Source organism: Typha latifolia, chromosome 2, assembly GCF_019914945.1.
Source record: "Typha latifolia isolate L0001 chromosome 2, TyphaL0001v2, whole genome shotgun sequence".
Taxonomy (NCBI): Eukaryota; Viridiplantae; Streptophyta; class Magnoliopsida; order Poales; family Typhaceae; genus Typha; species Typha latifolia.
Window position 1 is genome coordinate 12,870,930 of NC_133087.1, and position 61,975 is coordinate 12,932,904.

The 61,975-nt window shown below is 38.3% G+C and overlaps 1 protein-coding gene, 2 long non-coding RNA genes and 1 pseudogene across 4 annotated transcripts; 2 read left to right on the forward strand and 2 right to left on the reverse strand.

Annotated features, from left to right (window-relative positions):
• Nucleotides 1-7,872: 7,872 nt before the first annotated feature.
• On the forward strand, nucleotides 7,873-10,009 carry LOC140781944 (rust resistance kinase Lr10-like; annotated as a pseudogene).
• A 27,536-nt stretch (nucleotides 10,010-37,545) lies between these two features.
• Nucleotides 37,546-38,094, forward strand: LOC140782300 (uncharacterized). The gene is made up of 2 exons (XR_012107847.1): nucleotides 37,546-37,676; nucleotides 37,876-38,094. It is a non-coding gene; the product is annotated as an uncharacterized lncRNA (long non-coding RNA).
• On the reverse strand, nucleotides 37,901-40,627 carry LOC140782299 (uncharacterized). 2 transcript variants are annotated; one of them, XR_012107846.1, is made up of 3 exons: nucleotides 40,146-40,601; nucleotides 39,556-39,758; nucleotides 37,901-38,001 (listed from the first exon to the last, which is right to left on the reverse strand). It is a non-coding gene; the product is annotated as an uncharacterized lncRNA (long non-coding RNA). The 2 variants fall into 2 exon arrangements; XR_012107845.1 differs by lacking the exon at nucleotides 37,901-38,001 and having other exon boundaries at nucleotides 39,501-39,758; nucleotides 40,146-40,627.
• A 16,480-nt stretch (nucleotides 40,628-57,107) lies between these two features.
• LOC140781265 (rust resistance kinase Lr10-like) lies at nucleotides 57,108-59,733 on the reverse strand. Its single transcript, XM_073127188.1, has 3 exons — nucleotides 58,841-59,733; nucleotides 58,615-58,638; nucleotides 57,108-58,394 (listed from the first exon to the last, which is right to left on the reverse strand). Exons 1-3 carry the CDS (start codon nucleotides 59,592-59,594, stop codon nucleotides 57,307-57,309), a joined length of 1,866 nt encoding a protein of 621 aa, XP_072983289.1. The 5' UTR covers nucleotides 59,595-59,733; the 3' UTR covers nucleotides 57,108-57,306.
• Between the last annotated feature and the right edge of the window lie 2,242 nt (nucleotides 59,734-61,975).

The following is a 61,975-nucleotide window of genomic DNA, read 5'->3' on the forward strand; positions in this document are numbered from 1 at the left end:
CCAACCCAACCTAGGCTGGGTCGTAGCTCAATTAAAGGTAAAATTGGACTGGGCTACTTGCAGCCTAACCCACCCACAACAATCATAGATTGGGCCACAACCTAACCCAAGCTCAACTTGGGTTGCAAGCCCAACTTGGGTTGGGCTGCTTGTAGCCCAACCCATCCAACATTGGACCGCCCCTAGGGGTGATCTTTTATTCCGGATCCATATTTTTAGTCCGGATAAGGATTCAAATAAGGAAATTGGATGAATAACAATATTTAAAACTATATCCTAACTAAACGGATACGGATAATTTTTAGATAGAGGATTAGATCTTAAATAGATGTTGATTGAATTTTAAATGAATTATGATATTTTATTTAGACATAATTAACACAAAATTATTAAGAGTTTCACAAAAAAATAAATATTTTGTATGTTAAATACATATAAAATTAGAAAAATTAATCTCTATAAATAATATATAAAATATCATTAGTAACAATATCAATATTCACTATTTAAATAAGCAAAGTAGAAGCTATAAATCATTCAAAAAAATATGTGGGTAAATTGATATCCTATCCGTATTTGAATTCGAAGATTATATTCGACCCGTATCAGAATTCGTATCCAGAATTTTTTCAAAAATTCTATCCGACCCATTTTCACCCCTAACTGCATCGCATCCAACCCAAGCCAACATCACCCACTTTCTCCCCTCTCTCTTGATAGGAAACTAGATGAGAGAGGAGAAGAAGGTGGTTGCCAGCGATCACCACTATCGACAGCTTGGTCAGCCAAGCTAACAACTTCCCACTGGCCAATGGAAGAAAGCACGAGGCGACGACCTAACTGGAGATGAAATAGGGGCCTCATCTCAAAGAAGAAAAGCTAGACAACTAGGGGGTTACTGGTTGACGATGGTCTTGGCTACTAGTGGTCCAAATCAGTGACGCGAAACCAACCTTAATTGTCAGAGTAGCCCACACGAGATGGAGATGACTAGTCAAGGTGACTGATAGCCATCGGGCCTAACCCTATGGCCGACGTTCAAGGACGACACCTGCACGATGAACAAAGCCATGAGGGCACCAAAGGGCGACACTAAAAGACTCGTCTCGTGAAGGGGAAGTTCTTGATCGAATGGGGAGAGGAGACGACGACGAAGATGGTCGAAGGCAGGCTCGAAGGCGAATGGGAAGAGGCTACTACATGTAACTTCAACTAAGGGGAGAGATGGCTAGTGGAGGGTACCATTGACATAGGAACAATGAGAGGAAGCTTCCTAGGTAGGTAAGGGAGACACAAGCTCGCTAGCTGGCCAATTTTTCTAACAAAGACGGAAAACTAAAGAGAGAGAGAGAGAGGAAAGATATTATTTACTCCATTTAAATAAAATTAAACAAAAAGGAAAAAAAAAGGAGAACTCACCCACGAATTACTCGACAACATCAATATACTCTCGCAGGGGCAATGGCATGGCAAGGAGGAATAGGGAATAAATGGTTGCAGTTAGTGGAGGAAGAAGAGAGAAACGAAGAAAAAAAAAGAAACAAAAAGAGGAAATAAGAGTGGTTTAGTAAGTCATGCGCATGTGACTAGGACATGCGCACAATATTTTTTAATATTTTATGGGGCCATGTTACAAGTATATTGAAAAAGAGAAGAAAGTGAAGTTGGTGCGCCCCCAAACACTTTCGAAGCGAGCTTAACACTTCGCTTGGAGGACTGTAAAGTAATTGAAGGAAATATATATCATCAACAAATTGAGGATGAACGATGATAATATTTCAGACCAGGGAGCAATAGAAGTTTAACTCAAAAGAATGAGTATATTATTACTATTGAAGAATTTAAATATCTACCTATTCTCTCCATGGAAAATTTATTGGGATTATTTTAATCCTATAAACATCACATGAAATAACTTAATTCTTCTTCCTTAGAATAAGCCTTTTAATCATAAGTTTCATTAAGAGACAATTCTTGATGATTGGATCAGATGTACGATATAGTCATGGCTAGATGCCACCTCATGGAAACTCACATTTTATATCATGTCCAAAAACTGAATAGTTAGATTAAGATTTATCAACTCCACATATTGTATCAAACATAGCTTTTAGATATGATAGAAAATGGTATGCAATCCTTTTCATCATTTACATTTAATTACATGGTCCATGAAATTAAATCTAGTATAGCAACAAAATTAACGAGCATTAGAGGTATTTACCTCAACAAAAGTTTTATTGAATATCACCAAAAGTCATTCACTATGCCTCTTAATCAGTAACATTTGTTCCTAAGGAAGTAAAGTAATAAAAATATATAAAATATTCATTAATTAATACCTAATCCTATATGCATAAAGCTTGAAGCAGTGGCCCAAACTAGGCTTTATAACTTCTAGATCAGATAGCCTGTCTAGCAAGGTTAAGGGTAGCAACATTGTTATGTCTACTCGTAAAACACTGACCCTAATAGAGGGGTAGACGGTCAACTAGCTAGTAGACTCTTGGACTATCGAAGTAATTATCCAAATAGAAGGAACATCAAAGCCATTCACTAATTTAATAAGGATGAGAGAGTCACTAAAGAGCCACACATTTGATCCACCGGTCCGTAGACCAAGTCGTTTGAGATCCTCAAGCATAGTCAGGGCCTCCCGGCCCATGATAGGCATTCCGACAGAAATCAATGTGGATGGAAATGCACTCGGCAATACCGTTATCCAAACTCTCCAAAGCCAGGCCCACCTCACTAGTGATACTAGTAAATCATCTAGCGTCCACCTAGATGATTGGGTAATTATGAGAGGGACCCGTTGGAGAGGCAACACTAAAATGAGCCACTTGGCAGCCAATGCAATGGAGGAGGATCATCAACGTGCCCTCAAACTTCCAAAACACGGATACTGGTGAGGGAGTTGGCTTCTGCCACTGTCATTAGAAGGAGAACAATCCTCTCTTTAAATACCTTTGCATTTCTAGCCTTCGAGATGTCCCAAATTATAGAGAATGCATAGACAAATTCAATCTAGGAAAGAGCCATTGCGTGGAGGGAGAGCCATTCCTCGAGTTTGGTAGATGCCTCCCCTGGCTTGAAAGCCAGCCGAGAAGCTAATCAAGTTGCGTGAGCGAAGGGGCAGGTCCTTACTTTGAAATGAACTATGAATGGAACTTTGTTGTTACAAGGAGTCTCCAAAACAATCTTCAAATCTTGACAAAAATGGGTTGGAGGCATTGGAACATATACGGAAAACTCGTTAGGAATTCAAGGATATATTGGATTGGACCTCAAATTATTGAAATTTTACTCTCTGAAAAATTTGTTCTATAGATGTTATGTTTAAATGGGTCTAGCAGAACTCTAAATCTGTTCAAACCACCGCCGAACTATTTGAACACGAGACATTCATTCAAACATCAGCATGGTCCATTTTAGAGGCTACTAGAGAGTTCCTGGTATACTTGATCTGAGCTAGGAATACTGGTCAGTCAATAAAAAGCTAGCCGATCCAAAAGGAGATTTGAGCATCCATAACTAGTGTTGCTACTAGTCTTCTCCAAGTCAAGCACCCAAATTCGATAGACTTACATTGGAAGCTTTTATTTCTTTTCTCCATTGGTTAAGACCTATATTACTCTGGCTCGATAGCCCAAAGCCTGCTTAAAATTTTTGGGCCATAACCTGGCTGTTGTGAACTAGCTCAGAGCTGGTTGGTCTAGTCGTATCATAGTTGGTCTAGTTGAGTCATGAACTCACTTGGTTGGTTGGTCTAGTGAGTTGAGTGTAGTCTGGGTATGCTTGGAGGGCAAGTCACCTAAAATGGGCTAGCCACTATAAATGAGGTGTGATGAGCACCCCAAAGTATTAAAAAAAGTTACCCTAATTTCCTCGTACCTTTTTCTCTCCCCCATTCTCTCTCTGTCTCTTAGTCTATTTGGCTAGCGGCACCCTTACCGAGGGCACCACTAGCTAAACACTCATCTTTACCCTAGCATTAATCTCCTTCTTCCCCACTCTACCTCCCTCTTTACTCTATCAGCTCCCTCATTCAACTGTCACAACCTTCACTCTAACTCCTCCACAACCGTAGCCTATCCTTCTTCCTTAGCTTGACACCACCCCACCTTCAATCTCCCTCGTGACAACCACCATCTCCAGCTCCGACCTATCTCTGAGCCAATCTAACCTCAGCCCTAACCGCCATCTCCCTTCATTTGCAGCCTTGACACCATCCCTACCACTAACCCAGCTCGGCAACCCATCCTTCTTCATCGCCGACCATGACACTAGCCTGAGCCCTAAGTAGGCCTGACCCAAGCTCGATTGGAGATCAAATTGGTCGAGATCGAGCTTAGCCTCTCCCGGCCCAAAACATGAAGTCTGATCTCGACCTAGAACCCAAACTTGAAACCCAGCCCAAAACCAGAACTGTAGACTTATTACTAATATTATAAACCTAGGGTGGCCAATAACTCCATAGATAATCAATAAGCAAAGTAACAATATACTTATACGTTAGATAGCCCATGAGTAAAGACTATATGCAGCTAGCATTGTTATCTTATTTTAAGAGCATCTATAATAAAGAGCATCTTCCCTCCTAGGGCCCCGTGAACTCTAATGCATTGGACTATATTTTAATTTTTAATTATTAAATAATATAAAATTTATATATTATATAAAAATTAATTAGTAAATGTTGGTAATATTAATTCTTTTTTCGTAAAAAAAATATATGATTGGAAAGCTCTAATTGAGATTTTTTAAAAAGACTAATAATAATTATTTAAAAATTAATTTTAAATTACTAATTTTGTAAGTAAATAATTGAGAATTTTCAATAAATAAGAAATTACATTACACGAGTTCAAAAAAATAAGAAAAATGAGTACAATATTTTTTTGATGTATTTTATCTTTGATATATTTCTATTTTTTGTGTTTATATTTTGAGTATAATTTGTGTCATTATCCCAAGAATTTTGGGATACTTGCCTATTCTAAATAATAAAAAAACTTATAATTTAAAAATCAAAATTTTAAGTAATTCTAAAATGAATTTATGAGATCTTTCAGATATTAGTATTTTTATTACACTAAGTTTAAATAATTAGTATATAAAACATACAAACAAAATTTTAAAAAAGGGTTTAACAATCCCAACTCTAAATTTAGAGCTAGCTATAGTGTAGCTCTAAATTTGGAGCCGAATAGAGCTTAACCGAAGTAAACAGGGCACCAAATTTAGAGATGTAAAGCCTAGTTGGAGATGGTCGAACAAAGTAATGTGCCTCCATTCTTTAGGAATTAAGGATAAGACATTGATGCAAAGACTTATAGCAACAAATTCTTCTCTCAGAATACCATTCAAGTGTTAGGCTTCCTAATCGATTTATTGTTGCTATGTCGTATCCTCTTCAGTGCTGCAAACTGTTCTCCTACCTTGAGTGGACATCTTCCTGACTTCTAATATCCTTTCCGTTTGCGACAATGACAAACCATTAAAGTTTGTCTTAGGCAAGTTCTTTGTCATTGGCATCTCTTACTTGGATGAGACGATTGATCTATTGAAGATTTGGCTCAAATTCAGTTTTAGCATTTTCCAGACCTGTTGTGCCAAGGCATTTGAAAGGGCCCTTGAGGCGTTCGAATGCAATAACTCGAGAGTAATTGTATCAGCAAGCATTTAAACAAGCCTTAGGGGCATTCGAATGCAAAGTTCCGAGAGTATTCGCACTCTAGAGGCGTTCAAATGGCCCCACAGGCATTCGAACGACATTCTGAGTTTCGAATTTTAATTATGGGGCTATTAGACACCTAGATTTTCCCATCTTAAGTCAGCCCTATAAATTTTGAAATGGGGTATTAGGGCTTTTATACTTTTGGAAAAAATAAGAGAGAGCTAGCCACCATTGTATTGAGGGAGATTAGAATTGAGAAACTCTTTGTAATTGGGAGATTGCATAGTGAAGAAGATTGTTCTGCTCATGGATATAGACACATCGCCGAACCACGTAAATCTTGTCTCTCTTTTTTTTATTGTCTATATTGCTTTTATTCTTGAGATTACTTACATTAGGGTGTCTAATATGTGATTTGAAGTTGTTTATTGCTATACCATCACTATTAGCACCATATTAGAGTTTTTCCCAAATTTGTTGGTTTTGCTATTAGTATTCCATTGGTTAAATTTGGGGGTAAATGTTTTGCTTCCGCTTCCCTCACCCATTTGGCTTGATCTTGTCAATCTTGCCTTCATGAACGTAAGCTGCAGCCTTCCTCGAGTCTCTCAACAACATGATGTATGATCTATAGTAGCACATATGAAATTACAAGTTGATGTTTCTTAACTGTGCGAGGGCAATGAAATGCCAATTGTACTTTCATATTCCTTGCCTAAGATGGAAGAATATATGTCTATGCTATATTTGATTTCATGGCACCTTATGTAGAAGATATTAAACCTTCTTGCACATTTCTTGCTAGGATGATGCGATCCAGGTCAAACCAGATCACTTCATAGGGATATTGGGCTCGATAAATTGAGTCTAATTATTTTATTTATTTTACTTATGTAGTTTAGTTAGAGTCTAAGTAGGTTAGAGTTTATTTAATTAACTAAGTTCATTAACTTATGCATAGTTTCAGAAAAATATTCTATAGATATTCATCAATCGGTCGAATATTATGAAACTACTTGGAGAAAATCGAAGACGTCCTGATCTACGACTTTCATATTCAAGGTTTCTCCATATTAGAATTCTTCTATGGCAGAATGAAGAAATATGTCAAGAAAGATAAGGAAGGTTGATTTAGCTAAATCATGTTTATCTCTAAATCAAGTTTATCTCTCATGTAAGCTCTTAAGGTAAGTCTAGTTAAGTCATGTTAGCCACTAAAGTAGGTTGAATTAAGTCATGTAAGCTTCTAAGGTAAATTCAATTAAATCATGTAAGCCTTTAAGATAAGTCCTATTTCGAGTCATATAAACCTTTAGGGTTAAATTTGAGTCATATAAGACTTTAAATCAAGTCCTAGTTTGAGTCATATAAGCCTTTAGGGTTAAATTCGAATAGGACTCATTATACTTATCTTTTATATATATAGGGGTTAGGCTTTATTCATCTATTGAGAAGTTATTTAGTCTTGAGTTTATCTTAAGAGTAAAAGTAAAATAATTAGAAGTTGAAGTAAGTTAATAATATTCGTTTATTTTCCTAGGAGTAGATCTAAGTTAGAAACCTAAATTTTACCTCCAACCCATAATCACTATCAGTTCCAGCAACCGCCCTTGGTCGTCCGCTACCTCCCCACGACCGCCGCAACGTCGGATATTCACTGTTCTGTTCCATTCTGATATTGCTCCACTATTTTAATTATATCTTTTTATTTAGATATCTGATTGACGTGAAATTAAAGCCATTAGAACCCTAACTCGTGAGGCTACCACCATCTAATTTTTTATAATTTTATTACGTTCATATTGAACCAGATTTGGTCCATACCATGATGTATAATCTATAGTAGCACATACGAAATTACAAGTTGTTGTTTCTTAGCTGCGCGAGGCCAAGCAAAGGCCAACTGTACTTCCATATTCCTTGCCTAAGACGGAACAACATATGTCTATGCTATATTGTATTTCATGGCACGTTATGTGGAAGATATTAAACCTTCTTGCACATTTCTTGCTAGGACCCCAGTCCATAGAATATCTTCCCGCTTATATGAGTTTAATGATTAATACCTTCGATCTCCTACAAAAGGGGTTCAATCTTATTTACGTGGAAGATGTTTCTTTTTGCAGCATTAGTGAGGTTTCCTTATATACCATTGTCAATTTTACATTTTCCTGGCCTACAAATTTTGGAGAATGCTTGAATCTATCGACATTGTAGAGAAGTTTCTAGGATACCAACAACCACTTAGACCATTGAGATACTCCTACACTGACCTCATAGCAATTACATGCTACTTGAGAGAAAAGTTAGGATGGAGGCTTTGGTACCATCTTCAAAGCCACTCTGCTAAGTGGCCACCATGTTGCTATTAAGATAGGGGAATAATTCATCAATGAAGTCTCCACAATTTGTAGGATTCACCACATAAATGTAGTGCAGCTTGTTGGGTTTTGCTCAGAGGGATTAAAGAGAGCTTTGGTATATGATTGGAGTACATGTGAAAAATCCCTAGACACAAGTATGTATCTAAATACTAGGCAATGATATCACTCGTTCGCTTAAGTAAAACTCCGAAGAAATATTAAAAATGAAAGCATAGATGAACGCCAAGATTTTAACGTAGAAAAATCCAAATGAAAAAAAAACCACAGATCCAAACTCGGATCAAAACCAATCACTAGAATAGTAGCAGTTACAAGACTGACTCACAAAACAACCCGTCGATCCAAACGACTTTGTTTCTTTTAGTCTTGCTCGCTAGAACCCACAATTCACAGCTTCTCGTGATTGAAGTCCAACCTCAGTAGCCATCGAGATTGATCTTTCGTCTAGATAGCCCTTAAGATGAAAGATTAACTTTTGTAGATGAGTAGAACCTTATTAGTTGAAGAACCGATGTAGCCTCAAGAAGTCTCCTTCAATAATGCTTCTTCAACCACCCTAGAGTTAGGGCATCACAATTCTTATATATGATCTCCAAGATAGAGTCAAATCCAAGTCTTATCCATACTCACGAAAGTCCCAGATTTTCAAACTTTGTTGGTGCGTTCGAATGGCCTGACTTGATCTCAGGTGCGTTCGAACGGGCCCAAATGCATTCGAACGTGACAACTTGAATTCTTCAAGTTGCGTTCGAACGCGTTTGTGAACGCGGCTCTCGGTCTGTGTGAATGCAGTACCCGCGTTCAAACGCGTTTGTGAATGCAGCTCTCGGTCTGTGTGAACGCAGTACCCGCGTTCGAACGCGTTTGTGAACGCAGCTCTCGGTCTGTGTGAACGTAGTACCCGCGTTCGAACACATTTGTTAATTTAGCTCTCGGTCTGTGTGAACGTAAGTACCCGCATTCAAATGCGTTTGTGAACGCGGTGTGAACTCAACAGCTTTTCTCCAATAATGTTACAATTATTCAAACCAGAGATTTTCTAGACTTGTATAAAGCTCATATATATGTAAAAATATACTTAGAATATTTTGTACATAATTGCCAACAATTAAAAACCTAACGACATGCTTACTAGATCACTTGACAAATATATTTTCGCTGCACAAGGAACCAATCATCAGCCATTCACTTGGAAGAAGCTTAATGATATTGGCTGCATTGATTACCTTCACCAAGGATGTGATATGCAAATTCTGCACTTTGACATCAAGCCCCACAGTATCCTTCCAGACCATAATTTCAATCTAAAGGTTTCCGACCTCGAACTTGCAAAGTTGTATCCAAAGAACTAAAGTCTAGTTTCTATCAACACAGCGAGAGGAACTATTGAAAACCTTTAGAGGAACTAGACTTTAGTTGACATCAAGCCCCACAATATCCTTCCAGACCATAATTTCAATCTAAAGGCTTCCGACCTCGGACTTGCAAAGTTGTATCCAAAGAACTAAAGTCTAGTTTCCATCAACACAGCGAGAGGAACTATTGGAAACCTTTAGAGGAACTAGACTTTAGTTGACATCAAGCCCCACAGTATCCTTCCAGACCATAATTTCAATCTAAAGGTTTCCGACCTCGGACTTGCAAAGTTGTATCCAAAGAACTAAAGTCTAGTTTCCATCAACGCAGCGAGAGGAACTATTGGATATATTGCTTCTGATTTGGTGTCTAGGTGCTTTGGTGTAATAGCCCATAAGTCTAATTAATGTTTATAGTTTTGGACATGTAAGATTTGAGCCAAGTTTACTACCCTTCTTGGATCTATGATCGAAAGCAAGGCGAAGAGCTCATGACAGATAACTCTATTGAGATACATGAAGTAGAAAGAATAATACGCTCGGTAGGATTATGGTGCATTCAGGTGAGGTCCTCGAATCACCTAAGGTGATATACTGATAGTTTGGAAATGCCATCCAGGCCCCTCTTTTCCTTCTCGCAGCTAAACTTTATGAGGTTGTGTCATCCATGAAGTGTCCATTTTTAAGCAGTTATCAATCATTTCTGAGTAGGAGAATCTTTTTGACATCCAAGAATGATATATCAACATTTAAAGTGTTAGTGTAGTAGATCAAATCCAGGATTCTTATTAATGGCAAGCCTTCAAAGTGGATCTTGCCGTTCTGCGGCCGCTGACAAGGAGATTCACTCTCGTCATACCTGTTCATCTTGGTCTCTCAGTTGCTTTCTGGAATCCTTAACGCCAAGCTGAGTATTAGGGAACTAGCTAGTTAGGTGAGGGATGCCCAACTCATCTTCTCTACGTGGACGACCTTCTCTTGGGTCCAATCCTGTCTCAAGCGCTACTCTGCATTGTTTAATAAGATGGTAAACTTAGCCAAGTCTAACATCTTCCTCCCGAATAGATCTCCAGAAATAGAGTCATTATTGAGTGAGTCCTTGGGGCTATGGGTTGAAGCCATGCCTTTTGTCTACCTGGATGTGCTTATCTCAAGTCAGAGGACTAGGGTAAAGGAACACAAACTGCCAATCGACAAGGTGGAGAAGCGCTTCACGAGCTGAAAGAGAAGCCTGCTTTCTCACGCTGGTAAACCCATCCTCTTGGCCATTCCCACCTACAGGCTTGGCAGCACCAATATCTCGGCCAGAGTGTTTGAAGCAGTGTCACGGTGAGCTCAATCTTTCCTCTAAGATAAAGGAGGAGGTAAAGGCCTCCATTTGATCAACTTGGACGCGGTTATCAAGGTAAAGGGGGAAGAAAGGTTGGTGATACTCTAGCTTGAATGGGCAAAAACGAGTCTTGGCAAGCTAGTGTTCAAAGTCTTTAACAAGGTTTAGGCGCCTTGGGTTAAAATCCTCCTCGCCAAATTCAAAAATTTTGATCCATCGGAGACGAAGGTATCCACATCGGCCTTGTGGATGTGGTGCACAATCAACCTCATTGCTGAAAAGTTGAAGTTGGGGTGTAAGAAGCAAGTGTGGTGTGGCCACTCCACCAAGGCTGCCTCAGCTCCTTGGCTTTCTCCTATCCCGTGGTGCAAGCAATCAAGAATCATGGGATAATCCCTACTCGACGACCTGCTCATGGTAGCTGATCTCTTCGAAGGCCATGCTTGAAGCGATGATAATATTGCTAGAGTGTGAAGAACTTCCCTTCAACGTTGTGTCGTTCCCGCTGGGTGATGTCAGCACTGCCGACAAGGGGATTTGGTGGTCGCACCCAACGGGTGAACTTCAAGCAAAGTCCATCTAGACCTTCTCTATCTTATGGTGGACCTATGGCTGTGTGGAAAACGTTTTGGCGGTTATCGATGGCACCAAGGGTGAAGATGTTCTATTAGAGGCTCATGTGGAAGAGGGTGTCGATAAAGGCTTATCTGCATTGGCTGCATATGGAGTTGGAGGATATGTGCTCACTGTATGGTTTGCATGGCGAAATGGCGGCTCATTTATTCTTTGCATGCAATTTCTGCGTGGACATATAGTGAGACCTGAGCCAATTCGTAGTTGTGATGGCAAGCCGAGTTGATTCGGATTGGCTAATCTCTGAGTGGCATGAGGACCCGAGCTAGGACATTGTTATAAATGGCATAATTGCTTCTACACTACTGGTTGGTTTATTCGAAAGCAATGCAATACTGTAGCTTTTGTGGAGGCGGTCAAGCCGAGATTGGCTGCCGGCATGGCGACCAACTTAGCCAAAGAATATTAAAAAGCAGCTAAACAGATCCTTGTGAACAATGGTAGGAGGTGGACCAATTTGGACTGCCCCTAACCCCGGCTGTGTGAAACTAAACTCGGTTGAGGCCTATGCTGATGGAGCCTAGCAAGATGGGGTGGGTGCTGTGTTGAGGAACAAGGTAGGGATCCTTCTTTGGGCTGCTTGGGAACCATGTCCAAATTAGTCCACCCTTTTGAGTGAACTTTGGGCAACCCTGATGGGCTTCTAGTTGGCTAAGATAGAGAAGAACATAATCCTAGAGTCATACTCTTTGGAAGCTATTAGCATTCTCTAGGGCTAATCCACCCATCCTTAATTAAGAACATCATCGGAGAATGCATAAGCCTTCTAAAGAATCTTTGCAGATCTAGGTTAGTACATGCGTATAGGCAAGGCAACCAAATTGCTAATTGAGTAGTAGTATACCAATCGAGATAGATTTGTCGTAGGTGAAACTGTTATTGGATTATAGATCCTATCCCTTTTAACTCCTGTTCACTTCGGGAATAAGAAAAATTCTTATTCTAAAATACAACATTTTATTCTAAAATAACAGGTAAATATTATAATAGTCATATTCTAAAATATAAATACTATTTATTAAAATTACATCTCATAACACACACTAATTCAATTACAAATTTACCTTTGATTTGACCATAACTTTTCTTAAATATCTTGTTATAATTTATCACTCATCTCTTATCTTTTTCAAACATTTTATCATAATTCATTACTCCTCTCTTTTCTCTTATAACATCTAATCATAATTGATCACTCTTTTTTACTCGCTCTCATATCTTATCATATTTTTTTTTACTTTATACTAAATAAATAAAATTCAATTTAAACAATAAAAATATTCATAAAAGTAAGCACATTTTAAAAGGTATTATTATTATTATTATTATTATTATTATTATTATTATTATTATTATTATTATTATTATTATTATTATTATTATTATTATTAAATATTATCTTAATTTTTATATATTTAAATATAAATATAAATATAAATATTATAAATTATTAATAATATATTATTTAATTGATATAATTATTATTTTTTAAATTATCTTATTATTGAAATAATTTTATATGTACTAATAACAAAAAAAAATTAAGATTAATAAACTAATATTTTTATCATATTAAATATGAACTCTATTTAACTATGTATTAACCAAATTAAATCTTTCTTTCTTTAAAATAATAAAATAAGATATTTAAGAAAAATAATAATATAATAATATTATTAATCTCATGTTTTAAGCTAAAATAAAATATATGAAAGTGTATATATTTTAATATTATGAATAATCTCATATTGAAAAATTATTAATAAATATATGTACCATGTAAATTTTTTTTATTATTTTTTACTATAAATATAATAATATTAAAAATTATATATATATATATATATTAATAAACTAATAATTAATAAAATTAAAATACATTCAAATTGCATTGCATTATATTTATCTCCCAAGCATTACATTTAAGTATTGCATATTTATCTATCTAGCATTATATTCAAGCATTGCATATTTATATGTACAGTATTACATTGTGTATCTATCTGTATAGCATTGTATTGCATTGCATATCTATCTTTCTACCATTGCATTGCATATTTATTTATCTAGCATTGCCTTGCATATTATTATGAAATATTATTTTGATTTTATATACTTAAATATAAATATAAACATTATTAATAATATAGTATTTAATGGATATAATAATTTTTTTTATAAATTATCTTATTATTCAAATAATTTTTATATGCACTAATAGCATCAAAATATAATATTCATAAACTAAATATTCACTCACAGATAAAATAATATATTTACTATTTAAAGTATACATTAAACTAATCAAAGATTTTTTTAAATAATAAAATAAAAATTTTAGAAAAATTAATATAATATTATTAATAATCTCATGTTTTAAGCTAAAATAAAACATATGAAATTGTAAATATTTTAATATTATTGATAATCTCATGTTGCAAATTTTATTAAAAAATATATGTTCTATCAATTTTATTATTCTCGACTATAAAATATAATAATATTCATATTATATAATAATAAAATATTATTTTTGACTATAAAATATGTTTGATTAAATGTAAAAAAATATTAATTAACCAATAATTTATAAAATTAAAATATATTTAAATTGCATTACATATTTATCTCTCTAGCATTGCACTCAATAATTACATATATATCCCCTTAAATTGTATATATGACTTAATCTACCATTGCATATGTAATGTCATTGCATTACATCCATAAAATATATTAATTTATTTATCATATATTCTATCAATGTACTTTAAATCAAATCGAAGAGTATCTTAGTAATATTTTCTTCTTTAACTTTACTTTGTATCATATCAGACATGATTATTATACTCATATTCTAAAATATAAGTAAACATTAGAATAACTATTCGTAAAATAACACTCTCATTTTAGTAACAATAAATTAGACTTTGTTATTTATTCCACCCTATTTCCAAAGTGAACATGGCCTTAAATTTATATAACACTTAGTTTGGACATTTCACCCCTTTCTGAGATGATGTGAACTCTTAGTTAATATACCTCACTTTCAATAATAATAATAATAATAATAATAATAATAATAATAATAATAATAATAATAATAATAATAAAGAAGGCTATCCTATAGCCACGTGGGTTCTCTCCATTAGTAGGGCAACACAGGCACGAGCCGACAATCGAAGGCAGTCAGCCAGTCACCCTCCCCCTTTGCGATAAACTCCTTTATTGTAAAATAAAATATTTGCTCCCCCCAATTTGATTCCTCCGGAGGTCGCACTCTTAAGAGGGTAAATAATACTTAGCTGAAGTATCAGCTTGCTTTTTATCAGCAAAAAAATAAATAAATAAAAAAACTCCTTTATGGTAACCTCCTTTAATGCTGCAGTGGGACCAGGCCTTTTAGACAGTAGGAAACGACACATGCTTGGCCTAGGGAATATGCTGTTCGCGCGCGCGCACACAGTCGCACACACCCGCCGAAGAATCGACCACTTCTACTAGATAAGCTAAAGCTGAAATGCACTCGCGCTCAATTATTCTGCAATGATATAAGCTCCCATCCCCCCCCGAACCAATCAAAGCCTTCCAGAAATGGAAAAGATCCGAATCCGACGGCGAAGAAGAAAAAGCTTGATCAACTGGACCCCACCTCCTTTGTCGTCTTCCCTGTCCTTCATCTCACGTGGTGGGGCCTCCCTCCCCTCGATCCTCGAGCCTCGACCCTCTCCATGAACCACAACACGACAACCCGTCAGCGTCCTCATCACGATGTACGTACTTTAAACTCCCCGCGTCCGTCCAAGAACAGCATGACACGCGGCAGAATCCTCTTCGGATTCGTGCCGGACGTTATTAGATATAGATTCTCGTCGCCACCCCCATAAAAGGAAAGATTATGCTCCACGTAGAAAAATAAAAACGGCTGGGCACTGTGGATCGCGTCACCACCCCCCCCCTCCCCGGACGCACAGCGACTCCACGCGTACGCGCGGTAAGGATGAAGATTTTGGCTTTGCGGCGGGTGGAGGTGGTAGGGTCACCGCCCCATTTGTTGAACGAGATGGTTGAATAGATGGGAGTGATGATAAGGATTATTATTAGATTCTTATTCCCCCTACCTTTTCTAAAATTTCGACACTAAACTTTTCTTTTCTTTGTCCTTTCTCTAGTTGCATGTATCTGGATATCTCCGTTCTCTAGGCTAATAGCCTTGAGTAAAGTATGGATGACCTTAGAGTGCGACTATTATGCATCATGTGAGCTCCATCAAATATGATCTGAGCCTATCTTTCAAGCCGAATTGAGATTATTAAAGAAAAGTGATTCCAATGAAAGAGAAGGTGGCACAATCTACTTGTTGACCTGGTTGTCTGCTAGGTCCCTGCCTAGTGATGCCAGATTCGAACCGACGAATTTTTGCGATGTCGGCAATTCCTCTATATTTTCTGTCTTTATTTCTTCTCTAGAAGAGTTGCGGAGGGAATAGAACAATTAGATGATTCTTTTTTAGCAAGTAAGCGGATAACGTGTCTAACAATTTCTATCCACTAATTTGCAAAATAATGAATTCATCTCTTTGTGAAGTATAAGTCCTCTTTCAAGACAAGTGTTAATTAGAGATATTCTTCTAGCAGCAAGTTGATGGAGTCTGCACAATACTACAAGTGGCCCATCCTTCAAGTCTGGACGTCTTAAGTGAGGATTTAGTGAGAAATATATCATTAATTAATTAAGAGTTTGTTCTATCTTTCTAGTTAAAAAGGGGGCCTATGGGGGATTCATGATGTTTCACTAATTAGAGGGTTTTCACATTAAGAGAAAATAAACCAAGTTACACCGTAATAGAGTGTCAATCCAACCAATGAAACGAAAGTACAAGTGATTAAACCTCATTGCTAGTAGTCTCTCCTTTGAATCTATTAATATCTCTTCCTAATTATTGTACATTCATGTGTGAAACAAGCCTTGTACATATGAATTCCCTACCATCACCAAAAACAAACTTACTGAAATCTTCTCCACCTTCTTTCTCTGTCGTTTTTACCACGTCTCTTAGAATCTCACTTGATGATTGGCCGTATGAGATCGCATATTGTACCACAAGCTGTAAAGTAATATAGAAAATAGTGGCCCGTGGCCGTCGTGAAATATATCTTCATGCTTCTCGTCTCCTATGGATGATTGGAAGGAGAAAAATCCAAGGGTTTCGCCCTCACGACTAATGCACAGTCTATTTGTAGTCTATCTTGAGTTAGAAGACTCAAGAAACAAACAAGTCTAATTGAGAAACAGCACTACCTCAATAATTTTAGACTTTCTAGTTAGTAAACTAAGATGTCATGGAAAAGTGACCGGAACATAATTTTTTGTAAGATATTATCTCAATCAATATACGCACCAAATCTAGAACATAGATAAAGTTAGGATCATGCATGCATTGTTTTTTTTATCTTAAAGGAGATTAAATATGTCTCTCCTTTCTTTCTCCATTTTAATTGTCGGATCTTAATGTGACAAGCAAATTAGGATTATTGAGTAGAACGGGAACCTATCCTATGCAAAATAACTTAATAGCCCACCAGTTATGGGTTTGCATTGGTTTGGATCTGATAAAGCCTTCACTAGGCCGCTCAACTACATCAAAAAATAATAAATACTCATAAGCTAAATTAAAGATTATTTAACAATGTAGCTTCATCACATATCTCAAGGACATTTATCAACATGCTTCTTAAAAGTCACCGATGAAATAGGAATAGTTCTAGAATCAATCTTTTCTCAGAAGGGTTATAAATCCTCACCCCAACATAATAATCCTAAACCTAGGAAAGATTCAAACTAAATTTTCTACTCTTCAAATTGTAAAGTATTTTTCCAGCTTTAGTTTTATCAAATACAAGGTATCTATTTCCTATATCGGTATAAAATTTTATGACTATTTGTCATAGGCAAACCACCATAACATGTTCAAAAAATAAATCTTTTCATGGAATATGCTTAACCTACTTGATTTCTCTCATTTTGCATAATGTTTAATCAATTCAAGGGAGCTTTAACTAGCAGGTCTTCGTAGTTCTCTTTTATGCGAGGTTAAATCCATGTCAGCGATTCCTAGGGCAAACTCAATATTTTATTTCCATACCTTATAATTAGAAATAGTTAGAATTTCAATAGTGGCAGTATTATTATTATTCACAACAAAAGAGATTATGAAAAATAATAAAACTACAATGCATTATCAAAATCGAGTAAAGATAGGCTTTAGAAGAAATAAGTCATAATTTAGTTAGAGAGTTCGATACATCATTAAAAACTCCCTTTTGGACTGAGAATGTTATATATAGCAGGTCATCTCTTCATAAAGTTGGCCTATAAGAATACAACTAAATTTCGATGATCTTATCCCCTTTGGGCAGATAGAACCTACTAGACTAGTACATCTTTGAATCCAACTATCATACCCACTCCAAAATTACAACATACAATAACCTCGTTGAGCAGTCCATTGTATGCGATTCTTGAATATCCTGTAATATAAGCATAATAAAATACATACGGATTTTAATAAGTGGGACACTTTGGTGGCAGCCATTCATCTCTATTCGAAAGGAATATTTCTCAAACCAAGATATCATGATAGTCTGCCCACAAATAAGAATATGCATATAAAATAATAGACATGCATATGATCAATTAAATAGGGTACAACATAGCATGAACCTTTTAGAGCACTTATACTTGTTGTATTTAAAATTTAATAGCCTATGGTAGGCTTAGCTGGGATGTCATTATTCCAGTTCTTAGGGCCAGGGGTTTCCTCTGCTTTGGATTGATTGGAATTTTTGGTGTATTTCAGTTGTGAACTACTCTTTTGTGATTAATGGTTCAACTTCTCCTTGAGTTTAATGGGTTTTGCGAAATACGACAAACTGATACGTTATCTCCAATTTTTTTTTTATAAAAAAAATATTATCGAAAACAACAGCAAAGCGTGTATGACACAGTAAGTCTATCCATAATAAAAAGCAGGTAAGTTTTTTGAATACAAAAATATATGATGAAAAGTAATATACATTAAGGGAAAAAAGTCCTATAAAATATTATACCAAGAGAAATAAAATAGGCCTAAGGCACTACTAGAGAAATAAAATATTAGTACGGCAGTCAATCTGCCCATATGTCAGATTTAAATAAGTCTCACACTAAGTAAATGGCATTATCTCTAGCATGATTTTGTATAAATAATTTTATAGCGTGACCAAAGTCATGCATTTGCACCAATATAATAAGTACATGGATAACTAAAGAGAATATGATGTAAAATAATTTCAAACTTATCTTCATGTTATATGTATATTCATACTAAAAATTAACCCAACAAATAATATATAAATAATGTAGTCATCTTCAAGCGTCTTTATATACGACATAAGAGACAAGTATCAATTCGTGAGTCTACTTGACTCGCTTAATGTTTCAACATAATATACAAGACAAACTCAATGCAAATAATATAAACAAAAGAAGCTAAAAGCACACTGATTATAACAAATCCTAAAATACATATTCATAAACAGATACAATTGACCACATATATCTAGCTTAATTTACAGGAATAAATATTTAAAAAATTCTAAAATAAATATTTGCCAACTTCTCCATGAACTTGATCTCATCTGCAAATCTAAAATATTTTTACCAATAAATGGTGAGCTTAAAACTCAGTAAGTATCCACTTCTACAGTCAAAAAATAGTATAAATAAAAATACAACAATGTGGTAAATATGAATATGCTAAATATGATCGCAATCAATGCATCAATACCACACACTCTTCATGTTCATATCTAATGCGCACATTATTAGCAATCTATAAGATAACATGCATCAATCTGGACTATCATGTCCGAATTGCTCAGGCTCACATTGAGCTCCGCTCATAGATCATGTCAATACTATACAACATAATATGCATCATTTTAGACTATCAAGCTTTTAATTTAGGCTCTTGCAGAGTCATGCTTGTAAGCCAAATCAACAATCACGCCCAACCATACAAACACCCCAAAGGGAGGGTAGATGGTAGAATTGCTTACCTATAATCTGGTGAACAATATTATCAATTATCTGCCACCACAAGCTAAGGACTTTTGTCGTAAGCTCATCACATGAGTCAGTATCGCACATTAATACTACCATCGGCTCTATATCGCCACAGCACTATACGAAAAATCATGAGCCATCTCTCAAGGATGCCCTCACCCTGCGTCATTAGATAATGCTAGGTCTATATTATCCTCCTACTTTTTGCTCTCTAACTTAAATACCTTAAAGGGTTTGACTTTCGTCGATTAATAGTAAATCGTCCATCGTCGGGTGAAATGACTACCTAATTATCTATGATTAACAGATTGAGACCTTAAGGGTGAGCCTAGGGGTGTCAAAATAAATGAATGGCTCGGACTTAGCTCAAGCTTGACCCAAACTAAGCCAAGCTTGAGCTTATTTTGAGGTTGATTTGAATTTTGAGTCGAGCAACCACTGTCGCAAGCTCTCTTAGACTCGGCTCAGCTCGATAGGGCCGTTTACACTACTGTAACACAAAAAGGATAGAAGGTTGCATACACACATTATGAATTTGTACACTATATACCATACATAACGTATCACTCATCTTTATCTCTCTCTCACTCTCTTCTTTTTCTCTTTCCTCTATATTTGTAAATATATTCCATTCAAATTCATAACCACCACCATACTACTTGAGGGATAAGTCAAATCCAAGGGATATTTCTTCCTCATACTAGGCATACATCTAGCTTCAAAAGTGAATCGAACAGTCCAATTTTGAATAAATTGAACGGTCCCCTCACTCCACCCTTACCAATCTCAAGTAAATCAAAGCAGCACCTCTACCTATGCATCGATGGCAAGGCAAGCATCCAAAGAGTGGAACACCATTACTACTACTAGTAGAATCCTCCATTGGGGACTAGCTCCTACTATAGGCATTACTAGTAGTAATGGAAGCATTCATTGTCCCTATCTCTATGTCTATCTTCAGTTTGCTCTCAATTTGTTGAGAGATCGAGCAAGTGATAAGTTTAATTTTGGGTAGAGAAAAGAGGAAGTGAGGAGGAAGAGATGCTGAAGAAGAAGAAGAGGGAGAGGGAGAGGGAGGGACAAGCAACCTCCATCGGCAAGCTATCGCCGCGTCTCCTCCTATATCGACCTCCTCTTCCTCACTCGGCAAGCTGCCTCCTACTTCAGTCAACTCCTCTTGCATCAGGCTCTTCCTCCAATCAAGCTTGGACTCGAGCTGGCTTATCTCGAGCTCAGCCCAAGTTGCACTAAGCTGAGCCTAAGTATCAAACTAGGCTCAAAATTAATTTATATCTGTGCTTCAGTTAGGGCTAACTCGCTCAAGCATGGCTCGTTTACACCCCTATGTGGACCCTAATATATAAATATAATAATACCCCGCCCATTACCCTTGCTAGAGAAGTGTTTGGTATCGTCGAGACGTAGTGTTCGGTATCCCCCACCCATTATCATCTCTTTATGGTAGTGCATGTGTGCTAGTGGTATGATATTATACAACACAAACAAGCATACTATAATACAAATTATTATTATATATTACGTGCTATCATACATATTCATATCTATAGATATGAATAGTAATCATGATAAGTGTAATTTTGTTGAAAAATAAGTAAAGTTAATATGCACTACTTGCATTAATAATAGTACATAAATATCTACACACGCACGATATGAATGTGATGATGTGTCAACCTAGAAAAAAAAATTTGTAGGGCACATGCCACCTCATTCTCCTTCTCCCCTTGTTTGAATTTGGCCCGACAAAGGGGTGCTTTGTTAGGCCAAGGCATGGAAAGGGTAGGCTAGCCCTCGCACTCCACTCCCTACACACGCCACCGTTGGCGTGTGCGGAGGGGGGTGGCCTCGAGTTGAGGGCCGCTGTCTCTCTCTTTCTCCCCTTCTTCCCTATTTATCCCCCTCTTAGAGCTCAGGCATCCGTTACTCCTCTTCCACCCTTCTCCCTCCCACTCCATCCATTGCCGTGATCATCGCTGACATGGCCGGGTCAGTATAGTCCTCGTCTTCGTCGATAAGTCCTCTCCCTCCTTGTTATTTTTCTTTCCATTGCAGTGATAACGCGACGCTTTGAGCTACGCGTTGTCATGGCCCCTCCTTCCTCAGTAGAGCGGCGGTGAGTGGCCGTCGGCTCGGTCCCCTAGTGGGGTGGTGGCATGGAGGGGTCGAGGAGGTGGTACCTCCTTTCCCAGCTCGGGCTAGGTATAACCTAGCCCGAGTGCTACGGACACACTCGAGGCAAGCTTGCGTCGGGTTGGCTCCCACAAGTTCGAGCGTGATAGGCGCAGTCGAGCATGCTCGCCTTGGGCTAGGATCGACCATCAGCTAGCTCGAGAGTGTCCTGCCTTCCTCGAGCTAGGATTGACCAGCCCGGGTGTGCCCGCCTCTAGTTGGGATCGACCAGCTCGGGAGCGCTGACCTCGGGCTGGGATTGGCTAGCGCGAGTGCTATGCGGAGCCTAGCCTGGGCTGGGGCCTGGCTAGCCTGAGCATTGGGCTACAGGCTGGGCCTGGCCAGCCTGAGTTCGACCCTTGGTCGCGCCGAGCCCGACATCCTTCCTCTAGCCTTTTCTTCCTTGGGCTTTGCCTCACATTTTGGGGCAGGGTAGGGATTGAATCGGGTTTTCTTTCCCCTTAATCTTAACCCACAATATTTAATACTCTTTATCCCTATTTTTCTGTCCCCTATGAACCATTTTTAAGATTTTTGGTGCTGACTAAGTGATCCTGTCACAGAGTACCCTGTGACCAGCGATCAGCCCGGGGTCGACAGTGATTAGGTGGGGACTACTCTTTGTTAGGGACATTTTAGCGAATCTAGGTAAGTGGTTTATCAACTCTTGATTTCTTATTTGATGTGATAGCATGAGCATATATTACCTGTTAATTTTTGTATTTTAGCAAAACCTATCTAATTAGTATGTTGCTTGACATAATTTGTTATTAATTTAATGTGATGTGCTGCATGCTTAGATAATCTCGTTTACTATCCTATTATGCTAAATTTAATTACCATGTCACGTCACCTGCACACGTGCACGACCTGAAAGGGGATCATTCTACGTTTCGGTAGTACTCAATACCTCCCCAGCCAGGGTTAGAGGCGAGAGATATTTTATAGGATACATATAGTAGGGCCTATGCCTGAGGTCTCAATCTTTAGATCCTAGACAATTAGGTTGCCATTTGGCCGGGCGATGGGCGGCTTACTGTCGATCGATGAGAATCAATTCCCCCTTGAGGGTGTTTAAACTAGAAAGTAAAGATAGGATGACAGAGACCTTGTGGTACCCAATGACGCAGGGTAAAGGCGTCCGTGAGTGATGGCTCATGAGATTTTTTGCACTATGGTGCGATGATGAGGGTCGTATCGATGTGCGGTGTCGACCTCGGTGTAAGCTTACAATAGGAGTGTTTAGTATGCTGGGTTATAGGCAGACGATTGTACCGCTAGGGTCTACCCTCCCATAAGGGCTTGAGTTAGGAGTCGTACCATGCATAAAGAATAGATAATTAGCTGCAATCCTGTTGAACCATGATTACTAGTTATTAACATGTGTACTCCATGTTACGATACATATTGCCTTATGTAGTGCACTTTTCTGTATCTTGTGTTGAGTCGGGTGTGATATTATTATTGATGGTTAATTAGGGATAGTACCACTTGCTGAGCGTTAGGCTCATTTCATGTTGACATTGAGTGCAGATTGACTTATACCCTGGCGGGAGGTTTGGCAGCAGGTAGCTAGTTGGGCGATAGGCCTTTTAAATTTTATGTTTTATTTTGAACTTACATTCAGAGATTTGTGTCCCCTTTTTATAGCTACTTTGATCGTGTACCATTTTGTCGGGGATGTTTACCCCTTTATATTGTAGTATGGATGAATTTGCTGTGAGATCCACTTATTTTTATTTATACTTCTTATTTTGATGATGTGTTGTCGAGCTTCTAATTCCCCATGTGACCCTCACATGAGGGGTAAGCCAGTGAGAGCTATGTGGCGGTATTGGGGTGTTACATGATGTCATAATGTGAGGCATTGCATTCTCTATACAACTCCTATACTATGGAAGTTTTATTTGCCTGATATCACTTTCCTAATTGAAAAAAGAGTGAAGAAGCTCAATTGGCGGCAATATACTTCCGAATCCTACCCTCGAAAACATTCCCTTTCTACTTTGGGCGGCAGAATTTGGCACCAAAGCAGAAACCTAGAGGAGGTAGTCCCAATACTTTGGATATCCCTCTAAAAAGTAGTAAAGCTAGCGTACATAATTTGCTCATGTAAAATATCTCAATTTTAAGAGTTGGGTAAGTAGAAGACCTTCCTCGGCTCAAGGAAGGACTTAAGAAATAAAGTTTTTTAATGAGAGTAACAAAAAAAAAATTAAGGGGCCCATTTCAAATGAGAATGTAAGGAGGTATTTTTTTTATTTGGGGGAGTCCGAAGAAAAAGTCGCAACTGCATTGGGAGATTATCCTAGCATGATATGAAATTTAGCAAGATAATAAAGATAAATAAAACAATGATACAACATTCCTTACACTAATTAAATAAATAGTCAAACTCTAATATAGGCTTGGGTAGGTCCATCTAAAAAATTATTACAGTTAATAAACATGTAGAGCTGGCAAAGTTGTACCAAGGCTTTACATGTCATTATATGTGTTTTAAAATATTCACCTCAATTTATCATTTAAATTATTATTATTGATTTACTAAATCACATAGATAACATTTAATTAATTAGCTTCGTTAAATAAAATAATCTACTTAATACAATTTCCCTACAATGATCTGTATAAATTTTCTAAAGGGAGCAATTAATGCAAATACGCCAAGGTCACCGATTCACTTGCTAAAATTTAATTAACAAATATTTGATTGACCACGCTAAACACTAATGACAGGTCACCAATTAGGGGCTCACTTCATAAGGTTAATTAAACTAATTAGTTAAAATCAAATAAGAGTAATTAATGGACCTAGAACCACCTGAGCCAACCCAATGCCCAAAGAAAAAAGTTAGGCTACCACTAACCTAAAGGTCCAAACAAATTCATTAAGCCGGGTCGTTCCCACATAGTCTCCCTTGGGCGAGGAAGGAGGCTGCAGGCATGAGACTAGCAATCGGAGAGGAGATCGCGCACAACCACAACGGAAAATAAAACTATCAGTAGGGGAAGAGGCTATCGGCAATCCACCGGGGAAATGGTGGAGGTGAAAAAACTTAGACACGCATATGTATCTAAATCCTAGGCAATAATTTTAACCCTTTGCTTAAGTTAATATGCAAAATAAATACCAAAGAGTAAAGCAAAGATGAACGCCAATATTTTTACATAGAAAAATCCAAATGAAAAAAAACCACGAAAACTCATAACAAAATCAATCACTAAACGTATAGCAGTTATAAGATTGACTTACGAAACAACTCGTCAACCCCCATAACCTTGTTTTCCTCAATCTTGATTGCTAGAGCCTACGATTCACTACTTCCCGTGATTGATCTTCAATCTCAGTAACCCTCGAGATTAATCTTTCGTCTAGACTCTTAAAATAAAAGTTTGGTGTGTTATAAAAGAGACGGGCCTTGTTGGTAGAAGAACGTTGTAACCTCAAGAACTCCTTATCAAAAGCAATCACCAACCTCCCTAGAGTTAGGGCATCATAACTCTTATATAGGTTAACAAGATAAGGTCAACTCCAAGTCCAATTGAAAGCGGTCGAGTGTATTCGAATGTGCTAACTTAATTTTCACAAGTTGAGTTCGAACGTGAAAAACCACTCCTCTATATGTGTGAACACACTGTGAATGTATACAAAGTATATTCAAACAGCTCGAGAGTGCATTTGAACGGCTATTACACATTCTTTGTATTTGTGGATTCCTAAACCCGTGTTCGAATGCGGTCTGGGTGCATTCGAATGCGATGCAAACGCAGTGCGAACACAGTGACTTTTCTCCTCTCAATCTTGAAATTCTTTAATTCGAATACTTTAAAAAATAGTATAAATGCTCATAAACCTGAATAAAAACATATTATTTTGTACATAATTGCCAACACTAAAAACCTAACATGAGGGAAGGTGCTAATAGGTTGGGGAGGTCGAGAGGAGCACATGACACATGGGTGGCCAACGGCAAGGGGAAAGGCTTCTACATGGCCGGTGGCCATGGTTTATCCCACACCACCACCCAGGCTATGAGAGCCCCGAAGCAAGTAATCATCGGCTTCCCCCTCTCGGTGGGAAAGCTTCTTGATTGAACAAGGAGTGAGGCTGATGACAGCGGCGATTGAAAAAAAGCCTAAAAGGCCGACAGGGAGAGGCCTCCAAAGAACGGGGAAAGTTTCACGAGGTGAGGCTCCTTGGACCGACACTCAAAAATCCCTAGACGCAAGTATGTATCTAAATACTAGGCAATGATATCACTCGTTCGCTTAAGTAAAAGTCCGTAGAAATATTAAGAACGAAAGCAGAGATGAATGCCAAGATTTTAACGTGGAAAACCCAAACGGGAAAAAACCACGGATCTAAACTCGGATCAAAACCAATCACTAGAATAGTAGCAGTTACAAGACTGACTCACAAAACAACCCGTCGATCCAAACGACTTTGTTCCTCTCAGTCTTGCTCGCTAGAACCCACGATTCACTGCTTCTCGTGATTGAAGTCCAACCTCAGTAACCCTCGAGATTGATCTTTCGTCTAGATAGCCCTTAAGACGAAAGATTAAGTTTTGTAGTTGAGTGGAACCTTGTAAGTTGAAGAACCGATGTAGCCTCAAGAAGTCTTCTTCAATAATGCTTCTTCAACCACCCTAGAGATAGGGCATCACAATCCTTATATATGATTTCTAAGATAGAGCCAAATTCAAGTCTTATCCGTACTCACGAAAGTCCAATTTTATCAAACTTTGTTGGTGCGTTCGAACGTGGCCCGGGTGCGTTCGAACGGCATGACTTGATCTCAGGTGCGTTCGAACGGGCCCGAGTGCGTTCGAACGCGACAACTTAAATTCTTCAAGTTACATTCGAACGCGTTTGTGAACGCAGCTCTCGGTCTGTGTGAACGCAGTACCCGCGTTCGAATGTGTTTGTGAACGCAGCTCTTGGTCTGTGTGAACGCAAGTACTCGCATTTGAACGCGTTTGTGAACGCAGCTCTCAGTCTGTGTGAACGCAAGTACCTGCGTTCGAACGCGTTTGTGAACGCAGCTCTCAGTCTGTGTGAACGCAAGTACCTGCGTTCGAACGCGTTTGTGAACGCAGCTCTCAATCTGTGTGAACGCAAGTACCCGCGTTCGAACGCGTTTGTGAACGCACTGCGTTCTAACACGTTTGTGAACGCGGTGTGAACTCAACAGCTTTTCTCCAATAATTTTCCAATTCTTCAAACCAGAGATATTCTAGACTTGTATAAAACTCATATACATGTAAAAATACACTTAGAATATTTTGTACACAATTGCCAATAATTAAAAACCTAACAATCTCCCCCTTTGGCAATTTGTGATAAAACATCAAATTTACAAGATATTACAAAGAATTCAAAATGAGCATTCAACAAGTCTAGTACTTTTAGCACATCAATCCTTGCAAATAAAAATATACCAAACCAAGATCAAGTGAAAATAACTTGAAATGAATAACAATCCAAACACAAATTATCAAATAAGCAGTTCACAAGTACTCAAGCAAACAAAGTTCACATGTATTCACGCAAAGGTATTTAAGCAGTAAACAAAACCTAGTAAACTCCCCATATTGCATTACTCCCTCTACACCAGTAAACTCCTAAACTCCAAACACACGTCTAAACTCACACTCACTCTCCCCCTTTTTGGCACAAATGCCAAAGACTTGGAACTCGGAGGGAACTAATGATGAAGAATCGACAAGACAGAGTCGAGAACGGTCCCCTAACATGCTTGCTCAGCTCGTAAATCATTCACGACCGAATGGAGGTCCTACACCTGAGTGCTAAGCTGATCGAAACTGTTAGAGAATTGTGGTAACTCCCCCTTAGTGTGAGAGGAGTCATCGTCCGAACTGTCATCAGAAATATCAATGTGTGAGGAATGTCTAGCGGCGGAAGAGGATGGCTTGAGAGGAGACGACTGATCATGAGCTTGACTCCGCTTAAGAGTAATCCGATCCAACGGTTTTTGCGAAGTAAGAGAAGGTTCCGTGGCATCCACGCGCACCCCACTCTGAGTGCACAAATTTGTAATAAATAGGCCAAACGGCAACCCTTCACGGGGTGCTTCTTTCTGTGCAGCTGTTAGAATGGAATCGTAGATCACCGCAGCCAAATCAATAGAAACTCCCGACAACATCGCATGAAGGAGGAAGGCACGATCAGGACTAATACTGGACTGGTGAGTCTTAGGGATGATGTTGTGCAAACAAAGCAGGTGAAGCATGCGAGCCACTGATGTCAGTTTCGCATGAGACATCATATTGCCCTTCCAACGTTCCCCTTTGATAAACACAGTACCAGCAAATTCATTGACATCAGGGAGTGGAGCAGACGACGGATACTGGAACTCACCATCATAGAAGTCGAGAGAGTGAACAAATCAGAAATGATACAATATACTATAAGATGACAAAATGGACTATAATAACTCATAATCAAGAGAAAAATCATATTTATATGTCAAGAGTATATTATTGAATCTAGGAGTGCATCAAATTGTTTTTATGACAAAAACTCTTGACAAATCTGAAACTAAAACCAAAGAAAAGTTCAGAGTAAAGAAAACCTAAAAAGAAACGAAAAGAAATAATAAAAAAGAAACACGCAAACCAAACCACACAAACCAAAACAAAAAAATCAATCCAAAGCACAAATCCCTAAAGAAGTACGAAGATACTCGAATCTCTATAAATCCAAAGGTTTTGTAAATAGATCACCCAATTATTTCTCCGTCTCAACATGTTCTAGTGCTATTGTTTTGTCTTCAACTAACTCGCGTATAAAATGATGTCGGTTATCAATATGTTTTGTACGCGAGTGTTGAACAGGATTTTTTGATATATTAATAGCACTCATGTTGTCACAATAAAGCACCATAGTATCTTGTTCAATATTGTAATCTTTGACCATCTATTTCATCCATAGTAACTAAGAACAACAACTTCCCGCTACAATGTACTTGGCCTCCGCAGTAGATAAAGATATCGAGTTTTATTTCTTACTGTGCCAAGCAACTAGATTGTTTCCAATATAAAAACATCCACCTGAGGTACTTTTTCCATCATCACATGAACTTGCCCAATCAGAATCCGTGTATCCAGATATGATAGCTCACGAGTCATACGTAAACCAGATACCTAAGTCAACTATGCCACCGACATATTTTATGATACGTTTCACAGCAAACAAATGTGTCTCCTTAGGTTCAGACTGAAACGTAGCACACACACCGACACTAAATGCAATGTCTGGTCTACTAGAAGTTAAATACAAAAGACTACCAATCATGCTCCTATACAGTGTCTGATCAATATTTTTTCCTAAAATATCCTTCTCATACCAAGCTCTTGGAGCTTGTTTTAGCCTGTAGAGGGCCTTTTTCAGTTTAAACACATGAGAAGGAAAGTTTTGATCTTCGAACCCTTTCGGTTGTTCCACATAAACATCTTCATTCAGAGTATTATTCAAGAAAGCACTTTTAACATCCATTTGAAACAATTAAAATTTTAAATGACAAGCAATAGCAAGCAATATACGAATAGACTCTAATCTAGCAACAGGAGCAAATGTCTCATCAAAATCTATACCCTCAACCTGAGTATATCCATGTGCTACTAGTCTAGCTTTATTTTGAACTATATTACCATGTTCATCACTTTTATTCTTGTAAATCCATTTTGTTCCAATGACGTTCACATTCTTAGGTCTAGGAACTAAATACCAAACATTATTCCTAGAAAATTGCTCTAATTCCTCATGCATAGCATTAACCCAAGAATCGTCTAACAATGCTTCCTTCACATTTTTAGATTCAAAAGAAGATGTATAACAAGTAAATGATACCTCACTTTGGATTTGTCGTCTTGTCTTAATTGGTTCATTCATGTCTCCGATCACTTGTGATAGTGGATGATTTAATTTCACTATGGCAGATGGTTCTAGTACGTTGTAGTCATCTTTGTTCATTTCAACTTTGTCCTCGTCTTGATTCTCAATTTTCAGATCAAGCTCCTTTCCTATTTCTTCGTCATATGTATCTGCAGAAACAGAAATAGGAGTAGCTTCAGTTAAATCAGTCATGGATTTATCTATTGTAACATTAGCAGATTCCATAATAGTAGAAGTGTCAAGATTAAATACTCTGTAGGCTCTACTATTATTCGAATACCCTAAGAAGATGCCTTCACTACTTCTAGTGTTAAATTTAGTCAAATATTCTCGATCACGCAAGATATAATATTTACTACCAAAAACTCGAAAATATTTAACACTAGGTTTCTTACCTTTCCAGATTTCATAAGCAGTCATTTTTGTACCTGGTCTTAGATAAACACGATTTATCACATCTACCGCTGTATTGACCGCCTCTGTCCAAAACCTTCGAGTAACATGTTTAGCATGAAGCATAACCTTAGCCATTTCCTGCACAACTCGGTTCTTTCTTTCAACAATCCCGTTCTGTTGTGGAGTTATAGGAGCTGAAAACTCATGTTGAATACCAAGAGAATCGCAAAATGTAGAAAAATTTTCATTTTCAAATTCTCTACCATGATCAAAACGAATTCTAACTAGGGTTGTAGATTTTTCATTCTGCAATTTTAAGCATAGTGATTTAAAAACTTCAAAGGTTTCAGACTTCTCACGTAGAAAGGCAACCCAAGTATATTTGAAGTAATTATCGACTATTAAGAATATATAGCGTTTACCTCCAAGACTTTTTGTTTTTGTTGGACCCATGAAGTCCATGTGAACTAATTGAAGCACACGGTCGGTGGTTGCTGCATTTACATTCTTATGTGAGATCCGAATTTTTTTCCAATTTGACACGAACCGCACACTCTTTTTGACATTTCTTTCATCTTAGGTATTCCTCTTACTACTTCTTGTTTGGACAGAGTAAATAATTTCTTGTGATTCACATGTCCAAGACGTTGATGTCAAAGATCTGCAATGTCGAAAGAGGCAGTGTTACATATCAGTTTATGTGACGTTCCAATAACATAGCAATTATCAGATGTTCTAGATCCATAACATATAACATTACCACAATGATCTAGAATAGTACAATCATTTTTGGAGAATTTTATCTCATAATCTTCATCGCAAAATTAATTGATACTCAGAAAATTTGCTTTCAAGCCCTTAACATAAAAAACATTTTCAAGAATAGAGGAACCCTCGGAGAACTTACCTTTCATTTACCTATTACCTTGAATGAATTACCATATCCGAATGTCACAACTCCCCCTTCATATTTTTCAAGATTAGAAAATAACGACTTGTCACCCGACATATGTCTTCAATAGCCACTGTCTAAATACAACAAATCAGAATTTAAAGCTTTCAAGGCTGTATGCACAACATAACATATCAAATCACTTTTCTTGACCCATATGGCCTTTGTTTTCATCCCATAAATGAAAGCAGTTCTAGGTTTTTGCAAAAAATTGCAATGAGGTCGAATATGCCCTAGAATGCTGCAATGATAGCATGTCGGAACAAACCCTTTTCTACTCACCTTTTGTCGAGGAGTGTGACTAAAGTTTACCTTTGGTGCCATTGATGATTCACAAGTTTGTAGATTCACCTTTAGTTTAGAAGCATTCATCCATGATTGCTTTTTAAATGCGGTTGATGACTTTAGATATTCTTTCTTTTGTATACCTGCAGAAACGAAGACAATTTTATTATTATTTGAATTACTAGTGTATCCAACACCATACATGTATTTTCCAGAGATTTGAGCATTTAAAATCTCATCAAGTTTGTTCTTCCCTTTTAGATATGTCACTTCCTTATTCAGTCGCTCTAGTTTAATTTCATTAGCCTTCATTTTATTTTTTGCTTTGTCAAGTTATTCAGAAAGGTCTTTGATACGTTCAAGTTCCAATTTGTACTTCTCCTCAAATTGAATTCTTTCTAATTCGATTATCTTGAGTCGTTGAAGTAGTCTAAGATTACTTTTCTTGAGTTTAAATGACTCTAGGTACAGGTCATTATATGCCTTTTGTATTTCAAATTCATCTTCCTCAGCTGGTAACATATCATGATCATCTGTACTATCAGTATCAACAACAGAATCGATATTAAGTAGAGAAGAGGCAAAAGCTACAAAGTTTTCTTCGTCTTTTTCAGAATCATCATCAGATTCATCTTAGTCATCCCAAGTAACTTTCATAGCTTTACCCTTCTTCTTAAGACGATTAGGGCATTCTTGTGCTATGTGTTCAAAACTAGAACATTCAAAACATCGAACTTTATTCTCAGAATTCTTATTTTTCTGTTTGACACTGTTGTTGCTCACACCTATATTTGAACTCGCAGTATTCTTCTTTTTCACAAAGGCTTTGCTTTTCTCAAATTTTTTAACATTCAACTTGTTTGGCTTCCGAAAGAATTTATTAAACTTTTTGACGAACATGGCCAACATTTCAACATCTAAATCACTTTCATCATCAGACTCTACTATATTTTGTTTAACTGTGGATAGAGCAATCCCTTTGGACTTCCTCGGTTTTGAAAAACTGGACTCAAATGTTTATAGATTTCCTACCAATTGTTCAACTTTCATAGAATCGATGTCCTTACTTTCCTCAATAGTTGTAACTTTTGCTTGAAACCTTTTTGAAAGAGACCTAAGGATCTTTCGGACAATTCTGTTTTCAGGAATTTTCTCTCCTAGGTTGAAGCTGGAGTTGACTATATCACTCAGCTTTGTATAGAACCCATCAAATGTTTTATTCTCCTCCATACATAGAGTTTCAAAACTAGTAGTCAACCTCTGAAGTTTAGAAAGTTTTACAGCCATAGTTTCTTCGTGAGTAGTTTCTAAGATCATCCAAGCTTCTTTTGCTATCTCACAAGTAGAAATTCTTCTAAATTCTTTCGAGGAAACATAACTAAAAATTACATTTATTGCCTTGCTATTCCATCCAACTTTTTCATAGTCTGACCTATCCCATGACTCTATCGGTTTATCAACAAGTTTATCATCCACCATGTACATTGGTAGACTCCAACCGTTCACAACGGCAAACCATACTCGTTCATCTATAGACTTCAAGTAAGCTCTCACCCTAACTTTTCAATATCTATAATTTGATCCATCTAGGATAGGAGGTCTAATAGATGATGGTCCATCTCTATGAAAATCCATGCCTATCTGATCTCTCTCAAAGGGTGAGAGAACCTGCTCTGATACCAATTGAAAAACCCCTAGACACAAATATATATCTAAATACTAGGCAATGATATCACTCGTTCGCTTAAGTAAAAGTCCGTAGAAATATTAAGAACGAAAGCAGAGATGAACACCAAGATTTTAACGTGGAAAAATCCAAAAGGAAAAAAAACCATGGATCCAAACTCGGATCAAAATCAATCACTAGAATAGTAGCAGTTACAAGACTGACTCACAAAACAACCCGTCGATCCAAACGACTTTGTTCCTCTCAATCTTGCTCGCTAGAATCCACAATTCACTGCTTCTCGTGATTGAAGTCCAACATCAGTAACCCTCGAGATTGATCTTTCGTCTAGATAGCCCTTAAGATGAAAGATTAAGTAAGAAATAAAAGAACACATGAAACTTGAGGAATTATCATCAGACTCCCCCTTAGATGTCTCCCCTTTTTTGTTACAAAATGTCAAAAACTAGTCACCGCTGAGGAGGAAAATATGGGTACATGTTGGTGCAGAAGGTTTGAAGATATGCAAACTGACGTTCTTGCTTGGCTCAAATTCGATGTATCTGAGCTATCATGCCAGTGGAGAAGGTATTACATTTTTGCTCTATCAAATCCAGCCGAGTACTAATATCAGAAGACACTGTGATCTCTCCAGATTCATACTCAATGGGGAGGACGTCAGCCCTCACAAAACTATGAGAAAGACGTGTATAGTAGATTGTGCTCCTACTGAGCGTAGCAAGTCCAATGGACCCAAGGGATGGACCATAGCCTCGGAGGAATCAAAAGGCACACCATGCCGGATATACAATTCTGTGATGAAAATGTCGAAAGGCATACTCTCTATAGGAGATAAGGACTCTACCGCAACCATAATACAACGGTACATCACATGAGACAAGTCAACAGGAACGCCAGTACCAATGGCATGTATTCGATATGCATGTTGCTTGTCAAGTTGAGTTTTCCATGCCTTAGGAGTAATTTAAAATCATAGATTAAATTCAGAATTCTATACTTCTCATTCAGTGATGCTTAGCTAATCATATTTCTATCCCATACCACGTTTGGCCCTACAACTTCCTTCACCGCATCCTAAATATCTAGTTCTAAGTTGTTTTTATAAGAAAACCAGTCCAAAAGTATAGGGAGGGAGAAAACAATCTACAATGTCTTCTGAATGAAGTATAAATTCTACCCCATGAACAATTGTCTCAATTCTTCCTGACTCCACAATATTTTAATAAAATTCTTAAACAATCTCGACACAAGAAGTTCTTGAAACTTTCAAAATATTCATCCAATTCCCCCCCTAAAAATCATGTCCTGTACTAGCTCAAAAATTGGACAGGTCGTTCAGCAAGAACCGGGTTGTTTGCAAAGTATTTTTGAAATTATTTTGCCTTTTCAAGAGAAGAAAATTTGGGTGTTTTAAAGGAAGATCTAGTCCGAGCACTCTTACTAAAATTTTTTGAAGTTAACATCTTTGTTCTAGGCATGATTTTGAAAAAATGAATGAATGGTAGAGAATAAGATATAAGATAATACAAATAATTAAGTATGATCACGCAAAATTTTTTAATGATGAACCGAAAAATAAAAAAAATAAAAAATGAAGAAGATCTAGCCTGAGTGATCAACAAAACAATGACTTACAAATCTAATATGCAGTAAATTAAAGTGATAATCATCCTTTAATTCAATTTTTTTTGCAAAGAATCATTGTATAGAAAAGTAAGATCAAAATCATGAACACCTTCTCAAGATTTCAAGTATTAAATCATCAAGGATTCGCAAAAAAATAAACTTCTAAATTGGCAAGAAATGGAGGAAAGAAAAAGGAAAAGTAAAAAACTTTGAGGAAGATGAAGTGAAAAGATAAAGTAAAGAAAAGCCCTAGGTTTTCATTTTAATCCTAGGGCATTTGAATTGCCCGTTAAAGCCTAGTGTTCTTAGGCCAGAGGCCGTTCAAAATGCCAAGTGTTGCTCCTTTCGGAATTTTGCGTTCGAATGCCTCAGAAGGTTGTTTGAATGCTGAAACACTGGAACAATGTATTAGACTCGCAAGTGCATTCAAATGCTTCTAGAGGCCATCAAACGCCTAAACACTAAAACACTGTATTAGTGACTTTAAAATTTTCTATTGCATCATGCTATTTATAAAAATTTATCAACACAAATAAAATAAGATTTTGTTCACTTAATTGTCAATAAAATAAAGTTATAGAAGCCTCTCGCACGTTACCCCTATCCACCGCCTATTGTGTGCACTAGGAGATTACCTAATGACAGGGTGCCAAGTGCAAGTAGGGGAAATGAAAAGAAGAAAGAGGAGAGGGACAGCATCTTTTTGGTTGTTAGACAACAGATTTTCGAGACTCGCGGTGCCTCTATGATACTATATCTGATATCATTTTTTTTTCTCTCTTTTGGGTTCTCTCTATCTTGCATGAGGATTGCTAACTTTGCACCGCATTGCTTAGGCTTCTTTTGTGCACTCTGAGTTGGGTAGCATTTTGTTTGTTTAGAAACATGGAGGCGTGTATGTTTATAGAATCGGACGTGTTGTTGTGTCATATTTTAAGGTAATGATATTTACCTGTTTAAGAAAAGGGGGACACTAAATCATTAGTATTACATGAAACCCATGACCATAACTCAACACCAAACCCCAAGTTGGAGTCAATAGGCTCTATCAGGGGATGCCAGACATGACGTAAATTTTATTTTGATTAATCTAGACATGACGTAAATCCAGAAGCTGGGATATATAGGATATGCTACAAGCCACAACTCCACAAACTCGTCCTCGCACATACCAACAGGGTTCCAGATCCTAGCAACCTTCATCCATCCCTTAAAATAAATATAAATATATTTTTCATTCCCCTCCTTTGAAACATGTGAACACTATACATAATACATACTTCGTGATCTATGTACTTCAAAAATCTTGAATTTAGTTGAATATAAATTTTGATGGAAGCAAAGGTTCTAGATCCGTATATATCTAGACTTCTAATATATACCACATGTAATTAAGATATCATTTGGATTGATATATAAACGAAATCTAGAATGGGGAAAGAGTTTGAATTGTATACGCACAGCTCATCTGTTATCGGTAATAATTTTTTCAAAGACTGGAATATAATTTATTTATAATAAATCAATGGACCCACTAATTATAGGGATCCGTTACATTTAATAAGAGTTACATTAAGTGGTGTCCAGCTACATCAAAAAATAATAATAAGTACTTATAAGTTAAAATAAAGATTAATTAATAATATAACTTAATCATATATTTCAATATCAATTTTATTTAACATAATTTCTAAACCTATATTTAACTTAATTAAATAAAATTAACTTTTAGAAAGGTGCTTGAGAAGTCAAACTTGACTTGTTTTCCCATGCCCATAGGCCATAGGTAGTAGGCAAGCCAAAAGTTAGTAGGTAGGGAAGCCAGAGTGCTTTAGTTTGAAGCTGCAAATAGTGTTGTCGTATCACTTAGTGCTTAATCAAAAACTTGTTCCCTTCTCCAACGTGCTTCAATCTCTTTTCTCAACTTTTTTGGTTTGTCCACTCACTATCCTCTCTCTCTCTCAAATCCCTATTGTACCTCTCTCTCTCTCTCTCTCTCTCTCTCTCTGTCAAAAGAAGAAAAAAAAAGAGAGTTAGATTTCCTCTTACATAGCCATTTTTCCAAGAATTTCAACTTGTTAATGCTGTAGTACGACATGGTCGGATATATAAGTAAAGAATTTTCTCGAACAAAAAATTTACAAACAGAAATGAAAATGCTGAATTAAAAATTGTAAAAACTAGTAAAATCGTCACATATGAAACACCAGGTACATAGATTCCGTCAACCATGTTGCACAAGACCACCGAGGGATAAATATATATACATTATACACGCTTTACTAAAGTTAAAATTACATGAGAATCCAATTCTTCACATTTGGTCTTGAAACATTATTTTCGTGTTACGCTAGCTTTCCCAAAAAGAAGCATATTTGTTTAACTAAAGATAAATAATGGCCCAAGATCTTATTCTCTATGACCATTCTAAGGCACGTACCCTACATGATGCTGGACAAAAAAAACTTCAACCCTGAAAGAAAAGTAAAATTCGGAAGCCAAATTTAGTTGTCCAGAAGGTAAGATAATGATTAATGCATCATATGGGTGAAAGAATGTCCAAGAGAGTAGGGAAAAGATAACCATTGAAGTGAGAATAAATGCATTTCTCCTACTAACATCATGACACATTATGGCACTGCATCCACATATTCCCAAGTCATGATTTATTGAACATATAGTGGCAATCCACCAGATTGGGCCAAAGGTGTAGAAAAGATTAGATATAGATACATGGTAGGGCCGTCCAACCTGACCAAAAGGGGAGTCAATCAGATTCATCCAGAGCAAATAGGAGGGCAAGCAAAAGCCTGATGCCCACTAACATCTGGCCCTTGTGAGGATAAAACCACTTTACTACCCAAACTAGAATATCTCTTTGTTATGAGTTGCCTCTAGATGTATGGCTTCTAAGGACTGTACCTCTCTCCTAGAAGAATAGCCCCCCTACTGAACTCCTTTGCATCCTTCTATAAATAGAGGATCAATGGAGAGCTCCTTCGTCACTTGAGTTTCTCTCCACATCCCATATTCTCCTACCTCTTAATTAACCTACTTTCCCTGTTCTATCTCTTGCTTCAGATATACTTATGCTATATCTCATTTTTCTTCTTTTGTTTACATAAGTAGGAGGTAAGAAGGGCATGTGGTGATGCTGTTGACAGAAGATAGAGAGCACTGAGTATGAGCTGCATGGTGATCTGCATCTCACTCCTTTGTGCTCTCTATGCTTCTGTCATCACCTTCAGCTCCCTTTTACCTCAATCCATATATCCATATCTATTCCCATGCATGGAGGCTAACACTCTCTTTGCTTGACATGTTTTTGCAGTTCGGTTATGGCGATGATCGGCTTGCAGTCGTAGAGCTTTCGATGCATGGAGAGACCTCAAATTAACACCCGAAACATGGACCAGCTGGTTTCACTCATCATGTCGACTTCGGTGCTGGTTCTCATCTGTGCGAATTGGAGATTACTTAGTTATTCATTTGATCTGCGTTCTCAGCTGATCAATTTTGTGTATGAAGATCAAGCTTGTCTGTTTAATAACGTGATAGTACATTACTATATAATCAAGAATTTGTACTTTACTGCAAGAGAAAGGTATGTATATATATATATGTATGTAGACAGAGAAATATATAAAGGATAACTCAGTGCAGTTCCCCATTTCATCATGTGTGATAGCTGTTGTGAAGTTTGTCCCTGATCAGTGTGAAAGTTTCTCAGCTACTCATTTTGCTATCTCGTATTTTGAGAAGGACAAGATACTTGAGTTCTAAACAGACTCAATTATTGACTAGTTCTAGTGTGCACTAAAGTGAGTCAAAGTATATTCTTATTATATAAATAGGTGATCATCTTATTCTTGATTATGTTTCTATTAATATGGAAATTTCAGCACAACCTGGGATTAGTGTAGTTTCTTAGGGTTACCAGAATGATTAATTAAGCTCGACTGGCTTTCTGTTTCACTCTAGTTTTTTTCACAATTATTTTGTCGACGAGATTGAATTATTCTCTGACCAAGTCTCCGTGGGCCTTAAAACAAAGGGAAAAAAAGAGAGAGGAAGAAGTTAATAATAAGAATTGGGACCTCAACTTCAGGGTTCAAAGAGTGAAGCTTAGTCCGAACGCTCGAGTGACGCCATCTGACGATTATAGTGGGCTGTTGGTGGTGAAACGTGGCGCGTTACAAGAACTATGACATGATTGTGGTCTCAATAAAGATTCTATTTCCAATTACCTTTCAACACTTGGGAGCCTTGGACAGCATAACTTACTAAATTCTCGCTAGTGGGATCTTGAAAAGAATTCTACCTGACCTACTAGTTTCGTAAATAGATAAGGATAACGAGCTCTAATGGATATGTAGATCCGATCCACACATTTGTTAGGGCGTACCTATTCTTGATTGGCATTTGGTAGGATAGGTTTTATATAATGATAATTATCTTGGATACGTTAATTTTAGAGGTGTAATTGAGATGAGCTCTGCTCTAATTAGGCTCGAAATCAGTTTTGAGCCTAATCTCACACACTAAGCATGAATTAGAGTGAGTCAAAATTAGCTTCTTGATAAGCAATTTTGAACATAATCGAGTCTAAATCAAGCTCAAATCAGGCTTGAATTTAATTCAAGCCTAATCCAAACCTAGACACAAAAAAAAAAAAAAACTAGGATGATTACTCTATTATATGAATCATTAGATATTTGATCCAATCGATCATATATTTATATATAATCTATAAGTATATAGACTAACAATAAACTAGACAGGGGAACGAACAATTTTTAGTACAATCTTCTCAAGAAATAAGTCACAACGAAACTCAACCTATGTGCACATGACAGTTTAAAGGAAATTTCCACCACAGGCCATTTGGTTTTCTTAGAGGGTTTTATTGCCTACCGTAACCAATAGGCCATTTGATTGTGCTCACAGAAGATACCGTTTGCCTTCTATTACTCATCCAGAGATCAATGGATTAAAATAGGAAAAGGTGTACCATGAGTTTCTTCAGAAGGCCCCTTCTTTTGCCCATTTGCCTCATGTTCCATTCTGTCAGAAGTGGTCCCTGGGCTCCAAATATGCTCTGTATCCATTACTGCCATAGGAGCTCACAGTTGAGCTGCTACTAGTCAAGTGAAAGATGACCACAATTGGCTGAAACAATGAGCTCCAGATGCCTTGTGCTTATTCTATCTGATCCTGGAAGCATCAGAGATGTTTCTCAGTATATATATAAATTCACTATTATTCTTGTTGCAATCCATATTCAAACATTCTGTTCCATTGTGGTGAATGTTTTGACACTCAAATGTGTTTGTTGTCAGTCACTATACAATGTAGGGAGAATCTTTAGGGATGGATGCATGATATATAGTAGTTGTTGGTTAGTCTTCCTGGTGAAATGGTTTTAAGTTTATAATCTATTACTTTGTGATATCATTTGGAAACTAAATCGCTGTGGATAATTAATTTCTCCTCAGCTTATTCATTTGACTAGTCATATATCCATGATAACCCGGGATAAATTGAGAGATAAATAGTTCCAAGTAAGATTGGAAGAACTAGAATAATAAAGATTATGATTACCTCATTTTTATTTCTTTGGCTTCATACGCTTACGACCTCGTGTCGACAATGCATCGATCCGGGGAGCTTCGCATTGGTAGCCTCGTACCGAAAAGTTGGTGCCATCCTTTGGGTTCTAAAAGCTTCAAAGTGAGTCTACGCCATGTAGCCTCCCATTGAGCTCTTCCCGTCACGATCGTGACCACCATTGCCATCCTTGGCTGCGTCCGACCCTTCAGACATTTTATCCTCTTTGTGTGGAAGTCTTTTAATGCCTAATGCGTGAGGTCTCGCGGCTTTGCTTGAAGGGGATCCATCTTGCAGTTGGTCGCCTCGACCGACCTCCGTCCACCTCGTGTGGGATGCCTTGGTTGGGTGAAGTGGTTTAGTGTCACCGATTCGAACTAGTAGCAATGGCGGCGCCGGTAGACATTTCCCCTACTTGTGTTTCCCCTCATTTCTTGCTCTCCATCGACAGGGAAGAAGAACCATGGTTGGGACCCGAAGATCCCAACCCATGTTTGATTGGCTTTGCCCAGAACCAAGTGGGTTTGGGTGAGCTCGATGATTGGGCCCATTTTGATTGGTTTTTAGCTTTGGGCCCTAGTGCAGCACAAGTAGAAATTGTGTATATTGTTAAATTAAGCATACATTTATTTATGGATAAAAGTATATTTTTATTTTAGGCTATTTCACGTGGAGCATAAGTGAGTGCATTACCTCATATTTTTATCCATTTTGTATATAATGCTATTATTATCTTCTTGCAATATTACACTTCTTGCATTTTTATTCCTTGTGCTATTTTATATTTTGTGAAATATTAATCTTTATGCATTTAGCAAAGCATTAGGTGATTCGCTATGTTATATTAGTAGGTAGACTTTGAAAATAATCTCGAACTAGATATTATATATGTATCTTTCTATGGTGAGTTAATTGTATCTTAAAGTTTAAGAAATAAATATATTCCTAATCATATGATGAACCGTTTAAGTGATTCTAGTGGAATTAGAGAATAGTCTCAGACTAGGCAAAAATCTCTCTAAGACGACCATAATCTCTCTCAATAGTGAAAAAAAAATGTAAGGTGTATTAATACACCTCCTAATGACCCTAATCAAATAGACTGAGGAAAGGACTGAGCAACATCCTAAGTAACTTTTAAGTTGATGTGAAGCTACGGACATAGTCCCAAAATAAAAAGGTATGACATTTATTTAGATTAACAAGTTCTACCTAATGATACTTGAGCATATCAGTGTATCACTTGCATTATTAATTATGCTTTGTCTTTCACGTCATGTTTGTTATTATTATCAATTGCTGAGCTTTGGTTTTCAAATTATGTGATACGGATTCCAGTTTGATAGGCTTTTGGGCAGATTCACCGGGTGAGCTAAAATTATTAGCTCATTAAAAATTTCTTAACAATTCAGATTCTAATCGAATCAATGTGCTGTACCAAGGCTCATCTACCTCCACTTAGAGTTTACCTTTTTCTTTTCGTAGCATTGATTGAACAATTTTATTTTCCTGAGAGTTGTTAATTATTGACTTAGAGTTATTACTTCATATTATATTATTTATATATTATGGATTTTGAAAGTTATTATTAAGGCTTTATATATCTCAAGTTTATTGGGTATATTAGGGGTGTCAAGAAAACAAGCAGCTCGGGCTCCATTTAATTTGGCTTGAGTTGAGCTGACCTTGAGTCTTATTCTAAGATTTGAATTGAATTTCTAGTCGAGTTTGAGCTAGAGTCAGCTCGCTTAGGCTCAGTTTGATAGGCTCGATTTAAATATAATACTTATTCATATTTTATATGTATTAACATATATTATATATAGATATATTTATAACTATTAGATCTTGATCCAATGGATCACAAGATACAATCCTTATTTAACTATAACACTAAATCTAATAAAATTCTCTCCAATAAACTCAATCTCCTCCTCATCTTGCTGTATCTCCCCTCCTCATCTTCTATCAATCGGCTCCTCCCGCCTCCTCCTCTAATCAAGCTTGGGTTTATCTCAAGCTTGTTTTGGTTCAGCTCTCGTTAACCTGAGCTAAGCTTAAACCTCAAACTAGGTTTGAAAATAATTTCACGCTAAACCTATGCTAGAGTTGGCTTGCTTAGGGTCGGCTCATTTTGTTACGAATCAGATCTGGAATGATCCGTCTATAAGATGATCTTGAGATTTTGAGAGATAATAATCTCGAAGTTCTAGATCTAATGGCTTTGGAATGAAGTCAATCAGAGATCCGGATGAAAAGTTATGGTTAAAATAGTGGAGCAAGGTTGAAGTATGGTAGAATAGTAATTAACCGACGTTACGGCGGTCATCGAAGGGTGGTGAACAAGCAAGAGTGGTGGTGGATGATCGTAAGATATGGTGGCTACTAGAGAAAGTTGGTGGCTAAGGTTTGGATGCTTGAAAGGGTTCTATAATTATAATCCACTCCTATGAAGATAAAGACAATCTACGACTACAATAAAAGATAAATACTAAAATAATAACTAGGCTAAACTCCAATTCCTTCAATGATTCCTTCCATGATAATTATCAACATATATCCACTTCTATTTATAGGAGTAAAAATCCCTAGCGAATCAGATCCACATGTAGATTATCTGATTTATTTGAAATTTAAGTAATAAGATAAAGCTAAGCTAACTAACTTGACTTGACTCGACTTAACCCATGTGGTCGGATCGTAACAATCCGCCACACTTTCGACACTTTGTCGTCAATGTGACTAGTACGTGAGCTGGATCTTCTGATTTACATCATGCTCGTAGGCCCACGAGTTTGCATGCAGATACGACTAAATCCGATAGCACGAGCCCACCGATTCATTCCACTAGTTGTCCTCAAGCTCTAAGTCGTGCTCATAGCCTCCCAACTAGTTCGTACAATTTGATCAAATCGGATAGCGAAAATTTAGCACGTCTTGAGATGCGTTCACTTCATCTCTTGCACTCAATACCCAAATACCTATCCTAGTAATGAAATTAGATTTTGGCCTAGGGGTGCCGCTATTGGCTGCATGGGCATCGACGGCGGCTAGGCAAGGTTGTGGACCACTTGTAGTTGACCTCCAAGTGGTCCTTGCGGCGATAGAAGCCAAATATTGAGCTCGAGCTCGGGTCGCTGCAACGGCGGTCGTGGCACCTCGTCGACGGGTCCCCTGGCCCCCGACGGCTATGATTGGTGGAAGTAGTCCCACTATTGTGGAGCCTCGGCGGTGGCGAGGCCTGTGGAAGCCACCCCGATATGGCTTTGCTCGGGCAATATCACTGTGAGTGTGGGCGTCGGGTTAGGCCATGCGATAGTCGCTAATGGCTGCTGTGGCCACCACGGTCTTACAGTCAGCCAGTGGGAGCCAACCTTGTCTACCGGCAGTAGTTAGAACGCTAGACCAGCGGCTACTTGCTGCAGTTTTACTACAATATGGAAGGTTGTCAATAGTGCTCTTTCGGCCTTCTACTGTGGCTGCCGCTAGCCTAGCTCAGGTGCGGGGGCTTTGTGAAAAGTACCGAATGTGGTGGCGGGGCTAGAGAGCGATTGGATGGTCACTAGTGGGTAGCTAGGGTTTTTAGCCCTAGCTTCCACCGCGGGTGGGAAAGCTAACTAGGGGGGCCATCTCTGTCGGTTGCTCAGGCGTCACTGCGGCGGCGGGCTTTGTTTGAAGGGACGGAAGGCGCTCCTCCTCGATTAGAGGAGGGGTTTTGGCCGACGGTTGGGTCTCCTCTCCACCTCCTTCACGGTTTGAAGTTGATGGCCATGGTTGAGCTATTTCCACCGTGGCCGGTGGCACTGGCAGCGTTGGCAGCATAAGGTGGCTGCACTGAGCTAGGAGAACGGTTGTCAAGGCTTGGATCGGCTTTTTGATCCTTTTGTAACTCTCTAATTCGGTTGAAAGTTTTTTAAAAAATGCCTTTGCCCATGCCGATAACTCATTGTCGAGAGTTGCTCATGGTGGAGGGGACGCTGGAGATACTCTCACAGGAATGGAGATGAGTTTTTGACCCTCTATGGTCGTCCCTTCCTCGTTCGTCTTGGGATCGCATATTAACCATCGTCCGAGGAATATCAAGTTTGATACCAATATTACAAACCATATTTGGAACAATCTGTCCGTAGGATGATCTTGAGATTTTGTAAGAGTAGTAATGTTAAAAGTTCCAAATTTGATGGATTTGGAATGACATTAATCAAAGATCCGGATCGAAAGTTATGGTTAAAATAGTGGAGCAAAGTTGAAATAGGGCGGAATAGTAATTAATCGACATTGCGGCGGTCATTGGAGGGTGATGGACAACCAAGGGTGGTGGTGGACGACTATAATATGGGGTGGCTGCTGAAGGAAAGTGGGTGGCTAGGGTTTGAATGCTTGAAAGAGTTCTATGGTTATGATCTACTCTTATGAAGATAAAGATGATCTATAGCTATGATAAAATATAAGGACTAAAATAATAACTTGGCTAAACTTTAATTCCTTCAATGATTTCTTTTATAATAATTATCAATACATATCGACTCTTATTTACAAGAGTAAAAATTCCTAGCGAATTAAATCCACATGTGAATTATCCGATTTATTTGATTCAAGCAATAAGATAAAACTAAACTAATTAACTTGAATTGACTCGACTTGACCTATGTGGTCAGATCGTAACACATTTACACCCCTAGGGTATATTATAAGTCAAGAGTTTGATTTGGGATCATGACAAAAATCTTTGCTAAATCTTTATCCAAGACAAGCCTACTTGAAAACGATAACACTAAGCCGATTTTTCAATCAATCCTATGACATGCGCTTTAATATATTTGATGAAGAAATGGCTTAATCCAATGTATATTAGTCTCTAGACAGATTAGAAAGATGATTGAGAGGAAATGATTGTAGTTCTAGCGGTACCTGAGGATGCAGGATCAGGGCGTCTATTGAGCTGTGTGCTCTTACCAGCCGTATGTGATGATTTTGCCCTGTGCGATAATTATTAGAACGGTGTTGATGGGCCTACGACTGGGGTCCTTAGTCTGATGGCCACAGACAACCAGTCATATGCAGCGTCGTCAGGCATGTATGGGCGATAATATCGCTAGTTGACTAGTCCCCCTCGATTTTTATGATGCTATGTGAGATATGTTATTGTGACTCGACTCCTGTGGGGATTTCTATGTAAAATAAGCTATAATGATGAAAACTATTAAAAGTCATAATGTACATTTTTCCCTGACATTTTATGAGTTGCATTTTTACTTATCATGTAATATTCTTATATTATTATTAGATTTTACTTGCTGGGCCCCGTGCTCACCACTATTTTTGGTGGAAATATTTCAGAGATGATTATAGAGGATGCGGACATCGAGGAGTAGCAGATTCATTCCTTATTTTTAGCATTTGTTTATTCTATCATTTCAGTTGGACTTAGCCTCTGCGAGGGTATTTATGTTTTAGCAAATTTGTGATGGACTTGTATTCCTAGAGGCTTGTTGAGACCTGTGATATTATAGTTCAGGATTATTGTTAGATTATTATGATATTTCTTGACTTATTCAGATACTTGGTGAGATTATTTCACTGACCGATCACGTGGGAATCACGTGGACAGGCTCCACGTGAAGAACACGTGAATTTTTGGAACTAGGTGTTTCACGAGCGCTAGTCCTAAGGAGCAGTATAACAAAATCACTAGTCAGCACCTATTTTGATATTTAAAGGGGTAACAAAAGAGTAAACAATAAAAAGGAATGAGGAAAAGAAAGGAATGAAAAACCCACAAAGGGCACAAACTCTGCTAGTGGAAAATCGGGCATGGGCTATGCCCAGCCCCAAAAACCCAAGTGCCCTTAGTCTGGCTCCATCTGGACCAAGCGGGTAGTCCCCAACCTGGTCGGATGGGGCACTAAACTGGTGGGGAGGGGCTCTTGCCCCTTCTTGCTCAACACAATCCAAACAAAGGGGCCACTCGTCAGCGGTGAACTAACACCAAACCACTGCAAGCCGAAGGGAAAGGAGGAGGAAGCAATGCCCCCAAAGCGCCACACCAAAACAATCGAGTACTGGAATGAGGGAGTGAGGGAGGACTCACTAACGATGAGGGGTTCACTAGCTCTGGCCACAACAATGGCAACCATGATGGCAATCAAATGGTGGGGGAGTGTAATGTGGAGAAGAGAGGTGGATAAAGTGAACCGAGAGGGTTGGGGAGAAGAAATAAAGAGGTGTAATGTGGAGAAGAGAGGCGAGGAGAGTGAACCAAGAGGGGTGGGGGGAAGGGACGACGGCCCACTACTCGAGGCTCGACCACCGCGCACACCATCGATGGCGTGGGCACGGGGGGCTAGGTTTACCCCTCCCTTGCCTTAACCTGACATGGGTGAGAGAGGGCACGTGACCTGCCTCCCCCTTCCTTTTTTTTGGTGTTACACCATGCCACTTGACTAAGATCTCAGTCTCTAGTCTTAAGCCATGACAACGCCATTGCCTAGCCAGCACCCGAACGTGCTCCGCAATTTCAATCTCTCCTTATGCTCAAGCAATCTAAACCTCAATGATATATCCATGAGCAACCAAATGCAACCATGGTCAAGCAATGGGCCACCTTAGTTCTCTAACTAAGGTGACTTTTCAGATCAGCCGTAATCTCCTCTAATTACCCTTCTAATCTCAACGTCAGCTGCATCTACCCCTCAGCTAGTCGAGGAATGGAAATGTTGATGCCGGGGTTTAGAGTTGTTTCAACTTTCTAATCGCACACTTAACTAAATTCTCTTTGCTAATACAGCTAGCTTGAATTAATTGGTCAAGAATAAGACCATATTTCTTATATTTCAAACAATTAATCAAGAAGGCGTGTACCATATATGGAAGTATCAATTGACATCTAGCTTCATATATCAGTTTGTTATCATGGGCCACCAATGAGGATTGTGAAATTAATTTCGAGCCTATAAATTGATGATCAAGCTTGGCTTGTATGCAATCATGTTTGACATTTTTAGGTCTTGTAATTAGTAAATTTGTAAACAGATAAAGTCATCATATAATATCTCTAATTTGTGTGGTATAATATCTTCTAGAGTTTGAAAGATAAAAGTAGCTGATACAATAACGATTGAAGTTCTTTTGAAATTTATTCAAGATTGTTTGAACAATTTTATATAAAAGTTGCTTGAGAGCTTCAAAATATATTCTTATGTTGATACCCCCTAAACTATACATGATTTTAACAAAGACCTTCTAAACTTTTTTAGATTATGATGTCACCCGTAAATTTTTGGGGGCAAAGTGAAATGGGTAACGATAGTGAAGGAAAACGTGTAATGACCAACTATACCCCTAATTAATATATCACAATATTATTAATTTTAAAAAATATAAATTAAAATAAATAACTTACTCTCTTTCTCTCTCCTGTCTCCTAACTTACTCTCTTCTCTCTCACGTATCCACTCATTCTACCTTCGGCATCAGATGACACGTGAGAGAGAGGGTGACGACAGTAGCGGGGCATGAGCAGAAGGGTGACGGCAACAAGCTCGGCAAGGCCTCCCGTCCCACGGGGCACAATAACAAAGCTCACACGGCCTCTCCTCCCACATGACGTGGTAGTGAGCTCGCCGCAGCCTCCCCTGCCACGCGGCGCGGCCTCCCTGTCCCATGCGACGCAGTAGCGAGCTCGGTAGTGAGCTCGGCTCGGCCTCCCCGTCCTACACAACAGCGAGCTCGCTGCGGCCTCCCCTTCCCATGCAAGCACTGCAACAAGCTCGTCGTGGCCTCCTCGTCCAACGCGGCGCTGTAGCTCGAGAAAGGAGAGAATATAAGCGAGGGGAGGAGGGAGGGAGGGAAGGATAGACGAGGGAGAGAATAAGGTGGTGACATTGAGGAATGAAGGAAGGCAATTGAATATAATAATAAGGAAAATTATTTTTTTATTAGAATATTCTTTTATCCTTTAATTAATGGGATGTATAAAGATTATGAGGGTATTTAGGTTATTTAGAATTAATTACATTTGATATAACTGAAACGATCTCTCTTTTAGGCTAAGGTTTGATCTCTTCCGATTTCTAGATCTGGACAGAATCTACCACGAAACTTTAGAAATTGATCCCGAAAGATGCCACTATAGGATCGACTTGAGATTTTGATATGTTGTTGGAAAAGAGCTTTCTAACAAATCAAGTTTTAGACGAATTGGATGTAGGGATCTTGAGATATCGTTTGATTAGTGGACAAACGTCAGGAGCTTTATCTTAGGATCCGTGGATGGAGGCATAAGATCCTAGATAATGGTGGATAGTGGTGGACCGGCATTAATGGGGTGGCACCGGTGAATTAGTGGTGGTGGAAGGGTTATGGGTGATGGAAGGATTAGGGCTAGTGTTGGATAGATTGAAAGAAAGGGGAGGAGTGGGCCACCCCTAAGGGACTAAGGTGCTTGGCCAGTCGAGGGAGGTTTGAACACACAATTCGCACTCTTTGGATGTGCGAACCTAATGCAGGAGTTCACAACTGCGTTCGAACGGATAGTAAAGAGGCGAGCTCACTTGTGTCCGGTTGGCGCGAAAGGGCAACGGTTGCTCGATTCTCAATCCCCCTTTTGTAGACTAGTTCGTAGTCATACCCAAGGAGTTTCGTGACCCACCATTGCTGTGCTGGGGTGTACACATGTTGCTCCATCCATGAAGTAGAGTAAGCTACGCTGGTTCGTGCGGATAGTAAACCGTTGGCCAATCAAGTAGGGTCGCCATTTGGTGATGGCGTGTAGAATTGCTAGCATTTCACGCTCGTAGCTGGATAGCTGTCACGACCGGCTTGAGAATGCCTTGCTCATATGTGCCACAGGTCTGCCCTCTTGCATCAATATTGCTCCAATGCCCTCATCTGAAGCGTCGCATTCCACCACAAAAGGCTTGCTGAAATCCGATAGTGCTAGAACCGGTGCGGTAGACATGGCTGTCTTCAATGCTTCGAAGATCTCCGTCGCCTTGCCCATCCATTGAAACCCTCCTTTTCTGAGTAAGGAGGTCAGCGGGGTAGCAATCTTGCCGTAGTTGGCAACGAATCGCCGGTAGTACCTAGTCAACACAAGGAATCCCTCAATTCCCGCTGATTAGTGGGAATCAGCTAGTGCACCATATTCTTGATCTTGCTTGGATAGGCTTCCACTCCTCTCGCTGAGATTATATGTCCCAAGTACTTCACTCGTAGCTCTCCCCAAAGGCACTTGCTCATCTTGACTTTTAACTGGTTTTGTTGCAAAATATTCAACACCTCACGCACATGCCGTAAGTGCTCACTCCAATTCCTGCTATATACTAGAATATCATCAAAGAAGACGAGCACGTATCGACGCAAGAGCAGGCGGAAAAGGTCATTCATCAGCCATTGGAAGGTGGCTGGTGTATTGGTGAGCCCAAATGGCATGACTCGGAACTCATAGTGGCCATCGTGAGTTCGGAACGCTGTTTTGTGGACATCTTCCGAGTCAACGCGAATTTGATGGTACCCCTCTCTTAAGTCAAGTTTGCTGAAGTAAACTGACCCTGTGAGTTCATCCAGCAACTCCTCGATCATCGGTATTGGATACCGATTTTTGACGGTGATCGCATTCAAGGCTCGATAGTCGACGCAAAATTGCCAACTCCCATCTTTCTTCCAAACCAGTAGCACCGGTGACAAGTAGGCACTTCTACTCAGTTGAATAATCCCTTGCTCAAGCATTTCCATCACCAATTTGTTGATCTCTTCCTTTTGGACATGCGGGTACCAATAGGGCTGAACATTTGCTGGTTGAGCCCCAGGAATGATCTAGATGTGATGGTCCTGCCGACAGGTCGGCGGCAGTCCTCGGGGTTCCTCAAAGAGATCCTTGAATTCCTACAGCAGCTCTTGCATGTCAGTGGCTATTTTCCTTGGTGGTGGATGTTCTAGTTCAGCAATAGCCATTTGCAATAGTAGAGCTCGATCCCCTACATAAGGAATGCCCAAAAGTGGTTGCAACATCGGTCCTTGCCGCGGTTGATTTCCATCCAGCAGCACCCTTCAACCATTCCTCCGAAATGTCAGTGTGAGGTTTAAAAAATCAAATGTTACGAGCCCCAAGCTTTGAAGCCACTAGGTCCCCAAGACAATGTCGGCACCTCGCAAGACCAACGGATAAAGATCTAATGTGAAAGTTTGGCCTTGCACCTTCAATTCCACACCTCCACAAATAAAATCCGCTCGCAATGTGGTGCCATCTCCAATCGTCACATCGAACCCTTCCGTGGGTTCCAACTTGAGCCCAATCTTCCTAAGGAGCCTCTTGTCAATGAAGTTATGGGTGGACCCGATGTCAATCAAGATTCTCACTTTGGTTTTCTTGACTACAACGTTTACCTGCAACGTCTTTGGCGCGGTTGTCCCTGAATAGGCATGGAGGGAGATTTCAACTATTATGTCCTCCATGGGTTGCTCCTCAGCTACTTCTCCTTGATGTCCAGCCACACCTTCATCTTCAGCTGCAAACTCATCCTCCACATCCTCCAATCCATCTATTAGCATCACCAATCCCATTGGTTTAGCGCACTGATGTCCGAGTATAAACTTCTCATCACAACGAAAGCATAGGCCTTTGGCTCTTCGTTCCTCCACTTGAGCAGGTGTGAGTGCTCGTCCTAAACTTCTAGGTGCGTACTTCACATCTTGGGATGGCTTCAAGGGTGCTCGAGGAGGCACCATTGTAGTAGTGGTCCTTGGTACGTCGGTAACATTTCCTGCTGCTATGGTTGGTTGAGCTTGATTGCGGCTTCCTTAGCTCATCCAATTCTATTTCAGGTATAACTTCATGGCTCAATGTTTGTCTTCCATGAGTACCGCATCTTCAAAGGCCTCCTTTAAAGTTCTAGGCCTTAAAGCCCTTATGTCGGCTTGTATGTCTCCCCGCAGCCCGGAGATAAAGGTGCTGCGAAGTTGCTGCGAAGTTGCTGATCCATCCATGGGGGTTGGCATTAGCTAGTTATCCTCCCAAACTCTTCTTGGTATGCCCCAACCATGGTCTTTTGCATCGTCTTTGAGAGGAGAGCATCGAAGTATTCATATCCCGACGCTCCAAATCACCGCGTGATATTGGCGCAAAAGTTAGCCCAAGTTTCGATGGCCTCATTGGCATTGGTTGCTCGAAACCAATGAAGTGCCGCATCTTCAAGGTGGAAGCTTTGAAGCGTCACCTTATATTCTTCCGCCGTACCCTATTTCTAAATAGGCCTTCTCCTTAGCTGTTCTGATGGAGTCCAAGTTGGATCAACTGAACCAGATCCGCAAGTACGAGAGAAGAAAGGCAACCCAAACCCACGACCCACTAGAGACGACATCTACCCCGACTCAGACTACACCAATGGCTCAGCCTAACTGACAGATGATCACGCGCCGCTTTGTACCCAACGACTTGGAAGAGCGCTGAAAAAAATGCTTGTGTTTTTACTGTGATGACCGATTTACCCCCAGTCATAAATGCAAGCGCTAGCCAGCCCACATCATGTTCCTAGGCAGACTCGAAGAAGACGAACCTGAATCTACTAATTGGCATGAAAAGTTATATGAGTACAAGGATGCGAAAGACTAGTCACCTTGAGGACAAGGTGTCAGAAGCGTGGTGGATTGTTACGATCCGACCACATGGGTTAAGTCGAGTCAAGTCGAGTCGAGTCAAATTAGTTACTTAGCTTTATCTTTCTATTTTAAATTTCAAATAAATCGGATAATCTGCTTGTGGATCCAATCCGCTAGAGATTAGTTATTTAGTTTTATCTTTCTATATTAAATTTTAAATAAATCGGATAATCTGCATGTGGATCCGATCTGTTAGGGATATTACTCCTATAAATAAGGGTGAACATGAGTTATAAGGATTAAGAGAAATCTGAGTTTAGCCAATTATTATTCTCGTCCTTATCTTTTTACATTAATCGTTAGATTGTCTTTATCTTCATAGGAGTAGATCATAACCGTAGATCTCATTCAAGCATCCAAACCCTAGCCACCTCCTACCTCTAGCAGCCACCCTACTACACGGCCGTTCACCACCACCCTTGGTCGTCCACCACCACCCTTGGCCGTCCACCACCCTTTGACGACCACCATAACGTCAGATATTACCGTTCTGCCCTCCCTGACGTATCTTCACTATTTTATTTTTATATTTTCATCTCGACCTCCGATTTAGGTGAAACTAGAGCCATTAGAACCCTAACTCACGAGGCTACCTCCACCTAAATTTTTATAATCATCCTATGGGCAAATCGTTCCAGATTTGGTCCGTAACATATACATTGATGTTCTAAGCCTATTTGAGCAACGTTAAATAAAACTTATCCGAGAGCTCCAAAAAATATTCAAAATGAATTTTGTACTTAGCCTTTTGCAACGGGTTCTAATATGTTAAAAATTATTATTAGATTAGGGTTGAAAAGTAGCCTACTTGTTGTTGAGGAGTATAAATAGGAACTACTTGGTTGAAGAGGACAAATAACTCCTAAGACTATCGTGATGGCTTGAAGAGCTTTGGAGAGAAGAGAGGAGTTGGGTAGTGGGTGGCCATTAATGTCCTGCCTTCTTGGAATCCCACTAGATTAAAGATTGCTGTTAATCAAGCTTGGCACATTTATATTTAACTAACCTGATTCATGCCTAAATTGGGCCGAGTTCTAGGCTTAATTAAGCTCTAGATATTTCCACCTTTCCATTATTTTGAGGCTCCCAGAGATAAACATCCCTTTGTTAAAAACACACTATGTTTTATTTTTATTATCATTTATATTTTACCGTGGAAATTTATTATTCGACCTTAATCAATGTCTCAAAAATATTTTGAGTTAATTTTAACCTAACAATAGTTGATGGAAGAGAGAAAATGCTGCTACTTTTGAAAATAGAGAACTAAGAGAGTTGTCAATTTAATCTTAAAATTTTGTACTCCATGTTTTATCCCAACATTAAATAATTTACTCAAAGGATATTAAAGTTATTTTACATTTATACTGAGTCTAACCCATCTATCTATGTAGTAACCCTTCAACAAGAAAACTATTATACGTGTGATTTAAGGCAGTAAAAGTTGTAAACGAATAATAACTATAATGATAGTGTGTCAATAACAATAAAGACAAACATCATGTGTTTCTATAGACCTTTCTAGATACTGATTCAATGGCAAGCCAAAAAGTGTGAACCTCAGTGGTGTACATGGACAAAATTTTGGTTTGAGATTATTAAGTATAGTACTGCTCATTGGTGGTATAGGAAAGGTGAGAATTTATTAGCAAGAGATATATTGATTAAAAATAGCGTGGTTTGGTATTCAAAAGCAAAAGGAGTTTGAATTTGCTGACTGTTGGGTTCTATCTGCATTTAAACCTGAATATATGCTGAATAAGAAAGAAGCATACGTTAGCCAATACTCATGTGAAGAACGAGTTTGCCTAGGAAACAGTGTATTACTTCGGGGAAAGTAATTGCTGCTAGTTAACTTAACTAGTTAACTAGTTAAGTCATATATATATATATAATTATTGGATCGGATATTAATATAGTTAGAGGTAGGATCATTAGATTATTAGTTCAACAAGTGGTTTACTCGATCAGATTGCTGAATAATTTTAAAAATAAAAAATATCTGTAAAAATAGTATAATTGTATGTATATCCCTCAAAAAAATATTATTTATAACGATACAGCTATATTTACTTTTAAATTAAGTTATTTAATATAAAAAGATAAAAATAATATTAACTAAGAAAAAAAATAAAAATATTTTTGTCTCTATACATTTAAATTGTTCAAATTTCAATGATAGTTTATTCTAAGCAGTGTTTACCCAAAAATTAAGGATTTTAAACTATATATGTGCAAAATTTTATATTTTAAGAAATATATATATAAATATTAACACACACAAGCAAATAAGAAACTTTTTATAAATATATGTGAAAAAAGAATTAATTTAGAAATAACATATATGTTATAAAGTATAAACTAAACATTTTAAAATTTTAGGACGAAAATATTATTAGGACGTAGAATAGAATAAATAAATATTATGAATAATTATGTATCTTTCCCAAAACAATTGAACGTTAGTCTATATTTACCTATTCGATTGCTTATCCGGTCGTACCGAACCTATTTGGTATTTAGTTCACGTCTAATCACCAGGTCTTCGTTTTGATAATTATCTTTTTAACGTTATCATGAATGACGCCTAGTCATAGGCAATATAAGAAACTAGAAGTTGTACAATAATCTAGAAGCATGTAAATTGAATGAATTTGCTTTTAGGAGCTCAAAAGGTTCAATGCACCAGCAAGTCATGACAAATTAAAGATAAGTTGCTTCAAAGTGCTAAACCTACGAGTCAATAATCTACTGGTCTTCCTAATCTGCCTTTGCTACTTATAAAGGCAAGCTCAATATATTTTTCTCACATCAAGGTCTTACTTTTGAGTTTTTACTCTCTATCCACCAATTCTCTTTCTCAAATGCATCCACCACCACCGGGGCCACCGCCTCCGGGGCCTCCCGGGCCGCCCGGACCTCCCGGACCTCCCCCGCCTCCTGGCCCTGGTCCATTTGATCCTCCTCCGGGGCCACCGCCCGGCCCTCCGGCGCCACCTGGTCCGCCGCACGCCCCTCACCACCCTCATAGTCCACCAGGTCCTCCTTTCGGCCCGCCGCACCATCCTCATGGCCCACCTGGCCCTCGTTTCCCACCACCTCCATGATGCGCGTCTGGTTTTTTCTATGAAACTAGTTAAGTATCTGGTTAAGCTATATGCCAGGTAAATTAATACCTCTGTCCTATTTATATACCAAATGTTGTATTTTTGGTATGTAAGTGAGAGTAATAGTGTGCTAGTGAATGGTGTTGCTTAGGCCTGAGGCTTGAGGCTTGACTTGTTTATCTGAAGTATTTATAAATAATATGGCTGTTGTAATGAAATACAATAAAATGAGCTTTTGAGAGTTGCTATCTGTAATCTTTAGATGGAAATGTATATGTGATAATTGTTTAGTATAAGTTTACTTAGAACTTATTATCTTTTTCTATACATACTTCCTAATTTTCTTTTCACCACACATACCACTTCGATCCAAAGTATTTTTCAAGTTCAGATCTGTATAATTTTTTTTCTTAGTTCAAATAAATATATTTTAATATTTATTTTTAATTTAGAAGTTTATATAATAAATAAATTTTTTAATATATATATATGTATATATATATATATATATATAATAATTTTAGAGGATCTAAGGAGAAACTATACTAATTGTTTTTCATTTTACTTTTACCGCTAGATGTATATGGTTGGCAGAAAAAGGCTACAACTTCACTCCATGAATTTCTTCCAATTAATCTAAATTGGTTCCTTCCTATCCTATCATACGTATAGAGAGAACGGCAGAAAAATGAGGACAGTGGAACATTAAAAAAATAATCCTTTTGTCTTTGTGTTACATGAACAGATGAGAAAAGGAGAAAAAAAATTTTAAACCTAGATTATTTGCTCATAATCATAAGCTCAAACAAATACTAGCCCTTGTAAATACATATGCTGGATGAGTAAATTAACTCACCCAGAAACTAAATTCTGCGTATAGCACTCATGTGGAATCTGCTAAATACCACCGTTCGTTGCCTCAAAGCTCACTCGAACTCAAACTCAAATTTCTTAGGTTGAAACCAACCAGAACCCGAACCAAAGCCCATTCAATTGAGATAGGGTTTGCACTTTCCAAACCTAGTCCAGTCCAAAACTCATAGCCCAAGTTTGACTAGTCAGTCCGACCCTCAAAATTATACCCAACTTGAAAAAAATTTATAATCTTCTCTTATGTGGTCACCTTCTATCCATCTTCAACTTCTCCCTCTTTCCCATTAATCCTCCTTACCATTGTCATTGATCTCCTTTTCTTTTGTTGCTACTATGGCCTCCTTAGACACGATCAAATAGCCCGGCCCGCCCGTGCCCGGCTCGGTTTAGGCCCTGCTCGGCCCGAGCCCGAACTACCCATGGGCGGCACGGGCCAACCCTTTGCCCACCCGACCCAGCCCGAAAGCCCGCCCGTTTGACCCGTAACTAGGCCCGCACGTCTGTTATAGTGCTTTGCCCGTTTTGCTACAGTAAATTTTTTTTGGTATTATACCATTTTGCATTATTTTAAGCAGAACTTTAAAAAATTTTAATTTATTTTAAGTTTTTTTAAATAGAGGAATATAAATATTTTTTTTAAAAATAAACTAATAGTTAAAAAAATTTTAAAAGTAGCTGAAATATGGGTTGGGCCGAGTGATTGGTGGGTCGGGCCGGTCCGGCCTAATCGGCTAGCCCGATCTCTCACGGGCCGACGGGCCATAACGAGCTAGACTATTCTAGTCCGGTCCGAACCCGGCCCGGCCCACCCGATTATCATGTCTAGGCCTTGTAGATCTCTCTTCCTCCACTACCACTACCTCCATTTCTTTTCCTCCTCCAAGTTCTGACATTGGTACTCCATCGATCTTATTGTCGCTAGCCAAGATTTAGGTAAACTTTGGGCTTGGGTTCCCTAGTCTAGAGCCCGACTCATGAGCACCTCTTAATTAGATGGGATTTAAATTTTGAACTAATAATCTTTGTCATAATTAAGGTAGAATCAAAATCACTTTTGTGCTAGTAATTGGGTACATCAACAGTGTTTTCTTCTCTTCCTTCAAGTCAGCCAATTTGAAATTACCATGCAATCCAATGAGATTGTGTCCGTATTCTTAAGGGCATGCACCACATTAACAATCTAAAACTTCTACTTATACCATATTAGATAGTGAATTGATCAGAAAGTTTGACATTTCCATATATAATCACATTTTTATTCATATGAGCTTATATAAGTTGGAAACATATGAATATATTGCTGTCTACAAATGCAATATAGTAAGGACAAAAGCATATACTTCAGCACAAGTAATTGTATATATGTACATACATATCGATATGTAAATTGAGGCGCCCTCAACTCAATTCGAACGCACATTAAACCGATTAATCTAAATATTGGTGTTCATCCTGACAGCCCAACTAAGATTCTCTTGCATTGCCCAGCTCAGTCCAACATATCAATAACTTGATTCTTATACTTCATTAAAAATCCTGGTACTATCATGACCAATAGAGGACACGAAAGGTTTGGGGGGCATCTGCAAGCTTTGCAAGTCACCCATCAGCATCTGCATTACTCTTGTCATGGATGGTCTCTCTGTTGGATTCCATTGTATGCACCACAATGCCACAATGGCAAGTTTCTTTGCAATCTCTGACTCACTTTCTGTCATCGCTATTTCCAAGCCCAGATCTTGCCCATTAACTAACTGGTCATAGACCCACTCTGGAAAATAAATCTGATTCTGACTCTCGATTTCTGGATCAGCATTCTTTCTCCCACCCACCATTTCTAGCACCAACATTCCAAAGCTATAAACATCTGACTTGTAAGACACTGTCCCGAAGTTTCTGGAGTACATCTCTGGTGCAATGTAGCCCATTGTTCCCCTAGCTGCAGTCATCGTAACAATGCTCTGATCCCTTGAGCATAGCTTTGCGAGACCGAAATCAGAAATCTTTGGATTCAAGTCGTAGTCCAACAAAATATTATGGGGCTTGATGTCGAAGTGCAAAATGCGTTGATTGCAACCTTGGTGCAAGTACTCGATTCCTCGAGCAATTCCAAATGCTATCTGCTGCAATTTTTGCATCCTTAATGCTCCACGAAGGCCATTAGAATCTCTGGAGAAGATGTACTTCTCTAACGACTCGTTGGACATGAACTCGTATATTAGTGCATGAGTTGTTCCTTCTGAACAAAAACCCAGGAGACGAACCACATTGACATGGTGAATTCTCCCAATGGTCGCCACCTCGTTGATGAATTCTTCGCCATCCCCTTTGGATCTCTCAAGCATCTTAACTGCGACGGGCACTCCATTCAGTAATTCGCCTTTGTAAACACTCCCAAATCCACCTTGGCCCAACTTATTTTTGAATCTTTTGGTCATCTTCTTGACTTCTGAGAAGGTGTATCTGGTGGGCTTAGTGATTGTGTATGTCGAGAGGAATTTTTCCACCTTCAGACGTGTTTCTCTCTCTTTGTCTGATTTTTTATAGAGATAGAGAGGAATAATCACCAACAGCAAAAGTAGGACCAAGGCAGAAGCAGATGTTGCTTAAAGTGAAAGAAGGAAAAGTTAGAACATCTTTTAAACTGTCATGCGAATTAAACTCTCTTACATGAGGAGAAAAAGAGAAAAATTATCGTATCTTCACTAATTAGCTTAATGTGCAGAAGGGAGAAGTTCTAAATGCGTAAACTTATCTATATAAGTGTTCAATCAATTATTGTCCTTCAATTCAAATCGTATGCTTTGAAGTGCACAAGGATTTACCTGTGATGAGCTTGACATGTGAACCTGCAAAATTCAATTATGAAAAAAAGTCAGTCTCAGAGGGTTGCCCAAGTATACAATTTGTTCACTTATATGAATATCCGGTAGTCATGTAAGAACAAGGAAAATAATTACAATTTAGTACATGACAGATATGCTTAAGAAGCTGAGGTAGTATGCTTAATTAGATAGGAATTGACAGTTAAGATCAAATTGAAAAGGTTACCATGAATACGATGCCTGCAGAATGTTTGGTTCGTTGCAGAACTAAAACCGCAATCCTTTCCTGCTGCTTCACAGGCGTTGCATTGATCTGTGATGGGAGGAACTGACCAGAAGAGGAACGCTTCGTGATATTTGACGAAATCATTCACTACTTCTTCGAACCGTTCGAAACCATAATAGTAAGGTGCAGTGGGCAATGTAAGACTATTTGAAACCATCACACAATCCGAAGGGATTTCGTTCATCAGCACATATCTATCCACCACATAAATGAACTGGTCTTCTTCACTGCTCAGGCAAGAGATGGGGCCAGTAATTTCCGCATATTCACCGCTTGTGTTGACTTCTCTTGGGCATCCCACCAAGCTAATAGTGTAAGTGTCCACAGGATGATACACCAAGGTTGAAAGATTGGTGGATCTAAGGTTTTGAAGCGGACACCGTGCCCACGAGTCCCCAAACTTGATAGTGATTCCGCCATAAACGTAGTCGATATTAGTCACACTGCAGGAGCCTAACTGTGGTAGGACTAGGACGGTATCGTCCCCCGAACACGAGAGCTCCATGCCTGGAGCACCACAGGATGGAGGACTCGATTCAAGTCGGTAAGGGAATCGGATCTCGACGCCACCTCGTCCGCATCTCGACGGCGGGCAATTCTTGAAGAAGTCTTCGTCGTCATTTCCTACTGCTGTACTCTTGCTTCCGGCACAGAAGAATAGAAACAACAGTATACTGGCGAGTACTTTGAACATTGTGATGCAAGTCTCTGAAAGAGGAATGCAGCGGATTTGCAGGTAGAGGGAGAGTATTATGTTTGGAGGAAGGGATGACCACAACTCCTCGTCTCATCTGCTACTTTGATTCGTTGGTCAAAAATTAAAAGAATTGTCCTCTCCCTTAACAAAACTCTTGGCATCAGTCAAGTCTGGATGCTTGACTTAGAGAAGACTAGTAAAAAAGTATACAACCAAATAGCAAGATGGATATGAATCCAGATGCTAATCTGGACAAATTAACCAAATAAAGCAGAGAATGAACCATTATTGCTATCAAAGTAGCATATCTACCCTTTTGGCGACAAACTTCTCTGCTAATTTCTTTCTAACTCATCGTCCAAGGATATTGATCCATCATCTACATATCCTCTGATTCTAAAATCTTCCACCATAACTCCAAACTATCGTTGATATTTATGTTCCAAGCACTACTTAATTGTGATTGACATACAAATAATAAGCTGAATCAAGAACTATTTGCACTTATCAATCAAATATGTTATGCAAGAACTTTGCATTTATTTTGTGTTCTATTTCTGTTTTTCCGCACTTCTGACAAGGAGCTAGTAATTGTTTACCTACATAATTTCCCTTGGTGTGCTAAACACTTACTGATTTAAACATGACATTATTTGCTTATATTTAAACAGAACATTCTATACAAATATGATGAATAATTGCCAATCAAAAGGCATGTCAAAGTTTCTTCATTGCGTGTACAAAGTTGCAAACATGATGAATAATTACCAATCAAAAGGCATGTCAAAGTTTTTCTTCATTGCGCGTACAAAGTTGCAAATATGATGGATAAATATATTTCGACAACAACCATTAATATGGTTGTTTGCAGTCCTCTATCAAACAACCACAAAGTCGTGGGTATTTACTCTGGCAGTCCTATCAAATAACTAGAAAGTCGTGGGTATTTACGCTGGCAGTCCTATCAAAAACTTAACAAGAACCATAATTAGAATAATATTATGCTGATGTAGGATTTGCAAAATATTCAACGCGTTTTTATGCTGGATTCAATTTGAGGTAGAGAAGGAAATTTCTTAGCCTCTTCGTTTGCATGACGCTTCTCTGTTAACTTCTTGTAACTCACTATCTAAGAACACTAATCATGATTGACAAATCCACTGTTTCGAAAGGATCTTCCACCATAGATCCAAACTATTGCTCATCTTAAAGCATTAGTTAATTGTGATCGACGTATGAAAGTAGCAAACAAAATCAAGAACACTGATCTTCAATTTCTGTTCTTTCACACTTCTAGCAAGAAGCTACTAATTGTTTACTGACACAATTTCCATCCAGTGTTGGACGCTTATTTGCACACATTTAAAGAGAGTATAATTTAGCAAGAGCTTTATCTTTACATATTGATATAATCACCACCGGTAGAGGAAACATTCATGTTGTGTTTAGAGTCAAATGGGTGAAGGTAGCGAAAGCAAACCTAATATTCTCAAATTGCCTAATAGAATAGAAATGGGCAAATCCAAATCTATTTGGGAAAAACTTTAGTATGATGCTAAAGATAAAAGAATAGCAATCAAATACTTCTAAACATATATGAGAGCCCCCTATTGTGAGTAATCATAGAGAATAAAGACAATAGAAGAATAGACAGACAAAAATTACGTGGTTCGGCGATGTGCCTATATCCACGGGACGAAGCAAGACTTTAATCCACTAATCAAATCTCCAAAAAATACAAAGAGTTTTCTCAACTCTAATCTTCCCCAATATTATGGAAGTTGTCTTTATTTTATTTTCTCTCTTGCATAATAACTCTAAAAACAACTTATCTATTTATATGACTGACTTGAAGTTAAAGAAAATCCATAGGAGAATGCCCGTACGCCCATTCAAATGCTAGTAGAAAGTCCATTCGAAATGCAAGAGGACGTTCGAACGCCTCTAGGGCCTGTTTGAACGTCTTGGCATAAGAAGCATGGAACGCTTGATATGAGCAAAAAACTTTAATAATTCTCCACCTTGGCAAGATTATCAAGGCTTCAAACAAATTATTTTCCACCACTACAAAGTGACTGAAATTTCTCAAAATACACTGCTTACAAATTTGCATCATAAGACGCCAAAACCAAAAAGTTCAAACATGTGTGATATCGATCAAATCCAAACAACGTTGGAACTTGACTTTTGCCACCACTTTCGTTAACATATCTATAGTCCCAATTTTGCTAAAAGAAATATCTTTTTTCTCCGAGATTTCCCTCTTAAAGTGAAATTAAATATCAATGTGTTTTGTCCTAGTATAATGAACTTGTTATTTGCCAAACAAATTACACTTAGGATATCACAGTGTACCTCTAGTTGCTCTTGGTATACAT

Excerpts from the sequence above, each read along its gene's own strand:
- LOC140781265 (XM_073127188.1), bottom strand. The coding sequence starts at position 59,594 with ATGTTCAAAGTACTCGCCAGTATACTGTTGTTTCTATTCTTCTGTGCC. Across the intron at positions 58,639-58,840 it reads CTGCAGGCATCGTATTCATG|GTTCACATGTCAAGCTCATC; the intron begins GTAACCTTTTCA and ends TGAATTTTGCAG. Across the intron at positions 58,395-58,614 it reads ACATGTCAAGCTCATCACAG|CAACATCTGCTTCTGCCTTG; the intron begins GTAAATCCTTGT and ends TTTCACTTTAAG.